We start from the raw sequence: 72089 nt of genomic DNA, 5'->3' as shown, positions 1-72089 counted from the left end.
ATCAAAATCAACCTAAACTTGGTATGGGTTACACCAGACTTGTTTGGTACATACGAAGGAGTGAGGAGTCCAATTTAGATTGTTTCGATAAACTTCGTCAAACTTTATAAATTTTGACTTAGGCCAAGTCTAATATGCAACAGTAATAAAAATAGAATGGGTATATGCTAAAGGGAAGCCAAACAATTACACGCAACTCCCTTTATTAGACCAACTCCAATAGCTTCCTTAAGAAACTTCCTGCAAAATTGGTTTGTTGGGATGCCCGTAAAATTTTAGGGGAAGTTGTCCGAGAGCAACTTTTGTCCCGTAAACTTCTTCCCCTATTTCCATTTTTATTTTTAATTGAAAAATAGATAATGGCGTAGGACCTGCCAGTTAGTGACAGCGTGATGCCGCCGGCAAGGGGCGGTTGTTGGGAATCATAGTAGAAAAAAAATCATCTTATACAAAACTAAAGCAATATCACTATAGAGGCATGCATAGAAGGTTAGATCTGATCTTACCAACAACGAGTTGCAGCGGAAGAAGAGTTGGTGAAGAACGTTCTTAAAGTCCCTCGAACAAGAATCAAACGCACGATCCCTCTACTTATTGCAGCAGAGCTTCGCGGTCCAAAGCTAAGAACCAGTGAGAAAACTAGAGGGAGAAGTAGCCTAACGTCGTGGACGTCTAGATCAACTAGACGTGAGAGAGAAACTGGGTGCAGGGCAGCAACCGGGCAACCTCCAAGGGTTTTGGTGTGCTCTATGGGTTGTCCCTGCCCCTGTATGTATATGTTGAAGCCCGGGGTCACAATTTAGGGAGGGGGCCTCCCCAAAGTCGGTTTGGATCACGAGGAAGAATATGTTTCCATAAATGCCACGCACTCTGGCGTCTGGCCCAGAGGTAGCCCCTACCCCCAAGCAATCCCTTGGTGCACCGACTTAAGTCCTCATGGACCTTACTCCCTTGGCCTAGTCAAGGTGTTATCACGCTGATACGTTCATTTTGCATCATACTTTTATATCGATATTTATTGCATCATGGGCTGTTATTACACATTATGTCACTATACTTATGCCTATTCTCTCCTATTTTACAAGGTTTACATAAAGAGGGAGAATGCCGGCAGCTGGAATTCTGGGCTGGAAAAGAAGCAAATATTAGAGACCTATTCTGCACAACTCCAAAAGTCCTGAAACTCCACGGAAGTTATTTTTGGAAATAATAAAAAATATTGAGCGGAAGAAATACCAGAGGGGGGCACCCACCAGGCACGAGGGTGGGGGGCGCGCCCTACCCCCTGGGCGCGCCCCCTGCCTCGTGAGCCCCCTGGTGGCCCTCCGGTGGCCATCTTCTGCTATATGAAGTCTTTCGTCCGAAGAAAAATCAGAAGCAAGCTTTCGGGACGAGACTCCGCCGCCATGAGGCGGAACCAATCTAGGGCTCTGGCGGAGCTGTTCTGCCGGGGACACTTCCCTCCGGGAGGGGGAAATCATCGCCATCGTCATCACCAACGCTCCTCTCATTGGGAGGGGGCCAATCTCCATCAACATCTTCACCAGCACCATCTCCTCTCAAACCCTAGTTCATCTCTTGTATCCAATTCTTGTCTCTAAGTCTGGGATTGGTACCTGCAGGTTGCTAGTAGTGTTGATTACTCCTTGTAGTTGATGCTAGTTGGTTTATTTGGTGGAAGATCATATGTTCAAATCCATTATGCATATTAATACTCCTCTGATTATGAACATGAATATGCTTTGTGAGTAGTTACGTTTGTTCCTGAGGACATGGGAGAAGTCTTGCTATTAGTAGTCATGTGAATTTGGTATTCGTTCGATATTTTGATGAGATGTATGTTGTCTCTCCTCTAGTGGTGTCATGTGAACGTCGACTACATGACACTTCACCATTATTTGGGCCTAGAGGAAGGCATTGAGAAGTAATAAGTAGATGATGGGTTGCTAGAGTGACAAAAGCTTAAACCCTAGTTTATGCGTTGCTTCGTAAGGGGCTGATTTGGATCCATATGTTTCATGCTATGGTTAGGTTTACCTTAATACTTCTTTTGTGGTTGCGGATGCTTGCAATAGGGGTTAATCATAAGTGGGATTCTTGTTCAAGTAAGAACAGCACCCAAGCACCGGTCCACCCACATATCAAATTATCAAAGTACCGAATGTGAATCATATGAAGTGATGAGAACTAGCTTGACGATAATTCCCATGTGTTCTCGGAAGCGCTTTTCTCTATATAAGAGTCTGTCCAGGCTTGTCCTTTGCTACAAAAAGGATTGGGCCACCTTGCTGCACTTTATTTACTTTTGTTACTTGTTGCTCGTTACAAATTATATTATCACAAAACGATGTGCTACCTATAATTTCAGTGCTTGCAGAGAATACCTTGCTGAAAACCGCTTATCATTTCCTTCTGCTCCTCGTTGGGTTTGACACTTTTAGTTATCGAAAGGACTACGATAGATCCCCTATACTTGTGGGTCATCAAGACTCTTTTCTGGCGCCGTTGCCGGGGAGTGAAGCGCCTTTGGTAGGTGGAATTTGGTAAGGAAAATTTTATATAGTGTGCTGAAATTTACTGTCACTTGTTACTATGGAAAGTAATCCTCTGAGGGGCTTGTTCGGGGTATCTTCACCCCGACCAGTAGAGCAAAGAGTTGCTCCTCAACCTACTGAACCTACTGAAAATGAAAATGTCTACTTTGAAATTCCTTCGGGTATGATAGAAAAACTGCTAGCTAATCCTTTTGCAGGAGACGGAACATTACATCCTGATGAGCACCTAATCTATGTGGATGAAGTTTTTGGATTATTTAAGCTTGCAGGTCTGCCCGATGATGTTATCAAGAAGAAGGTCTTCCCTTTTATCTTTGAAGGGAGATGCATTGACATGGTATAGGCTATGTGATGATATGGTATCATGGAACTACAAGCGATTGAAATTGGAATTTCATCAGAAGTTTTATCATATGCATCTTGTTCATCGTGATCGTAATTATATATATAATTTTTGGCCTCGCGAAGGAGAAAGCATCGCTCAAGCTTGGGGGAGGCTTAAGTCAATGTTATATTCATGCCCCAATCATGAGCTCTCAAGAGAAATGATTATTCAAATTTTTTATGCTCGGCTTTCTAACAACAATCGCACCATGCTCGATACTTCTTATACTGGTTCTTTTATGATGAAGACTATTGAATTCAAATGGGATTTATTGGAGAGAATTAAACGCAACTCTGAAGATTCGGACCTCAACGAAGGTAAGGAGTCAGGTATAACACCTAAGTTTGATTGTGTTAAATCTTTTATGGATACCGAAGTTTTCCGTAAATTTAGCACTAAATATGGACTTGACTCTGAGATAGTAGCTTCTTTCTGTGAATCTTTTGCTGCTCATGTTGATCTCCCTAAGGAGAAGTGGTTTAAATATCATCCTCCCATAGAGGTAAAAGTAGTTGCACCTATTAAAGTTGAAGAAAAAACTATCACTTATAATGATCCTATTGTTTCTACTGCTTATGTTGAGAAACCACCTTTCCCTGTTAGGATAAAGGATCATGCTAAAGCTTCAACTGTGGTTCGTAAAAGTAATATTAGAACTTATACACCTCCTAAGCAAGTTAAAGTTGAACCTAATATTGCTATTGTTAAAGATCTCTTGGCTGATAATATTGATGGACATGTTATTTACTTCTGCAATGAAACTGCTAGAATTGCTAAACCTAGTGCTAAAGATAAACATAGACCTGTGGTAGGCATGCCTGTTATTTCTGTTAAAATAGGAGATCATTGTTATCATGGATTATGTGACATGGGTGCTAGTGCTAGTGCAATACCTCATTCCTTATACAAAGAAATTATGCATGACATTGCACCCGCTGAGTTAGAAGAAATTGATGTCACTATTAAGCTTGCCAATAGAGATACTATTTCACCAATTAGGATTGTTAGAGATGTTGAAGTCTTGTGTGGGAAAACTAAATATCCTGCTGATTTTCTTGTTCTTGGTTCCCCACAAGATAGCTTTTGTCCCATTATATTTGGTAGACCCTTCTTGAACAATGTTAATGCTAAGATAGACTGCGGAAAGGATGTTGTCACTATTGGTCTAGGTGATATGACTCATGAATTTAATTTTTCTAAATTTCGTAGACAACACCGTGAAGAGGAATTGCCTAGTAAGGATGAAATTATTGGTCTTGCTTCTATTGTTGTGCCTCCTAGTGACCCTTTAGAACAATATTTGCTAAACCATGAAAATGATATATTTATGAATGAAAGAAGGGAAATAGATGAAGTATTCTTTAAACATGGACCTATTCTGAAACACAACTTGCCTATTGAAATCCTAGGGGGTCCTCCACCCAAGGGTGATCCCGTGTTTGAGCTTAAACCATTGCCTGATACTCTTAAATCTGCTTATCTTGATGAAAAGAAGATATATCCTGTTATTATTAGTGCTAACCTTTCAGAGAAGGAGGAAGAAAAATTATTGAAAACTCTGAAGAAGCACCGTGCTGCTATTGGGTATAGTCTTGATGATCTAAAGGGCATTAGTCCCACTCTATGTCAACACAAAATAAATTTGGAGAAAGATGCCAAACCAGTTATTGATCATCAACGGCGGCTGAATCCTAAGATGAAACCAGTGGTAAGAAAGGAGATACTAAAGCTCCTTGAGGCAGGTATAATTTATCCCGTTGCTGATAGTCAGTGGGTAAGTCCTGTCCATTGTGTCCCTAAAAAGGGAGGTATTACTGTCGTTCCAAATGATAAAGATGAATTAATTCCGCAAAGAATTATTACAGGTTATAGGATGGTAATTGATTTCCGCAAATTAAATAAAGCTACTAAAAAAGATCATTACCCCTTACCTTTTATTGATCAAATACTAGAAAGATTATCCAAACATACACATTTTTTGCTTTCTAGATGGTTATTCTGGTTTCTCTCAAATACCTGTGTCAGCTGATGATCAATCAAAGACCACGTTTACTTGCCCTTTCGGTACTTTTGCTTATAGACGTATGCCTTTTGGTTTATGTAATGCACCTGCTACCTTTCAAAGATGCATGATGGCTATATTCTCTGATTTTTGTGAAAGATTTGTGAGGTTTTCATGGACGATTTCTCCGTCTATGGATCCTCTTTTGATGATTGCTTAAGCAACCTTGATCGAGTTTTGCAGAGATGTGAAGAAACTAACCTTGTCTTGAATTGGGAAAAGTGCCACTTTATGGTTAATGAAGGTATTGTCTTGGGGCATAAAATTTCTGAAAGAGGCATTGAAGTTGATAAAGCTAAAGTTGATGCTATTGAAAAGATGTCGTGTCCCAAGGACATCAAAGGTATAAGAAGTTTTCTCGGTCATGCCGGTTTTTATAGGAGGTTCATTAAGGACTTCTCAAAAATTTCTTGGCCTCTGACTAATCTATTACAAAAAGATATACCTTTTGTCTTTGATGATGATTGTGTAGAAGCATTCGAAACACTTAAGAAAGCATTGATTTCTGCACCTATTGTTCAGCCACCTGATTGGAATTTACCTTTTGAAATTATGTGTGATGCTAGTGATTATGCTGTAGGTGTTGTTCTAGGGCAAAGAGTTGATAAGAAATTAAATGTTATTCAATATGCTAGTAAAACTCTAGACAGTGCTCAGAGAAATTATGCTACTACTGAAAAAGAATTCTTAGCAGTTGTATTTGCCTATGATAAGTTCAGACCTTATATTGTTGATTCTAAAGTAACTATTCACACTGATCATGCTGCTATTAAATACCTTATGGAAAAGAAAGATGCTAAACCTAGACTTATTAGATGGGTTCTCTTGCTACAAGAATTTGATTTGCATATTATTGATAGAAAGGGAGCTGAGAACCCCGTTGCAGACAACTTGTCTAGGTTAGAAAATGTTCTTGATGACCCACTACCTATTGATGATAGCTTTCCTGATGAACAATTAAATGTCATAAATGCTTCTCGTACTGCTCCATGGTATACTGATTATGTTAATTACATTGTTGCTAAATTTATACCACCTAGTTTCACATACCAGCAAAAGAAAAAGTTTTTCTATGATTTGAGGCATTACTTTTGGGATGACCCACATCTTTATAAAGAAGGAGTAGATGGTGTTATTAGGCGTTGTGTACCAAAGCATGAATAGGAACAGATCCTACGCAAGTGTCACTCCGAGGCTTATGGAGGGCACCATGCTGGAGATAGAACTGCGCATAAGGTATTGCAATCGGGTTTTTATTGGCCTACTCTCTTCAAGGATGCCCGTAAGTTTGTCTTATCTTGTGATGAATGTCAAAGAATTGGTAATATTAGTAGACGTCAGGAAATGCCTATGAATTATTCACTTGTTATTGAACCATTTGATGTTTGGGGCTTTGATTATATGGGACCGTTTCCTGCCTCTAATGGATATACACATATTTTAGTTGCTGTTGATTACGTTACTAAGTGGGTAGAAGCTATTCCAACTAGTAGTGCTGATCATAATACCTCTATTAAGATGCTTAAAGAAGTTATTTTTCCGAGGTTTGGAGTCCCTAGATATTTAATGACCGATGGTGGTTCACATTTTATTCATGGTGCTTTTCGTAAAATCCTTGCCAAGTATGATGTTAATCATAGAATTGCATCTCCTTATCACCCACAGTCTAGTGGTCAGGTAGAATTGAGTAATAGAGAACTCAAATTAATTTTGCAAAAGACTGTTAATAGATCTAGAAAGAATTGGTCCAAGAAACTTTATGATGCATTATGGGCCTATAGAACTGCATATAAAAATCCTATGGGTATGTCTCCGTATAAAATGGTTTATGGAAAAGCATGTCACTTACCCCTCGAACTAGAACATAAGGCATATTGGGCTATTAAAGAGCTCAATTATGACTTCAAACTTGCCGGTGAGAAGAGGTTATTTGACATTAGCTCACTTGATGAATGGAGAACCCAAGCCTATGAGAATGCCAAGTTGTTTAAAGAAAAGGTTAAAAGATGGCATGACAAAAGAATACAAAAGCGCGAGTTTAATGTAGGTGATTATGTATTATTATACAACTCTCGTTTGAGACTTTTTGCAGGAAAACTTCTCTCTAAATGGGAAGGTCCTTACGTTATCGAGGAGGTCTATCGTTCTGGTGCAATAAAAATCAACAACTTCGAAGGCACGAATCCGAAGGTGGTGAACGGTCAAAGAATCAAATATTATATCTCAGGTAACCCTATAAATGTTGAAACCAATGTTATTGAAACCGTAACCCCGGAGGAATACATAAGGGACACTTTCCAGAACGTTTCAGACTCCGAAAAGGAATAGGTATGTGGTACGGTAAGTAAACCGACTCCAAAACAGTTCTAATGGCAATTTTTCTCCGTTTTAAGATATTTAGAAAAATAGAAAAATAAGAAGCAATCCGGGAAGGACACGAGGGATCCACGAGGGTGGAGGGCGCGCCCTACCCCCCTGGGCGTGCCCCCTGCCTCATGGGCACCTCATGCGCTCTCCGGTCTCCGTTTTCTTGCACGATATGTATTTTGGTCGGTAAAAATTCATTATATAATCTCCCGGAGGTTTTGACCACCGTATCACGCAAATATCCTCTGTTTTCATTTCGAGCTGTTTTTCTGACAGATCTAGATCATCATGACGTCTTCAAGCACCCCCAAGGACAAGTTCTTCGAGAAGGTCATCAACCCTTACCTCGCGGAGGTGCTGCGACACCCTCAAACCATTGAGATGCATGATGGGTTGCTGCACATCCGCGATGTTGAGGGACCGAAGGGGACCGGGAGCGTGGACACGAGGCTCGAAGCGATGGAGCAACAAGTTTTCAAGTGCCAGGGGATGGTGGAACGTGGACTCAACTCCAACCACACGATGATCGCGGAGTTCACCAACAACCACAAGCTGGATGCCAAGAACATTGGGGATACCAGCTTCAAGCTTCACGAGAAGATAGAGCACCTCCAAGCCCAAATCTATGACCTGCAAAACCAAAACTGTGAGTATGAATATAGATTCAAGAGGATGAGTTTGGCTGCAGATTTGAGGATCCCGGAGACTCGATCATCCTTCTATGATGGTGAGCCTATGCCTTGGAAGATGGACGACAAGCCCACATCATCAACAACTCCACCACCTTCTTCACCAGCAAAGGAGACATAATCACATGGGTATGGGCACTCCCCTTGGCAACTGCCAAGCTTGGGGGAGGTGCCCCGGTATCGTATCCCCATCACACTCCTATCTTTACCGTTTTTCTTAGTTCGATCCTTTTAGTAATATCTTGATCTAGTAGAATAAAGTTTTGGTACGACTTAGTTTTGAGTTTTGCTTTATGATCCCTTTATGTAATCGAGTCCGTGAGCTATATAATAAAGATTAGTATTGAGTCAAGGGCTTGATTATTTTGCTATGATCTTGGGGGAATAAAGAAAAGAAAAGAATAAAAAGAAATAAAGAGATCATATTGATATTATGAAGAGTAATGGCTTCACATAGAAAGAGTATGATGATTAAAAATAGTTGAGAGTTGACAAACATAGCTTTGGTCATCGTTGCAATTAATAGGAAGTAATAAAGAAAGAGAGGTTTCACATATAAATATACTATCTTGGACATCTTTTATGATTGTGAGCACTCATTAAAATATGACATGCTAAAGAGTTGATGTTGGACAAGGAAGACAACGTAATGGGTTATGTTTTCTTATATCTGAGATAAAGTATATTGTCATGGATCATCCAACATGTTGAGCTTGCCTTTCCCCCTCATGCTAGCCAAATTCTTTGCACCAAGTAGAGATACTACTTGTGCTTCCAAATATCCTTAAACCCAGTCTTGCCATGAGAGTCCACCATATCTACCTATGGATTGAGTAAGATCCTTCAAGTAAGTTGTCATCGGTGCAAGCAATAAAAATTGCTCTTTAAATATGTATGACTTATTAGTGTGGGAGAAAATAAGCTTTATACGATCTTGTGATGTGAAAGAAATAAAAGCGACGGACTGCATAATAAAGATCCATATCACAAGTGGCAATATAAAGTGACATTCTTTCGCATTAAGATTTCGTGCATCCAACCCTGAAAGCGCATGACAACCTCTGCTTCCCTCTGCGAAGGGCCTATCTTTTACTATTATCTTCTACCTTATGCAAGAGTCGTGGTGATCTTCACCTTTCCTTTTTACATTTTATCCTTGGCAAGCACAGTGTATTGGGAAGATCCTGATATATATATATATATATATATATATATATATATATATATATATATATCTAATTGGATGTAAGTTAGCATGAACTATTATTGTTGACATTACCCTTGAGGTAAAAGGTTGGGAGGCGAAACTATAAGCCCCTATCTTTCTCTGTGTCCGATTAAAACTCCGTAACCACAGTATTGCGTGAGTGTTAGCAATTGTGAAAGACTAAATGATAGTTGAGTATGTGAACTTGCTGAAAAGCTCTTACATAGACTCTTTCCGATGTTATGATAAATTGCAATTGCTTCAATGACTGAGATTATAGTTTGTTAGTTCTCAATAAAGTTTCTGATTCATACTTGACATTGTGGATAGATTATTACTCGAGCATAACAAATCATATGACAATATATATATATATATATATATGTTGCTGTTATAAGAATGATCATGATGCCCTCATGTCCGTATTTTATTTTATCGACACCTCTACCTCTAAACATGTGGACATATTTATCGTTATCGGCTTTCGCTTGAGGACAAGCGAGGTCTAAGCTTGGGGGAGTTGATACGTCCATTTTGCATCATACTTTTATATCGATATTTATTGCATTATGGGTTGTTATTACACATTATGTCACAATACTTATGCCTATTCTCTCCTATTTTACAAGGTTTACATAAAGAGGGAGAATGCCGGCAGCTGGAATTCTGGGCTGGAAAAGGAGCAAATATTAGAGACCTATTCTGCACAACTCCAAAAGTCCTGAAACTCCACGGAAGTTATTTTTGAAAATAATAAAAAATATTGAGCGGAAGAAATACCAGAGGGGGGCCACCCACCAGGCACGAGGGTGGGGGCGCGCCCTACCCCCTGGGCGCGCCCCCTGCCTCGTGGGCCCCCTGGTGGCCCTCCGGTGGCCATCTTCTGCTATATGAAGTCTTTTGTCCGAAGAAAAATCAGAAGCAAGCTTTCGGGACGAGACTCCGCCGCCATGAGGCGGAACCAATCTAGGGCTCTGGCGGAGCTGTTCTGCCGGGGACACTTCCCTCCGGGAGGGGGAAATCATCGCCATCGTCATCACCAACGCTCCTCTCATTGGGAGGGGGCCAATCTCCATCAACATCTTCACCAGCACCATCTCCTCTCAAACCCTAGTTCATCTCTTGTATCCAATTCTTGTCTCTAAGTCTGGGATTGGTACCTGTAGGTTGCTAGTAGTGTTGATTACTCCTTGTAGTTGATGCTAGTTGGTTTATTTGGTGGAAGATCATATGTTCAGATCCATTATGCATATTAATACTCCTCTGATTATGAACACGAATATGCTTTGTGAGTAGTTACGTTTGTTCCCGAGGACATGGGAGAAGTCTTGCTATTAGTAGTCATGTGAATTTGGTATTCGTTCGATATTTTGATGAGATGTATGTTGTCTCTCCTCTAGTGGTGTCATGTGAACGTCGACTACATGACACTTCACCATTATTTGGGCCTAGAGGAAGGCATTGGGAAGTAATAAGTAGATGATGGGTTGCTAGAGTGACAGAAGCTTAAACCCTAGTTTATGTGTTGCTTCGTAAGGGGCTGATTTGGATCCATATGTTTCATGCTATAGTTAGGTTTACCTTAATACTTCTTTTGTAGTTGCGGATGCTTGCAATAGGAGTTAATCATAAGTGGGATGCTTGTTCAAGTAAGAACAACAGCCAAGCACCAGTCCACCCACATATCAAATTATCAAAGTACCGAACGCGAATCATATGAACGTGATGAAAACTAGCTTGGCGATAATTCCCATGTGTCCTCGGGAGCGCTTTTCTCTATATAAGAGTTTGTCCAGGCTTGTCCTTTGCTACAAAAAGGATTGGGCCACCTTGCTGCACTTTATATATTTTTGTTACTTGTTGCTCGTTACAAATTATCTTATCACAAAACTATCTGTTACCTATAATTTCAGTGCTTGCAAAGGATACCTTACTGAAAACCGCTTATCATTTCCTTCTGCTCCTCGTTGGGTTCGACACTCTTACTTATCGAAAGGACTACGATAGATCCCCTATACTTGTGGGTCATCACACGCCAGGGGCCTTCTGGAATTATCGAGAAGTTTTCAAGACTCCCCGGGACCTCTCATAACATTTATGAAAATCTCCTAAATAATTTTGGAATCACCCTAAACTCTTTCGGTGCCCATCTTCTCATTCTCCTTTCTCCTAGCATTCAAACAAACCACTAGCACTAGATGTTAAGTGTGTGACCCTGCAGGTTTCGGTGAAATAAACATGACCCAAAACCTTTTGTTCAATGATCAATAGCGGAACCGTGGATCTCCATATTGACCCTTATACCCACACAAATGATTATTGAGTGAACCTGTAGTTTACCGTATGCTATTCCTTTTGCTTCACGATACTTTACAAAACCCGATATGAGATATATCGGCATCTCATGAGTCAAAACACGTTGTCACTATGCCAGTCTTCTCATTACCGGTTTTGTTCTCTTTTCTTGTGTTCCGGCATCCCCATGATCAAGTCACGTTGTGTCTGTCCAGACGATGATGCATGTCGGCACATCGAGAGGGCCCTAAGAATACCTCTCCACCATCGAAGGAGAAAACCCCAGTCCCGAGCTATCCAGTCCCTCATCATGCGTTTCTGATGAACATGTAAGTTGTCATTATGATCACTTTGCTATGGTTAACGTTAGAACAAGCCCAAAGTGCACCATCGGGTATGGTGTGACTCGATACTCTCATGGTCTTAGAAAATGTGCATACACTAACTTCCCCGTGTTATGGACTACAAACTTGTGACGATTTTATCTCTTAGTATAACATACAACTTGGGTCAATTCAACATGAATGTTCTTCTACCATCGGGCCCTCAATGTTGTCGGCGTTATCATTACACTTAACTATGCCCATGATCGGGAAAACAAAACCATCATGCAACACTTGAGCTAGTCCTAGAGGCAAGACTAGAAATCTTATTTTACCCTTTATAGTTCTACATGTGCATACGAGTTTTCCTCTGAACCTTTTTGGTTTTCACATGTTCAAGAGCAATAACAGTTACAACATAGAATATAAGCATTAATTATAAAGGTGAAAATAAATAATAACACAATTATTATTGCCTTTAGGGCATATTTCCAACAGTCTTCCACTTGCACCAGAGTCAATAGTCTTGTGTACATAACTTCTTTTACAGAAAGGTAATCCGGTGTTGTTCATGCTTTGCTCGTGGTAGAGACTTCATCATCAGGTCTGACACTTTCAGATCCATGTGAATCTTGAGTACTTTCAGAAATCCTTTATCTACATGATTTTGGACAACGTGATCTTCGGGCCTACAAAAAAGTTACCCGTTGTGAGAACTTATAGTTCAGCTACATCTTTCTTATGTTACTCTAAGTTGAGTTCTAGATGACGGAAAATGGATTTGCTATTTTTTTTATCTTGCAAAGCATATTTATTTCTATGTTTACTGAGTTAGGACTCTTAAAATGTGTAACCATAATTAGTGCCAGTTGACAAAGAAAAATTTGCATATCAACTTAAAAATAGACACTCCCAACACTAATGCCAAGTAAAAAAAAAGCACAATGTTAAGTTTTGGATGAACTAGCATATTGTGAATTTTTGACTATTAAGTTTTGGTGGATCTGCTGCATAAAGAAAATTTTAATCCCTAGCTTTTCAGAGGATAGAGGTAAATTTTGGAGGATATGCTAAAGATACTCTTGGTTTGTATTTTCAAGAGATTGCCTCCAAGCTTATACACTTGTAGGAAGAAATTTAAAGCTCAAATGGATTCTCTACAGTGAACCATGGGTCAAATCTTTCAGATGAGGGACGCTTGGGCCCTTGTTGTATATGTATTTGTTGTTTATTCTTTGGAAAATGATTAGAATCATCCCGCTGATTCAACACTTTGTGTCCGCCGCGTCGAGAGCCGACCACATGTCGGTCCAGTCCCAACGTACCGCAAGTCTTACGATTTTGTAACATCGTCCATGTTTCTAAACATGGGGAATGTTGTAGTGGCAACTAGATGGTGGAGATGGATTTTTTTAGTAGCATAACCGCTGTTGCAAAAAAAAAATTGCAACATAACCTCTGTTGAAAAAAAATTTGCAACATAACCTCTGTTGCAAAAGAAAATCTACAACACAATCTTTCTTACAAATATTTTCTACAACATGACCTCTGTTGCAAAAAAACTCTATAACACAACGTATGTTGCAAAAGTGAAGAACGGCTCAGCTCGTGAGGCGGCGGATATTTGGCCGACGTGTAGCACTCCCCTTATTCTTTTGCCTCTCTCTGTTTTTATTTAGATTTTAACTTGTATAGCTTTTTTTCCTTTTGGACCCCTTGTATAGTATTTTTTTTCCTTTTGGACCTCTTGCACTATTCATTTTTGAAAATCAATTAAAAAACATAACAGAGTTCTGCTTTTTTCCTAAAAAAGGATACTCTTAGTTTGTTTGTACTGCCTTTTGTACTGATATAAAGGTTAAAGGGGTTTGTGTGTAATTGCTTGACCTCCTTTTAGCGTATAAAAAAATGAAATCGAGATGATTAAGGCACAAAAACAGTTTTGTTTCAGGACGTAGAAGCGTTGTTGTCGTTGTTTTCTTTCCGAAATGGTGCTTGCCGGTAGGACTACGCGTACAGTACTCCTACTGCCAGTTGGAAAGATGGCGTCATCAGGTTAGTAAATGTTCAAATCCAGAGCCGACTCGGATTCAAACCATCGATAGATATTGCCGCCAGTTCCACCCCTGCCCTGCCGCCCGCGTCCCCTCTTTCTTGCTCGCCCCGCCTCCCCAATTCCCGATCTGTCTGATCGGCCTCCACCGCATCCTCTTCCTCCCTCCCGCCGCCGGATCCGTGATTTCGCGATCGTCGTTTGATCGTTGCTCACGCGACTCCGCGGCCGCGACCATGGCCGGCACCACGGTGCTTCCGCCTGCTCTGCTCCCGCGCCGTAGCGCCGCCGCCGCCGCTGACCTGCACTCGAGTTGCTCCCGCGTGCGCCTAAACCCTACCTTGATGGCCAGCCCCGCGGCTTCCAAGACGCCGAAGCGACCCGTGTCCGTGCGCGACGAGCAGCCGCCGGCGCCGAAGCGCGTACGCGGTGCCAGCTCCGGGGACGAGCTCCATGTCGCAGCCCCCGCCAACATCAAGAACAGCAGCAAGCTTCCGTGTTCCAGCAGCAGCAAGGATCCAAGAACCAAGCTCGCCGTCATCAAGAACCAGGTCGCCGAATCTCCGGAGAGCGCGTCGGAATCGAGGCCGCAGATGAGCATGCGCGAACTGATCGCGAAAGCTCGCCTCACCATGGCTCGCCTCGACAAGGCTCGCTCTGCCTCCGAAGAAGAGGCCAGCCGTCGGCGCGACATCGAGCGCAGCAGAGCGGAGGCCCGGCGAAAGGTGGAGCAGATGGTGGACACCGTGCAGTTCAACGACCCCTGGATCGATCCCTCCGACGTGACCAAGTCCCCTGAGGAGCTGCTCAAAGCAAGACAAAACGCATGGCGCTATCAAGCTCACCTCCTCGAGATGGCTCGTCGACGGGACATGCATCAGCAGTGATCGAAGATGGCTCAAGCGATCGAAGCAGAGGAAGAAATCATCAGCAGTGCAGCCTTGTTGGTGGCAGTCTTGCTTAGCTGAGGAAAGCAGCGGAAGCTGAGTCTGCACTCTGCAGTGCTAGTGTTGCTTAGCTGAGCAGAGGAAGCAGAGTCACTAGTGTAGTCTTGGTTGCAAGTGTGAGTATTTCACTGGCATGTTTTTCAGTAGTGCGAGTGAGATTCTTAATTAGTGTGCATTATGATCACAATTGATCACTTAATGCAAGGAATTGTTCTATGTAAAAGCATTGGATCTGATGTATGCAAGTAGCACCAGATCTCTTTCTATGTTTTCAGTCTGTTGTAGTATGTTTTATGTGAAAGCATTGGATGTGATGATCCCACCAAGAAGATCACTTCTGTGCTTTAACTACTATTTCAGATTACTTTTATTTTCCTGGAGAAGAACAGATATGTGTGCTTCGTCCAGAGAAGTTTACACCTCAACAACGCAGAATTTAGTTGTCGCATCAGGAAGGCGCCAAAAAGCATGTTTCATTCAGTACAATTGGTGTGTATGCTATTTTCCTGGAGAAGAACAGATATGTTGTCTGAATTTTGCAACTGCTGCAAATTTCATTCAGTGCAATTGGTGCATATATGCCAGAGTGCCAGACCAGTTTCATGTCACACTCCAGAGAAAGTCAATACTTGACGGCAGTGGTGTTTACTACATTTAATTAACATATTCATTGACATGGATCAACAGGGGTAAGGCAATTACATCATCTGAATTAGCTTCATTCAAAATCAAGTCAATTACAATGAGAAACGTTGGCAACATCCACAGGTACCTTCAGCGTCATCCGCAGCTTCTCGGCTTCCTACTGAAAAAAGAAATTAGGAACGCACATTTTGACACGCTGGGAAATGGAAAGATCAGCACTGCTCTGTATATGTTTTGTAGATCCTGGGGTGACGGATTACTTCCCCCCTGTAAAGGCCATTAGTGTGTAAGAGCTAGACCTACTTTTAGCATAGCTTGCAACGTCAAGATGATGCAGACACAAAACAGTCCCGTTCCTGTTTGTCTGGCTTGCAGCAGCTCTGAACTTCAGGGTTAATGTTGTTCTTTCCTTCCCTGAATAGCATTTGTCATCAGCAGTTAAACGAACCACATGTTAAAAGGATAGTACGTATGATCATCTTGAATGGTCAAAACTTAGGCAGCGACACCATCCATATGTGCCTCCATTTGACCTTCACCTACATCTTTCTTATGTTGCTCTAAGTTGAGTTCTAGATGATGGAAAATGGAGTTGCTATCTTTCGATCTTGCAACGAATATTTATTTCTATGTTTACCGAGTTAGGACTCTTAAAATGTGTAACTACAATTAGTGCCAGTTGAGAGAAAGAAAAAATCTGCATATCAACTTTTTAAAAATTAAACATTCCCAACACTAATGCCAAGTAAAAAAAGCACAATGTTAAGTTTTGGATGAACTAGTGTACCGTGAATTTTCTTACGATTAAGTTTCGGTGGATCTGCTGCATGAATAAAAGTTTAATCCCTGTCTTTTTAGAGGATGGAGGATTAAATTTTGGTAACATCATACTCTTTAGTTTGTCTGTACTGCCTTGTGTTCTGATGAAGGTTAAAGGGGTTTGTGTGTAATTGCTTGACCTCCTTTTTTATTGACGGAAGCTTGACCTTCTTTTAGCATATACCTATCTGAAATCGATATGAAAACAGTTTTTTGTTTTTTCTTAGACTGAAAACAGTTTTGTTTCAGGACGCAGAAGTGTTGTTGGTAAAACAAGTTGAGGACTACGAGTAGTACTACCAGTTGGAAAGATAGCGTCATCACGTTAGTAAATGTTCAAATCCTGGGCCAACTCGGATTCAGACTGTAGGTTGATATAGTGGTTGCCGCCAGTTCCACCCCTGCCCCGTCTCCCGCGTCTCTTCTTTCTTGCTCGCCCCGTCTCCCCCAATTCCCAATCCACGCATCGCTTCCTCCCTCCTGCCGCCGGATCCGTGCTCTCGCGACTCCGCGGCCGCGACCATGGCCGGCACCACGGTGCTTCCGCCGTCTCTGCTCCCGCGCCGTAGCGCCGCCGCAGCTGACCTGCACTCCTGCTCCTCCCGCGTGCGCCTAAACCCTGCCTTGATGGCCAACCCCGCGGCTGCCAAGACGCCGAAGCGGCCCGTGTCCGTGCGCGACGGGCAGCCGCCGGCGAAGCGCGCGCGCGGTGCCTGCTCCGGGGGCGACCTCCATGCCGCGGTCGCCGCAAACATCAAGGGCACAAAGCTGCCGTGTCCCAGCAGCGACAGGGATCCGCTCCACTCCTCCACGATCAAGAACCAGATCGCGGAATCTCCGGAGAGCGCGACGCAGTCGAAGCCGCCGATCAGCATGCGCCAACTGATCGAGAAAGCTCGCCTCACCATGGCTCTCCTCGACAAGGCTCGCTCTGCCTCCGAAGAAGAGGCCGGCCGTCGGCGCGACATCGAGCGCATCCGAGCGGAGGCCCGGCGAAAGGTGGAGCAGATGGTGGACACGGTGCAGTTCAACGACCCCTGGATCCATCACTCCGACGTGACCAAGTCCCCTGAGGAGCTGCTCCAAGCAAGACAAAACGCATGGCGTTATCAAGCTCACCGCGTTGAGATGGCTCGTCGACGGGACTTTGCTCAAGCGATGCAAATCCACGGATGTGTGGTCGAGTGATCGAACCTGATTAGGAAGAAACCATCAGCAGTGCAGCCTTGTTGAGCTGAGCAAAGCAGGGGAAGCAGAGTCGGCAGTAGTCTGTAGGAGTATTTCACTGGCATGTGTTTTCAGTAGTGCGAGTGAGATTCTAAATTTGGCCATTAATTAGTGTGCATTGTGATCACAATTGATCAATTAATGCAAGGAATTGTTCTATGTAGTAAAAGCATTGGACCTGATGTATGCAAGAAGCACCAGATCTGTTCCTATGTTTTCAATCTGTTGTAGTATGTTTTATGTGATAGCATTGGATGTGATGATCCCACCAAGAAGATCACTTTTGTGCTTGAACTACTATTCCAGATGACTGCTATTTTCCAGGAGAAGAACAGATATATTGTCTGAATTTTACACCTCAACAATGCAGAATTTATTAGTCGCATCACGAAGGCGCCAAAAAGCATGTTTCATTCAGTACAAGTAGTGTATATGCTATTCCTGGAGAAGAACAGATATGTTGTCTGAATTTTGCAACTGCTGCAGATTTCATTCAGTAGAATTGGTGTATATGCCAGACAAGATTCATGTCACACTGCAGAGGAAATCAATACTTGACGGCAATGGTGTTTTACTTCACTTAATTAGCATATTCATTGACATGACATGGATCAGCAGGGGTAAGGGGACTGTATCATCTGAATTAGCTTCATTCAAAATCAAGTCAATTACAATGAGAAACGCGGGCAACATCCACAGGTACCTTCAGCGCCATCTGCAGCTTCTCGGCTTCCTCCTGAAGAGAAATTAGGAGTTGCACATTTTGACACGCTGGGAAATGGAAAGATTAGCTCTGCACTGTACATGCTTGTAGATCCTCTGGGATGCCCGATTCTTCTTCCTCTGTAAAAGCCATTAGTTTGTTTGCATCTTGTGTGCTAATAAAGGGGCTTGTGTGTCAGAGCAGACCTCCTTTAGCATAGCTTTGCAAGTTTGCAACGTCAAGAGGATGCAGACACAAGACAGTTCTGTTCCTGGTTGTCTGACTTGCAGCAGCTCTGAACTTCTGGGTTAATGTTGTTGTTTCCTTCCCTAAACAGAACTTGTCATCAGCAGTTAAACGAACCACCAGTTAAAAAGATACTGTAGTAAGTACGTAGTATGGTCATCTTGAATGGTCAAAACTTAGGCAGCGACACCATCCATCTTTTGCCACCATTTGGCCATGCCCAGTCATCGGTCTCCAATTCTCAAGGCAAAACTTCCAGCAAGACATTCAGGAACACTAGCCACCGGGGTCGGTGTAACGCTACGGAGTACAAGCGCAATCCTATTCCAGGGAGCACACCACAGGTTCAGAGCCCAGTTCCAGACAGTCAGTGGCGCTGGAAATGATGCCATGAGAATCGGAGACAAAAGGCACCGGTGGTGGCTTATCATGCTCGCGCGTGCTGCCGGCCTCACCCTCACCATGGAAAAGCCGGCAGTCAGGTAACATGATGTTGCCATCCTCTCTTTCCAACCAGCAGTAAAACTTGTAAAACAGGATCAGCAACACTTGTAAAAGTTTATCCTTCCATGTTTTGTTATACAATCTATATATTCTACCACTCCGTGCTAAAGGGAGCTCAAGCAAAATTACACGCAGCTCCCTTTATTACTACACATACACAGGACGCAAGCAAACCAACCAATCAATGGCCTTTACAGAGAGCAACAAACCAAAAAGAATCAGCCTCCCCCGGAGTCTACACAACATGTACAGAGCAACATGTACAGAGTCTGTCAAAATGCTCACTCTTGGTCTCTCTCCATTGCCGAGATCGATCTGCGTCTGCCTAGCGCTGGTCGTCGGGCAGGAAGAGGTACCGGAACGTGGAGTCGAACGGGACGACGGTGAAGCTGCGGAAGCCGAGGAGCCGCTGCTTGCGCGACGACGTGGTGTCCTGCACCGCCGCGACCTGGGCCGGCGTCAGCTGCCGGCAGATCCAGTCGGCCAGCAGCGAGTCCTCCACCGTGCCCTTGCCGTAGCTCTGCAGCAGCGCCGGGACCGTCAGCTTCCCCTTGTCGTTGATCCCGACCGACGCCCGGATGTAGTCCCTCATCGACTCTTGCAGCTGCTGCCGAACGTTCTCGGCCGAGAAAATCCTCACCTGTTACATAACAAGTTGTCTCATCATTTTTCAAAATAATACTTATGGTAACGGTCAGTATTGGTTTATTTTAACACGTTGACAGCGTATACACGCTGACAACACTTACAGCAGGTGAGGAGAACATCCCGCTGCTCAGTGCAAACAACGCCAGGGGCTCCGTGTCGTCGACCGAATACCTCTCGTGCTCCTCGGTGACCCTGAACTTGTGAAGGGCTAACATCAAAGACTGAAAAGGAGGAAAAACCGTAAGATGAATCATTACTTGTATGACAAAGAAATGAAATCGACAAATGAGGAACGGATAGTACGATTTGTGGCCGGTGTGCTGGGTTCTTCATCTTCAGGATCATAAACTCTATCTCAGCTGCACTCAAGGACTGCCCACCAACCTTGTAACAGGCCTGCAACATTAGCTTAGGTTGGTTAATGATATGTTCTCAAATAAACATTGGTTATAACCACCAAATAAGTGCTCCATTAGACAAACCTTCTGCATTAGCGAGAAAAGCTTAATGTCGTTTGCGGGGACTCCATATGCTAAATATGCCTGCAAGAGAACATGCACATAATTTGGTATGTGAGCAGCCAAGAATAACAGCAACACATGGCCCGTGAATAATTGACAGTGGGGCATAAAGCAGCAACTTGTTTTCCAACACATAATTCAATGGAACTACCAAATATTTAAAATCACCACAACAACTATTTTGACACAACACTAACTATTGCCTTCAAAGCTCCTACTGATAAAAACATGAACACGATTTGCGAACCAAGAAGAAATACTTTTCGTCTTTCCATGTATGCTAAGCAATCACTAAGCAATGGATGTTACTTACATGCATTATTAAGGCATTGTAAAGGTTGATCCAAAACGCTAGCCGCTCGTCGCAGTTCATACGGGTAGGATCAACCTTTGATAGTTGCTCCACAAGGGACCTGCGGACAAAGAATAGTTAAACAGTTACATCATGCCATCGCATGAACAACATCCTTTGTTCACATAACCAACACCATGTGGTGCTCTATTGGGCTATAAGGTAAAAACAAACACTTTTGAGACCTTCATTTACAAATGTAGCTTTTGTGGTTACATTTTTTCAGTAAGTAGTACTACTACATCATGTCATGTGCTCCATTGTTACTCCAGGCTGTCTCAAATAGTTTTCCCTCCAGTTCATCTAAATTCTGTTTAATTATTTATGTAAACATGCAATTAGTTCATTGGTATTAATTTCTTTAGGCAAGTGTTCAACAAAAAACCTGAATTTTTGGAGAGCATCAGATGCATATTCAAGCTGTTCCTTGCATACATTCATCCAAGATACTTCGGCTACTGAACAGTACTTCCCAATGTCTCTTCGAGCTTCCTTCCCATTAACACTGTACGGATCAAAGTTCCCCACTTCATTTATAATATCATCATCGTGATCTGAATCAACTGAAGGGCTTCGCAACACTGAGGCCATTAAAGATGAATCTGACACAGACGTAAATGTAGAGCCAGATAAACATCCCGCTGATGAAGACGAATTATCAGAACACAACTTTGGTGATATCTTCGATGATCGAGATAAATGTAGGAAGATATCTCTCATGCAGCGCACCATCTCTCCAGAGAGCTGATTCGGATTGTTGCACATGTTTCCATTCATGCCGTGTTTCTTTGGATCAGATTCGTTAAATGACAATGCATCTATTCCAAGATACTCTTTGCCATCCTTCTCTGTAGAGCTTGGTTCTTGCATCTGCAGGAACAGGAAAATTTTATTTCACTGACAACTCCAAATATTTTGCATAAAACATAAACTACTGGTAAATGGGCATGAAATAGGACCTCTTCATCTTGGTGTTCTTCTAGAAATATATTTAGAGTGACATCTTGGTGCTCTTCTAGCTGCCCACTTGTAGACACCTTCTCCCTATTTTCACTCTCTTTTTCAACATCGTGCCGTTCTTCAAGTTCAGGGTATCGATATTCTTCCATTGACTGAACTGACTCATATTCCTCCAACTTAAAATCTCTTAAGGCCGATGTGTGCTTTGAAAGCAAAACAAACAAACCGTCAGAAACTCCATACAGAAATAAGAGCTTCATCCCAATGAGACTATTGCTACAAAGAGAACTTACTTCATCCCATGTGCATTTACTAGTTGATGGTGTCGATAGTAAGCATTCTGGATTACTTTCTACAAGTAACCTTTCAGTCCTTACATGACACAGTTGGTAGCGTAAATCGCTTAGATCCGTCTCGAGCTTTGAGATAGTGATTTCTAAAGAGGATATGCTATCTACGAGCTCCTGCGCCTGGAAATAAAATGTTAAAAATAGTATTCAATGGTGGCCGTCTACAATCACATGAAGTAAATTACAAATATATGTGCATTGATGTGTGCACACCTTGTTTGGTAGTTTTGTGGAAGATTTAAGTATCAGCTCGGCATCGTGTGCGATGGCATCTGTCAACGCCAGATGCATGTCGATCTCTTCCTGGAGTTGCCTCTGCAAATTCCTGACCTGTGGTATGTAATCACATCTGAGAATACTAGATCTCATTCCTTTGAACTTGCTCAATATATGCCATAAAACCCAAGTCATGCATATATGTATAAATTCTACAAAACTGCTTAAGAAAATGGCGAGCATAAGCAGCCTATTCAGAGGATCATCCCCAGAAGGAATTTTCAGCCAAACAGAGGAACACAACAAGCTGTCACAACTCACAACCCAAATGGAAGCAGAACTATTTCAACTGTAGACAGCAGCACAGCAGCACAAGCATCTAAATTTCAGAGAAGATGAAGCAATTGGAAGGCACTCACTTCCTGCTCGAGCTGCGATCTGTACCGCCGCATGCCGCCCCTCCGGACCCCTTGCCTCTTGCCGCCACCATTGCTGCTATCATCCTGCAATGGGAACGCCACATCACTTAATCAGGTTCATGGATCACCTGAAACATTCCAGTGAACAGGATTGCCGCCGGGTGAAACCAATCGGCCGGGGAGGAGAATGCAGACAGTTGACGCGGCGAACAGAGTGGAAAACGCCCAAATTTCTCAGTGAGAGCAGGTGAAAAACTACTGGAGCACTAGCAAGCAAAGGGGAAAGTGGCATCTCGTCCACTCTGGTGGCCCTCGAATTCAGCACGCGAGCAGACAGCTTGTCTGAAGCTGATGATTCGCGCTGCTGCTGCCAATGGCGGGGAATTCACAAAAACAGCACCGTGTTTGGAGAATTCCCGGAGCGGAAATTCTCGTGCGGCGAAGCAAGAAATCGGACGTTGACTGTACGGACGCGACGCATTGATTCACCAGAGAAGAAAGGAGTGGGGTAGAAGACGAGAAACCAACCGCGGAGCAACTCGCCGACGACGACGCCTCCCCGCTCCCCGCCGCGAGACGCAGCGGGCGCTGCTGCTCCGGCGGCGGCGTGGGGCCCGCGTCGCCGCCGCGCGCCCGCCGGGCCCCGCCGCCGCCCATCCGCTGCATCGCCCTCTGGATCGAGCCGCCCCTGCGCGCGCGGGCCAAGAAAAGAAGCAGCAGCAGCAGCTTTGGTGAGCAAACCAACACCCAAATCAAGAGCGCGGAAGCAGACGAAGAGAGGGAGAGGCAGGGGCTGACAGGGTCACGGAGGAGCGCATCTTGTCGGACGCCACGGCCACGGCCGCCGCTGCCGCCAGCGCGTCCTCCGCGCGGACGCACAGCATCCACCGCTCTCTCAGAGACTCCTCCCAGCGCGGCGCGGTACGTACTGGTCGTGGCACTAAACTAAGCGCCTCCGGAGAGCCGGACACCGGGAAGGGAACGGGGCAAACGACAACGGTGGCAGCAAAGTCTATCTACCCGTCGGTAATGACATGCGTTTTGTGCTGGCGATCATGGCGACTGCCGATCGAGCGTGACGACCAGCTTAGCTCACGCACGCTCGCCCACACTATGACACTAGTGAGCTCGTAGTGAGTGAGCCCACGACGCTGCGCCGCAATAATCGTCTCGGGGACGAGACATGGCGCCGCAGGCCAGGGGCGTCTCGTCGATCGGACGATCGATCGACCAGGTTCCCAGATTTTGGCCGCGGCGCGTGCGCGACCGGCGGGCGGGGCCCGCGGCATAGTGACCGAGAGAGGGACGGTTTGTTGGTGGAGTTGGTGAGAGGGATGGATCGAGTCTTTGGCTGGTTGCGCTTCGGCCGGTCCGGGAAAGGAGACGCAGCTCGTGCCATGTCGCGTTGAGTGCTGGCTGATTGATTGTGTTGGACTGTTGGTGGTACGTACTACTACTAGGAGGAGTAGAGTAGGTGTGCGGTTTATGTTTGTGTCCATGGGCGAGCGATGGTGGCCAGGTCGGGTGGTCACGCCCTTCTGATCTGAGCTCAACTCGTGAAAATTGCACCTTTGCCAGGTGGTGGAGCTCCTTTTCCTCCGCTGCTGCTGCTGCGTAACTTCGTTCTGGGCCGGTGAAATGAGCTTGAGCTACTGCAGACTGCAGTAATAGTAGTAGCTGTAGATGGTGATCTTATCGCTTTGGTGAAAGAGAGAAGGATCCGTTCGTTGACGTCGCGCGCGCGCGCGCGTGAAACTTCTTGCCTCCGTACCACTCGAACAGCGGCAGCAGCATCGGATCGGGATCTCCGCCGGGAGGGTGGCCGAGCGCGCGCGCGGAGCGGCCGGCAGCAGCCTTTTCGCAAGCGCGCTTTGCTCTTTTGCCCCGCTGCTGCTGGTGCTGGGCGACTCCGTGTCCATCCATCAAAAGCAGAGCCCTTTTCTACTCCACGGTGACGACTGGTCATGGCTCGGAGAATTGATCTACCCGCGCGTGTTGCTTCGTCCGTCGGTATAAGAGCATCTCCGACCGACGTCGACTCTCAAACCTCACGGTTCAAATCATGAAAGTCATCCAATACAGACCTGTATCGGTCCGCCCAAAGGTCCGGACGTACTTTCTTCTATAAACCGAAGACAAATATGGAGGCTTTACGGACGTTCGGACCGCTCCCAAGACCACGTCTCACTGCCGTGGCCCACCGAAAACCCCTCAACCGCATCTTCCGCGCTTTTCGTCGAACGCCCACGGCATTCATGTCAGCCCAGAGCATGCAGCGGCTGGCATTGATACCGCGATTTGACCGGATGGGAGGGCGGCGCTAACAGACGTGACCACTCGGGCGTCGCTGATTCGATGCGGACGCCGCGTCCCGAGGAACCAACTCCGGCCGCTGCGCTGCATTGAAGCAGGCTGACCACCCCTTGGCCTGGCCTGGCCGCAACTATTTAAGCCATGCGTCGGCGACGCACAGAGGCACACTCCCCCTCTTCAAGCACCGGCCCCTTCCCTCCCCCATCTTCGTGCCCAAGCCCCTCCTCCTCTCTGAGCCCAGTGGCGATGCCGAAGTCATGGTGCTTCGTGTCGGCAGGTGGATTCGGTGGAAGCTCCTCATCCAGTGGTTTCCTTTAAACAGCTCGTAAGGCTTGATTGTATTACCGTTATGCAAAAGTAATGGAAAGTGGTTATGCCCAGTTCAAAAAAAATCCTCGTCAGGTGGTTCTCGGCGCCGCCGCCCACGCTCTCTGGGCCCTTCGGCGTCCACGGCAGCAGACAGAGTCTGTGGAAGCTCCTCATTAGATGGTTCTTGGCACCGCCGCCCACGCTCTCCCGCCCTTCGGCGTCCACGGTGGCCGACTCCTCCGCCAAGGAGGATATGACAATGAGGAAGACTAGACACCACAAAAGCTGCCCGACTCCCCTCGGAGAGCGCTGTGACGAACGAAGATTTCGCCCGTCAGATCGAGATAACGTTCGCTCCGTCCCATGGGCCTGTGGCCACCATCGCTTGCGCGCGTCAAGGAGGAGCTGTCATCCCCTAACGCAACATCGCATGAAGCGCGAGCTGATGTCCCTGCTTCGGTCGGTCAAGGACGAGCTCGCCTCGCCCAAATGCAACTGCGGCGTCCAGATCGGATGCTGCGTCAAGGACGAGCCGTCGTCGCCCGCACCACCAGGGGCAAGGACAAGCTGGTACGGGCGCATGGATGCGCCCTCGTCATCTCGCCATCAAGGAGGAGCTGCCGCCCGTGATGAAGAAGGCGTGGGGCCGCCTCCTCCACTACCTCAGAGGAGGCGGTTATGGCGGTGCCTCGGGCTCAAGGGCCGTTGTATCTGAGGCGGAGCACGCGCCGAGGCAGTAGGCGAGGTATGACGGGCGCAATGCCACTCGCTGCTCCGCATTTGCCAAGAGCGACGTTGCGCCGGATTGGGTCCGCAATGCCCCTGACCTCGCCGCCACGTGGGTGTTTGACCGCTCTGTGACCACCGCACCAGGCGTCGACGGCGCCTTGACGGCGAGCTCGCCAAGATTGGCGAGGAGGGGTCGGTTAGCGACTGCTCCGCCAACGCCATCGCGGCAAGGCCGCCGCCAGGACTCCGAAGGCAACGTTGGCAGTGGTCGCGGCAGCACTCGGCACCACGCAGCAGGAGGCGAAGTGGCTCCTCCGGGAGCGGCAAGCAGCCGTCGGACAAGGCTGCTGCGGCCCTCCGGCGTCATACCGCCGCTGGAGGGACCACGACGACGGCACCGACGATGACGCCGGTGCAGCAAGGCAGGGCGGCCACGCGTACGAGGTGGTCGTCCGATATAGGGATCAGGTTTTTTTCTAAATTTTTTGTTAAACGATCGAAATATCGGCCTTTTTATGTAAATTATAACTAACTTGAATGAATTTCGCCGTGTTTGAATGAATTTTGCCCGGTCAATTCGAATTGTTGTTGAAATATACGCGAGCAACATTGGATGGCGGCATGCGGCGTCAGTGTCTACGTACTGGTCCCCGTTCGCGGATGGATGCCGAAGAAAATTTGCGAGTCGGCGTTGGTGATGCTCTAAAGCCAACTCCAACACGCGACCCCAAATGGTTCGGCCGCGTCCGTTTGGGGGTAAACGGACAGAACAAGCCGCGCAATGCGCGGGAACAAACAAACCGTTGTCTGTTTTTTGTCCGCTTTCGACCCATTCCCGGCCCAAAGTTGGGCCACGTTTGCAGCCGAACGGACACGCGCAGACGGATGCGACGCGCGCCCTAGTCCTCCCTGACCCGCCCGTCAAGGACACAACCACTTTTCTCTTCCCTCTGGCCTCCGCCCTCCGCCGCCACCGTCGCCGCCGCCACCCCAGTTCCCGTCCGCGTCGTCCGATATAGGGTTTAGGTATTTTCCTAATTTTTGTGTTAAACGGTCGAAATATCGACCTTCTTATGTAAATTATAACTAAACTTGAATGAATTCCACCGTATTTAAACAAATTTCGTCCGATTAGTTTAAATTATTGTTGAAATGTATGCAGACAATATTGGATGGCGGTCTTGGAATGAGTGTCTGCGGACTGGCCCCCTATTCACGGACGGATGCGAAGAAAATTTGTGGGTAGGTGTTCGAGATGCCTTAAACAAAGTGAAGAGGGGGAGGGTCGGAGGCTAGAGCGGATTATTAATCCGATTCAGTGTGGTCGGCACGCCGCACGGCACGGAATGCGATGGGGTCTACTGCCAAGTTCGGTCGACTCTGCTCGTGCGTGGTCCACGGTTTCCACTGTGGTGGTAGCATACTGTTCACGCATGTCCGGCAACAGCTGCTGGGTAGTACTGCTGCTTTTTTTCTTTCTGTCGTCGTGTAAATGCTTGCTGCTTTCGCACGGCTAGAGTTTTCCGGCCGGGCCGTACTAGTTCGTTTAAGCCCTGGAGGATCGACCGACCGACCGAGCGAGCACGGGGTTTACAGTGGCGTGTTTAATTTGCTTGTCATCATTTACTGTGTACAGTAAAAAAATACTCAAGTCAGCCACGGACTTGGGGTGGTTTCGAGTTGAGAAAAAACTTGATAATGAGCGAACGATCGCTAGGAGGGAAGGCAACTGCAAACATTTTGCTGATAACTTCAGTTGTTGCGGGAATGACAATGATGACGAATTTCGCTTGTAAGCACAGCAATTTTCTAGCGAAAAACAGGATTGGAACGGGGTTGCCATTGCTCGACCAACACAAATTGTCATCAAAATCGTTCGCAAATGACACCCACTTCTAGCGAACATTCTTTGGGTATTGAGGAACAAAAAAAAACTGGGACAGTCCTTACATACATAAATGTAAAAGTTCAGTGCATCTTCTGAATATATAGACAAAAGTCTATGGCAGCTTAGGAATTTGAGTGGGAGCCTAGGGCCCCTTACTCTTTTATTACTCGGCGTAACATGTGTTCACTACTGAATTTAGTGTCCTTCAAACTTACTCCCTCTGTAAACTAATATAAGAGTGTTTAGATCACTACTTTAGTGATCTAAACGCTCTTATATTAGTTTACGGAGGGAGTATGTTTTTCTTTTCTTTTTGTTCCATGTACCCCTCTTCCTTCCCAACCAGATTCGACACCCAAGTGGCTGGAGGTCTAGAGCATAGGTGAAGGCTATGGACCAAACTCCGATGCATAACTTTTTTCGAACACTTTCGAGTTCGTTTGATCGGATTCTGAACGAGACTCTCAGCACAGGTCCAAAACTTCCAATCAATACTCCAATTGTACCTCTAAGCGTGACTTGAACTTTTATGCAAGGTTTCTAGTTTATAACATCTTTGTCGTCCATGGTACTTTCAAGAAACTGTTCAGTGCATCTGATATGTCTTATATGTATCTATAATGTTAGTATTGTTCATGCCATATCATCATTATATTAGGCAATTTTTTGCGTTTTACTTGGACTAACATATTAATAAAGTTCTTAGAGCCAACTCATGGTTTTGGTTTTAAGAAGTACTTGCAATTATGGAAAAAAATCCTAAAAATTGTAGAAGTCATTTTTATGTTGAGAAGGACCTACAGAACTAGACCAAGGTACCCGGGGTGGATGCCCAGGGGTCGAGGCGCCCCAACATGATGCTTGGTTTGCCGTGGGGTAAAATATAACAATAAGATAGGGGAGGAAACGAGGCTTGATCTAGCGACGCGAGGTGAGTGACACAAGGATTATACAGGTTCAGGCCCCTCTGCGGTGGAGGTCAAAGCCCTAGTCCCGTTCTCAGGAAGGTGTTTCTTGTGTATGTTTTTTTGTTACAAAGGTTCCGAATCTGTAACCAGATGTCAAGGGTATGCTTATATGAAGTTCGCTACCCTTGGGGTGCCACTACATTACATGTGAGTTCAAGAGAGTTCAATGCACATCCACTACTATAGGTAACGGATGTTCTAATGACTAGTAGTAACGCCAGGTTTCAAGGCGAAAGAAGTCCACATAACCTCCTCAGGTTTCAAGAATCAGCCATTGAATCCCCTCAATTGTAACACCGGGTATTTCACCCCCTGTTGTTTAGAAAACCAGACAAAGCACCCCCTACAAGCGGTTTCACTAGGCAATTTTGCAGTGTGGCACGAGTCAACGGGAGGAAAACGCTAAGGTGGACATAGGGCCTACCTGTCAGAGTCTCAAATCACTGCCCTGCTATGAAGCAACTCATAGTGCCGGATGGTGCTTCTCCTGCTACTTTGTCCAACGTTCGTGCCAAGGATGAGTACTTGTTGGAGTTGTTCAAGGCGACAATACGAAGGCTTGTCCAGAACTGGTCGCTGCAGGCCACAGGGCAAGAAGAGAGCCATGTCGCCAGGCACCACCCGAGGCAGATGGGAAGTACGTGAGCACAAGGGCCATGCATGGGCGCCTGGGCAAAGGTGCATCACAGACACAGAGGAGTGGGCAGCAACTGTGGTAGGACTACTTGCGGCGATTCGATCACTTCGAGTGTCGCGTGTGTTACAATGTCAGTGGTGACCAACTGTAACTGAGACCGGTCTTGTGTGGAGGTATAGAATCGATCAACACTGAGATGCTTCAACAAATCAATCAACCATTTGAAGCCAACAAATCGATAATGTTGACATGATTCTCTAACTAATAAATTAGCCTGAGAAACATCTGGGCAACAAATCAATGGGTTAGGTCGAGTGCCACGTAGCTCTTCTCCAGGGCCAAGTCGACAAGTGTTAGGATCAAAGCGGCGGCCCTCGATTGGGCCAGTTTGGACGTGAGCGACGGGGTGGGAGCTACATGATCTGGTGGCAACGTGGATTTTGATGGCAAGGAAACACGACCAAAGCAGCGGCGGGCATTCCATGGGAAAGCATGTGATTGCATGCTTGGTGGACAAAAACCCTATCAAAACCACCTCCAAAGCTCTCAGGGGGTGTTTGAGTGGTTTCATAAAGCTTAGAGGGTGGCATACCCGGTTTTACAATTGAGGGGGCTAAGTGGTCGATTTGGGAAATCTAAGGGAGTTATGTGGACTTCTTTTGCAAGGCTTGGAAATGCCTCAATTAATGCTTTTGACCATTGAATTGCTTTGAGCCGAGTGAAGTCCATCCGAGTGAGGATATGTCATTTTTTAATCTGAACCCATTGACATAATTCTTCACACAGGTATCCCATATCCAGTGACAAAAACCTTTATGCTACTGATGTTATCTTGGCACATAGAGTGTGTTTGGTTGCAACTCTAGGGCATATTTGCCTGTCCTGAGATATCCCTGAGATGTGTCTGGACATTGTTTGGTTGGCTACCTGGATTCACAGGCACATCCCTGGCCTGGAGCTCGTGGCAACTTGATTAGCTTGGCTAGCTCCCAGGCAGGTTGCTTAGCTTGTTCCAGGCTCACGGGAGAGGACGCCTGGGTTCCAGGCGGATATCATTTTTGGCTCATTAGCACATGTTGTTGGGAAACGTAGCATGCAATTTCAAAAAAATCCTAAGCTCACGCAAGATCTATCTAGGAGATGCATAACAACGAGAGGGGGAGAGTGTGTCCACGTACCCACGTAGACCGAAAGAGGAAGCCTTTGCTCAACGCGGTTGATGTAGTCGAACGTCTTCTCGTTCCGACCGATCGAGTACCGAACATACGGCACCTCCGAGTTCTGCACACGTTCAGCGCGATGACGTCCCTCGAGATCTTGATCCAGCAGAGGGTCGATGGAGTAGATGAGTTCCGTCAGCACGACGGCATGGTGACGGTGATGGTGATGTGATCCGCGCAGGGCTTCGCCTAAGCACCGCGAGAATATGACCAGAGGCGTAAACTGTGGAGGGGGGCGCCGCACATGGCTAAGAGAAATTGTTGTGTCTCCTAGGGGTGCCCCCGTATATAAAGGAGGGAGGGAGAGGAGGCCGGCCTAGGGCGCGCCAAGTGGGGAGGAATCCCACTTGGACTCCTAGTCCTATTCGCCCCCCATTCCTTCTATCGGAGGGGGAAAGGGGGAAGGAGAGGGAGAAGGAAAGGGGGGCCGCGCCCCCTCCCCTTGTCCAATCCGGACTCCCCATGGGGGGGGCGCCATGTCGTGGTACTAAGTCTGACAGTAAGAATAGGGGGGTACGTATGGAGAGGCAAGGTCCTAGCTACGGCAAGGTTGTACGCAAGCGTTTACGAGTTTAGGCCCCTCTCGGAGGAGGTAAAAGCCCTACGTCTCGGTGCCCGGAGGCGGTCGACTGGATTATGAGTATGTGTGTGTGTTACCGGGGGTGCGAACCCTTGTCCCAGAGGAGGGGGTGGCTTATATAGAGTTCGCCAGGACCCCATCCATCTCCCGTTACAGAGGGTTGAATGTACATAAAGATTGAGGTGTTACTGGTAACGCCAGCCTTAAGTGCCTTTAATGACCTTAAAGACTACGGAGTGAATGCTCGCCCATTGCTGTTCTGAGTGACTTCTGGTCTTTAGTAGGTCGAGTGGTTTCTTGTATGGTCGATTGGTTGACTGGTCGTGTGACTTCGGGAAGGAGGGGTATCCGAGTGGTTCGTTGGTCGAGTGGATTTCACTTGACACCTTTACTGGGTACCCTTAGTTGTCTCTTGAGCTTCTTTGCTTCTAGGGTAGTGACCTTAGGTAGGGCATACAGGTCAGGCCTGTGACCCTACCCTAGGTCCGTATCCTCATCATTAGCCCCCGAATGGATTAAGGTCCGAGTGGAAAGAAGATTGAAGTTGATCTTGCTCCGACCCTTGCGCTTCACGAGTATTTACGCAGGACGGAAGACTCATGTTAGAACTTCAGCTTCGCTTCACTCGCCTTGATCGATTCAGAAAGTTGCCGAGTGAATTTGCAACATCATCTGTCGAGTGTTGTTTCTGGGCGCAGAATCTTTGGCACGATTGGTTGCGGCGTATCCCGGATCTCACGGGATTTGAAATTTCGGGGAAGCGCGCGGGACGGAGCGTGCCGAGGTAAGTGGGATGGATAGACAGGAGTGCCTCGATCTCCGTGCCACCTTTTTCGCCACGTACCCAGCGCGCGACTGTTGCGGGATTTGACGGGATCGCCTGGGCCCACGCGTCAGCCACTCGGAAGTGGGCCTTTATAAGGCGACGGAGCCGAGGCGTCTGCACTGTGCGCGTCTATTTTCTCCCCTTTTCCTCTGCTTCTCCACTGCATCCGGCTCCTCGGCTCTCGACGCCGCCACTCCGCCACCATGGTGAAGGACAAGACAGCGGCGCTGGAACACGCGAAGAAGGCGACGGGGGCGGCGAAAGGCAAGAAGCAGAATCACGGGTCGTCGTCGCGCTCGGCGCTGCCGCCGGGTTGGATCCAAGGCGATTGGATCCGGTCTTCGCTCCGGCAGGAAGATCTGGACGAGCTGGTGGAGTCTGGGCTGATTGCCAAGGGTGCTGCGAGGTTTCCAGAGGGGGAGACGGAGCCGCAGCAGCGACCGGGTGAGTGTGTTCTGCTCGCCACCCATGTCGATCGGGGCTTCTCGCTTCCTCCGCACCCCTTTTTCCGTGGTTTCTTGAACTTCTTCGACGCCCAACTCCATCACTTTTCTTCCAATACCATCACATATCTTGCTGCATTCGTGTCCATGTGCGAGAATTTTCTGGGGTGTCGACCGCACTGGGGTCTTTTTAAGCATATTTTCACCATTCGTTCTCAGTCGGTGAAGAAAGCAAACATGAGTGACGAGAAAACACATGTCATTCAGATGTGTGGGGGTTTGGGTATCCAGAAGAGGCAAAGGAGCTCTTTCCCTTCCATGACTCTTCCTGAATCGGTCAGGGGTTGGCAGTCGACCTGGTTCTACTGCCAGGACCTCGCAACTCCAGGCCAGTCGACCGGACTTCCCCACTTCACCTTTGATCGTGTTCAGACTCCTTCCTCGCTGAAAGTGACTGCTGCTGAGAGCATGGAGACGAACATGCTAGTTGAGAGGGTGGTCCAACTGATCAATCAGGGCGTCACTGGCATGGATCTGCGGGAGGTATTCCTCAGTCGACGCATCCAGCCTCTCCAGGCCGATGACCATCCTATGTGGATGTACTCTGGGGTCGACGACACCGCTCGGGTTCATCCAGAGGAAGTACCAGCTAAGACGGTGGCCCTGTGGTTGAAGAGCATTACAGGCAACAAGGACAACCCCAGAGGAGCCAGGAGAGTCGACCCCTTCAGAGACAGCAATCAGCCAGACAAGGTGTGTCTTCCACCGCCGACTGTTTTTGGGTACATATTCCGACTGCCCTTGAATCCGACTGACTTTTACTCGACTTCTTGTCTTGTAGGTTTTTACTGAGATGTACTCGATGCCCAATGGTGAACAAGTTCTGGATCAAGGCCAGGAGGGAGAGGACAGTGTGGAGGAGAGCGGTGATTGGGAATCTCCTGACGATGATGACGAAGAGGAAAGCGACGAGTCGGACGACGAAGAAGCGGTCGACTCGCCGCCTCGCTCGGAACGTCGATCCAAGCAACACCATGACCCAGCGGGCGGGCGCGGTAAGAACGTGGCCCCAAGCACCCAAACGCAGAAGCGCACTCGGACGTTGACTCCGGAGCCAACAGAAAAAGTCGCCAAGCAGCCCAAGGTTGCTCCTCCAAAAGCTCGGAAGACTCCGCCCAGGATCAAGATGGATGTTCCTGTTGCCTCTGGGTGAGTATCCTTTCTGTGTTTACCTCTACCGACTGATTCTTCTGTTCTGACAGAATGGATCGTGCATCTTTCTATCCCAACCTCTGCCGCGACTGACGTGGACGTTGACAAGGCCCCAGGAGACGAGGAAACCGATGACGCGGCCACCTCCAGAGCTGGTAAGTCCGCTCGGCTAAAACTTATTTTGTCAATTGAGTTGTCGGTCAGTTGAATTTCTGATGTTTTCTTTTTGCTGTAGCTCCACGAGACATTGTCGTGCTTCCAGATGATGATGAAGAAGAAGTGCCTCTGAAAGAGAGGAGGAAGAGAGGCAAGGGCTCGAGCGGGAGAGCGCTTGAGGTTCAAGCCCCTCGGTCGACGCCAGTGCTTGAGACAGTGGTCGAGCGATCCGGAGATCCGGTTCGGACCAACGTCACATTCACCGACCCGCTGACGACTGATCGCCCATTAGGGTCGACTACTCCGACTTCTGCTGCTCCAGTGCAACTTCATTCGTCCGACCCAGTGGCTGCTTCGACTGCCTTGGCGCCATCACTCTTTGCTACATACCAAACTCCAGACGACTCGCCAAGTGCCGCCAGGGAGGCTCTTCGCCAGGTGAATCTTGTTATGGAGCACGTGAAGGTGATGCACGAGGCCAATCAAGTGGCCTATAATGCCAGCACCGCTCTGCAAACCAACGTTAAGGTCAATTAACTCCCGACTGAACTTTTGAATCATGAAAAATTGCCGCTGTTGCTTCGCTGCCCATATGTGCATCTACTATCATGGGTCTGTGTTTCATATTCGACCACCCACTGGGGTGTGCCTGCCTTAGAGTTTAATAGGTCTTCTACTCCACTCGACTTATGCTGAGTCGAGTGTTTGTCCGAACTAGTGGGGGCACGCAGAGTGCACCCACTGGGTGTAGTCCCCGAGACCACAGTCGACTGCTGGCAGTCGGTTGGGGTCTGAGAATCTACGCCCTTTTTTTGACTCATGCTCGGCAGACCATGCTGAGTGTTGATCCAAACCAGTGGGGGCACGCTAAGTGCACCCACTGGGTGTAGTCCCCGAGACTACTGTTGAATGTTTGATTCGGCAGTAGTCTTAGAGTAACTTTCACTGCGATTGTCTTTTGTTTCTGTCGACTGATATATCTCTCTCGCTGACTGCAGAGGTCTTGTGATCTTGGGGCTCAACTTTCTGAGTTGAACAAGAAGCAAATCAGCCTCAATCTTGAACTGGCGAAGAAGAACCTCAAGACTGCTCAGGAAGAAACAGCCATCATGGGAGGTAACCAATCGTCCACTGTCCACCTTCTCAGTGTTTTTTCTTTCAGTCTCTTTGAACCGAGTGACTTCACACGAACAAATGTGCGTAGTGAAAACCGTCAACTTCAAGCTCGTCTGAAGAGTGTTGTTTCTTTAGAGAAAATGAAGGAGGCTCTGGAGAAGAAGGATCTGGATCTTGCTGCTGCTCAGAAGGAGGCGCGAGAGAAGACAGTGCTTGCGGACAAGAGCTGGCTTCGGTCAGCAAGTTGGAAGAGGAGAACTCGAAGCTGAAGACCGCCATCTCTGAGGCTAATCGGGAGGTCGAGCAACTGAAGAAGGACAAGGATAACTTGACCAATGAAGTCGGAAGCCTCAAAGCCAAGACGGGCGAGCTGGAGTCCTATCTTGGACAACTTGCAGCAAAACTGGTCCTGAAGCTTGAAGGTATCATCGTTCGACTAATTAGTTGCTGTCGATTGGAACATCTTGTCATACTGTTGACTCACCATTTTTTCCGATTGTGCAGAACTTTGTCAGGACTTTGAGGCTGAGACTGGGCGGGTCGAGATGGGTCTCGACCCCATCAATTGTCTTGTTAAAGATGATGTTGCGATGAACTTGCTGTGGTTGGAATCACGTATGGACAGTGTCGTTGCTTATCTTGCCCGACTGAAGGCGGCGATGACTCGGGTTGATGCTGAACTCTGGCCCCAGGCGGAACTTTCACAAGATCTCAAGTCACTGATGGCTCGACTGAATCAGATCCCTGGCTGAGTGCAAGAATGGAAGAAATCATCTGCTCGCTGTGGCACCGACGTTGCCCTGTCATTGGTCCGAGTGCATTGCAAAGACGCCAGAGAAGACAAGCTGGCGGCCCTCAAGGTTGTGAACACCAAGAAGCATACTTTCCAGTCCTTCATGGACACTTTTGTTGAAGCTGCCACTCGCATTGCAGACAACAGTGATCTTGACAGTTTCTGTGATCCAGCCAGCCCTTCTCCTGACGAGTGACTGAAAAACATTATGCCCCACACTTATTTGCCTCGGAATGCCGAGTGATCGTGTAATCGTTAAACTCTTTCAGGCTTGATGCCTGAGTACTCTTGTCCACTGTAGTTCTGAACTTTTGTAGGGTTTATCCGAACTTGGATTTCTTTGAATATCGTGGCTTTTGCTCTATTTCTTAAACTATTTCTGATTGTCCCTCGGTTCCGTGTGGACTTGATCTTCTCACCCTTTGCCGAATGAAAGTACATTGTACTTGTGATGGAGCTCAATCGCGGTGTTCAGTCGACACCTCGTCGTCCTTGTGAATAGGGACGGAACATTGTATTTGTGGCGTAGCTCAGAGGTGGTGCTCAGTCGACGCCTTGTCGCCCTTGCGGATAAGGACGGAACATTGTACTTGTGGCGTAGCTCAGAGGTAGAACTCAGTCGACACCTCGTCGTCCTTACGGATAGGGACAGAACATTGTACTTGTGGCGTAGCTCAGAGGTAATGCTCAGTCAACGCCTTTGTGACTTAGGCGATTACAGGGTCGCAGCTAAGCCTCCGAGTGGGAGGATTGCTCTCCACTCGGAGTGTTTTTTAACTTAGGCGATTACGGGGTCGCAGCTAAGTGCCCGAGTGGGAGGATTGCTGTCCACTCGGAGTGTTTTTTAACTTAGGCGATTACGGGGTCGCAGCTAAGCCCCCGAGTGAGAGGATTGCTCTCCACTCGGAGTGTTTTTAACTTAGGCGATCGCGGGGTCGCAGCTAAGCCCCCGAGTGGGAGGATTGCTCTCCACTCGGAGTGTTTTTAACTTAGGCGATTACAGGGTCGCAGCTAAGCCCCCGAGTGGGAGGATTGCTCTCCACTCGGAGTGTTTTTAACTTAGGCGATCGCGGGGTCGCAGCTAAGCCCCCGAGTGGGAGGATTGCTCTCCACTCGGAGTGTTTTTAACTTAGGCGATTACGGGGTCGCAGCTAAGCCCCCGAGTGGGAGCATCGCTCTCCACTCGGAGTGTTTTTAACTTAGGCGATTACGGGGTCGCAGCTAAGCCCCCGAGTGGGAGGATTGCTCTCCACTCAGAGTGTTTTTTAACTTAGGCGATCATGGGGTCGTAGCTAAGCCCCCGAGTGCGAGGATTGCTCTCCACTCGGAGTGTTTTTTAACTTAGGCGATTACGGGGTCGCAGCTAAGCCCCCGAGTGGGAGGATTGCTCTCCACTCGGAGTGTTTTTAACTTAGGCGATCACGGGGTCGCAGCTAAGCCCCTGAGTGGGAGGATTGCTCTCCACTCGGAGTGTTTTTAACTTAGGCGATTACAGGGTCGCAGCTAAGCCCCCGAGTGGGAGGATTGCTCTCCACTCGGAGTGTTTTTAACTTAGGCGATCACGGGGTCGCAGCTAAGCCCCCGAGTGGGAGGATTGCTCTCCACTCGGAGTTTTTTAACTTAGGCGATTACAGGGTCGCAGCAAAGCCCCTGAGTGGGAGGATTGCTCTCCACTCAGAGTGTTTTTAACTTAGGCGATTACGGGGTCACAGCTAAGCCCCCGAGTGGGAGGATTGCTCTCCACTCGGAGTGTTTTTTAACTTAGGCGATCACGGGGTCGCAGCTAGCCCCCGAGTGGGAGGATTGCTCTCCACTCGGAGTGTTTTTTAACTTAGGCGATGACGGGGTCGCAGCTAAGCCCCCGAGTAGGAGGATTGCTCTCCACTCGGAGTGTTTTTAACTTAGGCGATCACAGGGTCGCAGCTAAGCCCCCGAGTGGGAGGATTGCTCTCCACTCGGAGTGTTTTTAACTTAGGCGATTACGGGGTTGTAGCTAAGCCCCCGAGTGGGAGGATTGCTCTCCACTCGGAGTGTTTTTTAACTTAGACGATTACGGGGTCGCAGCTAAGCCCCCGAGTGGGAGGATTGCTCTCCACTCGGAGTGTTTTTTAACTTAGGCGAATCGGGTTCGTGGCTAAGCCACCCACTGGGGGATTTGGACACAAGTGATTACGGGAAGCCAATCATTAAGATATTGTAACGATCTTGTCTTTGTAAAATAATCTGAAATGCTTTTATTGCAACTCGACGGGTTGAGTGATTCTAGGTGTAGAAAGGACGAAGCAGCTCCGCGTTCCATGCACGTGGCTCGTCTATTTTCTTGGCTACATTGTAGATGTGATACGCTCCATTGTGAAGCACCTTGGTGATGATGAAGGGACCTTCCCAGGCCGGAGCGAGCTTGTGAGGTCGTTTCTGAACCACTCGGAGCACAAGGTCTCCCTCCTGAAACGCTCGACCTCTGACATTGCGGGCGTGGAATCGACGCAGATCTTGCTGATAAATGGTCGACCGGACCAAAGCCATCTCACATTCTTCCTCCAAGAGATCGACTGCGTCTTCGCGTGCTTGCTCTGCTTCGGTTTCTAAGAACAGTTCAACTCTGGGAGAATTGTGCAGCAAGTCACTCGGAAGCACAGCCTCGGCGCCGTACACCAGGAAGAAGGGGGTTCGTTCAGTCGACCGGTTGGGTGTTGTCCTCAGCCCCCATAGGACTAATGGTAGTTCATTCACCCAGGCTGCAGCAGCATGCTTAAGATCACGCATCAGACGAGGTTTTAACCCTTGAAGGATCAAACCATTCGCCCTTTTAGCCTGTCCATTCGACTGCGGGTGCGCGACGGACGCATAGTCGACCCGAGTGCCTTGAGATGCACAGAATGCCTTGAACTCATCAGAATCAAAGTTGGATCCGTTATCTGTGATGATGCTGTGAGGAACTCCATATCTGAATATCAACTCTATGATGAAACTGACGGTAGTGCCTGCTCCAAGGTTCTTGATGGGCTTGGCTTCGATCCACTTGGTAAACTTGTCGACTGCTACGAGCAAATGGGTGAAGCCACTCGCGCCGGTTTTGAAGGGTCCGACCATATCCAATCCCCAGACCGCAAATGGCCAAATGAGCGGAATAGTCTTCAGGGTAGATGCGGGCTTGTAAGACATGTTGGAGTAAAACTGGCAACCTGCGCACTTGTCGACTATATCCTTTGCCATCTCATTTGCTCGAGGCCAATAAAACCCCGCTCGGTATGCTTTGGCCACGATGGTCCAAGAGGACGCATGGTGACCACAGGTCCCCGAGTGGACATCATTTAGGATCATCTGACCTTCTTCTGGGGTGATGCAGCGTTGTGCAACTCCTGTGGCACTCTCTCTGTAAAGCTGCCCTTTTATCACGGTGAAAGCTTTGGATCGACGGACTATCTGGCGAGCCTCGTCTTCGTCCTCTGGGAGCTCTTTTCCGAGAATGTACGCGATGTATGGGACCGTCCAATCGGGAGTGATCACTAAGACTTCCATGATCAGGTCGACCACGGCTGGAATCTCTACCTCAGTCGGGTCAGTTGGACTTATCGGTTGCGGGGGCTCTTCCTTGAAGGGATCTTCTTGTACTGACGGGGCATGGAGATGCTCCAAGAACACATTGCTGGGGATAGGCTTCTGAGTGGAACCTATCTTCGCCAGATCATCAGCAGCTTGATTTTTGATTCGCGGTATGTGGTGGAGCTCCAATCCCTCAAACTTCTTTTCCAGCTTCCTCACCGCGTTGCAGTAACCTGTCATTGCGGGACTCCTGACATCACATTCCTTCATCACTTGGTTAACCACCAAATCTGAGTCGCCGTAAACCATTAGGCGTCGGACGCCGAGTGAAATGGCCATACGCAACCCGTTTAAAAGTGCTTCATACTCTGCTTCATTGTTTGAAGATTCAAAGTGAATCTGAAGGACATAACTGAGCTTGTCTCCTCGTGGGGACACTAAAACCACTCCTGCACTAGAGCCATTCAACATCTTGGACCCATCAAAGAACATGGTCCAATGTTTCGACTGAATTTGAATCGGCTGTTGCTGTTCAGTCCACTCTGCGAGGAAGTCTGCAATTGCTTGAGACTTAATGGCCTTCTTTGCCTCAAATTTGATATCCAAAGGAAGAAGTTCAATCTCCCACTTTGCCACTCGACCAGTTGCATCTCTGTTATTCAGGATCTTTGACAAAGGAGCGTCGCTGACGACTGATATTGAATGATCAGAGAAATAATGTGCAACTTTCTTCATGGTCAGGTAAATCCCATAAACAAGCTTCTGATAATGAGGATATCTCTGCTTCGACGGGGTTAAGACTTCTGAGATGTAATACACGGGGCGCTGAACTTTGAAGGCCTTGCCTTCTTCTTCCCGCTCGACTGTGAGCACTGTGCTAACAACTTGTCCTGTGGCTGCGATGTAAAGCAACAGAGGCTTGTTGCTAACCGGAGCAGCAAGCACTGGCTGGGTGGAAAGCAGGGCTTTGAGCTCTTTAAACGCTGCTTCAGCTTCGTCACTCCACTCGAATTTGTCAGACTTCTTCATCAGTCGGTAAAGAGGCAGTGCCTTTTCACCGAGGCATGAGATGAATCGGCTCAAAGCGGCCAAGCAACCAGTAAGCTTCTGAACGTCATGCAGGCGCACTGGGCGCTTCATTCGGAGGATTGTGCCAATCTTCTCTGGGTTTGCGTCGATCCCTCGTTCGGAAACAAGGAAACCGAGTAACTTTCCACCTGGGACTCCAAATGTGCACTTAGATGGGTTAAGCTTGATATCGTACCTTCTCAGATTGGCAAAGGTTTCAGCTAGGTCAGTCAGCAGGTCGGAACCTTTGCGTGACTTAACCACTATGTCATCCATATATGCTTCCACATTCCGACTGATTTGAGTGAGTAGGCACTTCTGAATCATGCACATGAATGTGGCACCAGCATTCTTGAGGCCGATGGGCATAGTAACATAGCAAAAACACCCGAACGGGGTGATGAAAGCCATTTTTATCTCATCGGGTCCATACAGTCGGATTTGATGGTACCCGGAATAAGCGTCCAGGAAGGACAGACGCTCACATCCCGCAGTTGAGTCGACAATCTGGTCGATGCGGGGTAGAGGGAAATGATCTTTCGGGCAGGCCCGATTGATGTGTTTGAAGTCAATACACATTCGAAGTGAATCGTCTTTCTTGGGAACCATAAAGACATTGGCGAGCCACTCGGAGTGGTATATCTCGCGGATAAACTCAGCAGCCAGGAGCCGAGCCACTTCCTCGCCAATGGCTTTTCTCTTCTCCGTGGCGGACCGACGGAGGTATTCTTTGACGGGTTTTACTTTTGGGTCGACTCGCAAACGGTGCTCGGCCAGTTCCCTGGGCACACCTGGCGTGTCAGATGGTTTCCATGCAAAGATGTCCTAGTTCTCACGGAGGAACTAGATGAGCGCTTCTTCCTATTTGCTGCCGAGTGTCGACGAGATATGGGTCGGAGCAGCATTGGGATCAGTCAGGTGAACATGAACTGGCTTTGTCTCTCCGGCCGACTGAAATGCTGACTCTGAAGCAGGCCTCTTAGCACGCAGCAAAGCACTCAGATCTGTCGTCTTCTGATACTCTTGGAACTCCACTGCTGCCATCTGCTCATCTGCTATTTTTGCTCCATCTTGAAGACAATCTTCTGCTCTCTGACGGTTACCGGAAACCGTTATTATGACTCTGGGGCCAGGCATCTTCATCTTGAGATAAACATAGCACGGTCGAGCCATAAAGCTAGCATAGGCAGGCCTACCCAGAATGGCGTGATATGCACTATGGAAATCCACTACCTCAAACGTCAACTTCTCCTTGCGGAAATTCTTCTCATCGCCGAAAACCACATCGAGAGTGATCTGGCCGAGTGATTCGGCTTTCTTTCTTGTAATGATCCCATGGAACCGCATGTTACTCTCGCTGAGTTTGGACATCGGGATGCCCATTCCTTTGAGAGCTTTAGCATACAGAATATTCAGGCCACTGCCACCATCCATCAGGACCTTAGTCAGTCGGGTGCCCCCCACGACTGGGTCGACCACCAGCGCCTGCCGCCCAGGGCTAGCTACGCGTGCCGGGTGGTCGGACTGGTCGAATGTAATAGGGACCTTTGACCACTTCAGATATCTCGGTGTTGCCGGAGCAACCATGTTTACCTCTCTGTTAATGACCTTCAGTCGACTTTTGCTCTCAATATCGGTAGAAATCACCAAGGTGGCATTCACATTGGGATAACCACCGTCATCGTCCTTATCCTCTTCCTCCTTCTCAGGCTCTTTGTCCTTACCACTAGGTTTACTTTCTTGGAAGCTCTGAATAAGGAGTCAACATTGTCGAGTGGTATGCTTGGGGAGAATCAGATTTCCCTCCTCATCCTTCTTGGTGTGAATGTGACACGGTAAATCCAACGAATCATTTCCTTCCTGATCTTTCACCTTCTTGGGGGTCCAGGGCCCTTTAGGTTTCCCTTTGAACTTTCCTTGATTTAACACTGCTGCCTCGGCAGGTCCTGCTGCCTCAGCCTTTCGCTTCTGCTTCCGACTGGAATTTCCTCCCCCGGTGTCCTGGGCGACTGTTTTGTGCTTGCCACTCCGGAGTCGGTCTTCCTCTTCGCCGTTAGCGTATTTGGTGGCAATCTCCATCATCCGAGTCAAGGACATATCTCCTGTCCGACCGAATTTCAGGACAAGCTCCCTGTAGCGAACGCCTTCCTTGAAGGCACAAACTGCTTGGTGATCAAACACATTTTCCACTGTGTGGTGCAGAGTGATCCATCTCTGGATATAGTCCCTCAGGATTTCATTCGGTTTCTGCACGCAATGCTGTAGCTCTGGTAGACCGGCTGGTCTCTTGCAAGTTCCCTCAAACGTTCTGGTGAACACTCGGGCTAACTCATCCCAACTCAAAATACTCCCAGGGGCCAACTGAGTCAACCAAGCTCTGGCAGGCCCTTCAAGCATTAGAGGAAGGTGTTTCATGGCCACCTCATCGCTGCCACCACCGATGTGCACAGCCACTCGGTAATCTTCAAGCCAAGTATCGGGCTTCGACTCGCCCGTGAACTTACTGACGCTAGTCGCCAGTCTGAAGTTATGGGGTATCTCAGTAGCTCTGATGGCCCTTACAAAGCACTCGGGGTCGGAAACGTGGACTCTGCCTCCATTGGGTCTGTCCCGATCCAGCCCTTCTTTGTATGCTCTGTTCCGGTCGACCAGACCCTGCACAAGGACGGACCTTGCATCAAAGCCAGGTTCTCTGGGGTCAACTAGAACTCTACGGTCGTTCCCGTACGGATGCCTGTCGTCATTGCGCCGGGGCGCGTATGACCCGTCCCTCGGAAGGGGCGAAGGCGCACGATGGTAGTTGTTGCGGGTGTACTCACGATCATATTCGCCATGAGCTCTTCCCAAATACCGATCCTGGCGGTGATCACGACCTCCCTGTCGCAAAGGGGACCTAGGACTATGAGCTGACTGAACGGTGTCCGCTCTCACTGATCTGCTATGGATTCTGTTCCGCGGCTGTGAAACAACGGAGTTCTGGTCTCCCGCTGCTCGGAGCAGCGCTCTAATCTGTTCTAGGCCTCTCCCAGCCTCTGATCGGGACGGCTGAATAGACTCTACAATACGCGCAGCAGCTGCCAAATTCTGAATCGGTGTACGGAATACCTGAGTTTCCGGTGGAAATAACTGTCGTGCACGTCGACTGGATTCGGGAATCAGTCGATGAGCATGTTCATCGAGAGAATGTTGGAGATTCTCCAGACGAGGGCGCTCAGCCAGAGTGGCCAGGTGCACCGCCTCCAAGGCCCGGGCCTCGGCGGTTTCCCCGATGATGGTGGTCTGGAGAGCCTCCACGTTGCGGCGGTGCAGCTCCTCCCTCTGCTGCGAACTAAGAGGTTGGGGCTGGTACTCTTCGTGGTCGAGTGACGGGCCGGCGCTCCCGCCGCCGTCGCCGCTGCGATGGAAGACAGGCGGATTGCGATGGGAGTCGACCATGAGGACCTCCACCGCGGGATCACAACTCCCGCTCTCAGAAAGAGTATCTGCGAAGTCAGTCGATAGATCGACCGATCCGCGAGAATACATGTCGGGCTCAATAGCCGCGACTTGGGGGTGAAGGTTTGACGAGCCACTGCGTGCCTCACCCATCGATGGAGTCACGAACGGCCAGACCGCTTGCGACGGCGTCCAGTGGAGTGAGTCGACAATGCGATGACCGACTGGTATGGTGAAGATGGCTGCCTGAGGAGGACGTCGCACGAACTCGCACGGAAGTGCGCCGAGCCGCGAGCCGGAAGGGCCTCGACATCGAGGGGAGCCTCCTGGAGCCATGCGGAATCGTCGGTGACGAAGATGAGCACGCCGAGCCGGATCTCGCGGCCCATGACCAAATAGCCACCGTAAACCATGCTGATGAAGGCTGAAGAAAATGCAACCTCGCCGGAAGTCGCTAAGACGCTCAGCCCCAAGGTGGGCACCAACTGTCGTGGTACTAAGTCTGACAGTAAGAATAGGGGGTACGTATGGAGAGGCAAGGTCCTAGCTACGACAAGGTTGTACGCAAGCGTTTACGAGTTCAGGCCCCTCTTGGAGGAGGTAAAAGCCCTACGTCTCGGTGCCCAGAGGTGGTCGACTGGATTATGAGTATGTGTGTGTGTTACAGGGGGTGCAAACCCTTGTCCCAGAGGAGGGGGTGGCTTATATAGAGTTCGCCAGGACCCCAGCCATCTCCCGTTACAGAGGGTAGAATGTACATAAAGATTGAGGCGTTACTGGTAACGCCAGCCTTAAGTGCCTTTAATGACCTTAAAGACTACGGAGTGAATGCTCGCCCGTTGCTGTTCTAAGTGACTTCTGGTCTTCAGTAGGTTGAGTGGTTTCTTGTATGGTCGAGTGATTGACTGGTCGTGTGACTTCGGGAAGGAGGGGTATCCAAGTGGTTCGTTGGTCGAGTGGATTTCACTTGACACCTTTACTGGGTACCCTTAGTTGTCTCTTGAGCTTCTTTGCTTCTAGGGTAGTGACCTTAGGTAGGGCGTATAGGTCAGGCCTGTGACCCTACCCTAGGTCTGTATCCTCATCACGCCACCCCCTTGTGGGCTGCCTTGCCTCTCCCATATGGCCCATTACTTCCCCCGGGAGGTTCCGGTAACCCCCCGGTACTCCGATAAATACTTGAAACACTTCGGAACAATTCTGGTGTCCGAATACTATTGCCCAATATATCAATCTTTACCTCTCGACTATTTTGAGACTCCTCGTCATGTCCATTGTCCAGGACTCCGAACAATCTTCAGTCACCAAAACACATAACTCATATAATACATATCGTCATCGAATGTTAAGCGTACAGACCCTACGGGTTCGAGAACTATGTAGACATGACCGAGACACTTCTCTGGTCAATAACCAATAGCGGAACCTGGATGCTCATATTGGTTCCCACATATTCTACGAAGATCTTTATCGGTCGAACCGCAATGTCAACATACGTTATTCTCTTTGTCATTGGTATGTTACTTGCCCGAGATTCGATCGTCGGTATCTTCATACCTAGTTCAATCTCATTAACGGCAAGTCTCTTTACTCGTTCCATAATGCATCATCCCGCAACTAACTCATTAGTCACATTGCTTGCAAGGCTTCATATGATGTGCATTACCGAGAGGGCCTAGAGATACTTCCCTGGTACTCGGAGTGACAAATCCTAATCTCGATCTATGACAACCCAACAAACACCTTTGGAGATACCTGTAGAGCATCTTTATAATCACCTAGTTACGTTGTGATGTTTGTTAGCACACATGGTATTCCTCCGGTGTCCGGGAGTTGCATAATCTCATAGTCAGAGGAATATGTATTTGACATGAAGAAAGCAGTAGCAATAAAATTGAACGATCATTATGCTAAGCTAACGGATGGGTCTTGTCCATCACATCATTCCACTAATGATGTGATCCCGTTCATCAAATGACAACTCATGTCCATGGCTAGGAAACTTAACCATCTTTGATCGACGAGCTAGTCTAGTAGAGGCATACTAGGGACACGGTGTTTTGTCTATGTATTCACACATGTATCAAGTTTCCGGTTAATACAATTCTAGCATGAATAATAAACATTTATCATGATATAAGGAAATATAAAATAACAACTTTATTATTGCCTCTAGGGAATATTTCTTTCAGTCTCCCACTTTCACTAGAGTCAATAATCTAGATTACATTTTCATGAATCTAACACCCATGGAGTCTTGGTGCTGATGATGTTTTGCTCGTGGAAGAGGCTTAGTCAACGGGTTTGCCACATTCAGAACCGTATGTATTTTGCAATTCTCTATGTATCCCTCCTCGACCAAATCTCAGATGGAGTTGAAGCGTCTCTTGATGTGTTTGATCTTTTTGTGAAATCTGGATTCCTTCGCCAAGGCAATTGCTCCAGTACTGTCACAAAAGATTTTCATTGGACCCGATGCACTAGGTATTACACCTAGATCGGATATGAACTCCTTCATTTGCTACTTCCGAAGCAGCTATGTACTCCGCTTCACACGTAGATCCCGCCACGACGCTTTCCTTGGAACTGCACCAACTAACATCTCCACCATTCAATATAAATACGTATCCGGTTTGTGACTTAGAGTCATCCGGATCAGTGTCAAAGCTAGCATCGACGTAACCATTTACCACGAGCTCTTTGTCACCTCCATAAACGAGAAACATATCCTTAGTCCTTTTCAGGTATTGATGTAGCACAGCGGCAGTAGGTATTTCCCTCAGATATGAAACCAAGGTTATCGAACCAGTAGGAGAACCAAGCAACACAACGTAAACAACCCCTGCACACAAAGAACAACACCTCGCAACCCGACGTGTTAAAGGGGTTGTCAATCCCTTTCGGGGTACGACGCCTCAAGATAGGCAAAGGACGTGAGGTAAATTTGTAGTAGATTGATAGATCGAACGTCAAATAAAATAAATAAGAATAAATTGCAGCAAGGTATTTTTGTATTTTTGGTTTAATAGATCTGAAAATAAACGCAAGGAAAAAACTAGATCGCAAGGCAAATATGATGAAAAGAGACCCGGGGGCCGTAGGTTTCACTAGTGGCTTCTCTCGAGAAAAATAGCAAATGGTGGGAAAACAATTACTGTTGGGCATTTGATAGAACTTCAAATAATCATGACGACATCCAGGCAATGATCATTATATAGGCATCACGTCCAAGATTAGTAGACCGACTCCTGCCTACATCTACTACTATTCCTCCACACATCGACTGCTATCCAGCATGCATGTAGTGTATTAAGTTCATGAGAAAATGGAGTAATGCAATAAGAACGATGACATGATGTAGACGAGATCCGTTTATCTATTGCGGCAGATATAGATCTCATCTTGTTATCCTTAGTAGCAACGATACATACATGTCGGTTCCCTTTCTGTCACTGGGATCAAGCACCGTAAGATCGAACCCACTACAAAGCACCTCTTCCCATTGCAAGATAAATAGATCAAGTTGGCCAAACAAAACCCAAATATCGGAGAATAAATACGAGGCTATAAGCAATCATGCATATAAGAGATCAAAGAAGACTCAAATAACTTTCATGGATAAAAACATAGATCTGATCATAAACTCAAAGTTCATCGGATCCCAACAAACACACCGCCAAGAGATTTACATCATATGGATCTCCAAGAGACCATTGTATTGATAATCAAGAGAGAGAGAGAGAGAGAGAGGAAGACATCTAGCTACTAACTACGGACCCGTAGGTCTACAAAGAACTACTCACGCATCATCGAAGAGGCACCAATGGAAGTGGTGAACCCCTCCGTGATGGTGTCTAGATTGGATCTGGTGGTTCTGGACTCTGCGGCGGCTGGATGAATATTTCGTCGCCTCCCCTAGGGTTTCTGGAATATTGGGGTTTTTATAGAGCAAAGAGGCGGTCCGGGGGGCACCCGAGGTGGGCACAACCCACCAGGGCGCGCCTGGGCCTCCTAGCGTGCCCTGGTGGGTTGTCCCCTCCTCGGGACTCCCCCCAGGTGCAACTAGGGCCCAACTTCTTCCTTTTGGTCCATAAAAAATCATCGTAAAGTTGTGTGGCATTTGGACTCCGTCTGATATTGATTTCCTGCGATGCAAAAAAAAAACAGCAACTGGCACTTGGCACTATGTCAATAGGTTAGTACCAAAAAATGATATAAAATGACTATAAAATGATTGTAAAACATCCAAGAATGATAATATAACAGCATGGAACAATCAAAAATTATAGATACGCTGGAGACGTATCAGCATCCCCAAGCTTAATTCTTGCTCGTCCTCGAGTAGGTAAATGATAAAAACAGAATTTTTTGATGTGGAATGCTGCCTAACATGTTCATCACATTATTTTCTTTGTAGCATGGACATATGGACTTTTATATGATTCAAAGCAATAGTCTAGTTTTGACATGAAGACTTTAATACTCAAGCATACCAACAAGCAATCATGTCTTTCAAAATATCAACACTAAAGCAAGTTATCCCTAGCCCATCATGCTCAATCATTGATCCATTCATGAAACACACTCGAATATTAGCTACACCCAATGCTCAAATACGATCATAGTGCCCCTTAGTTGGTGCTTTATAAGAGAAGATGGAGACTCAAATTCAAAATAACAATTGTGTAAGTAAAAGAAAGTCCCTTCGCGGAGGGAAGTGTGATTTGTAGAGGTGCCAGAGCTCAAAGCTTAAATTGAGAGATAAAATTATTTTTGAGAGGCATACTTTCCTACCAACGAAAACGACTTGGAGCATCCCAACACTTTCCATGCTAGATACATCATAGGCGGTTCCCAAACAGAAAATAAAGTTTATTCCTTTTTCCACCATAACTTTCACTTTCCATGGCTAGCCGTATCCACAGGTGCCTTCCATACCAACACTTTCCAAGGAATTTATTATTTGACAACATAAAGTAAATTCATTTTTAATTTCGGGACTGGGCATCCCTAATACCTTTTCCGTACTCTCGTGCAATGACAAGTGAATAAACACTCATCGTGAGAATAACAGATCCAGCATGGAAAATATTGGCTACCCTTTACCGCCTCGCGAGTAGTAGAGCACACAAAAGAGAAATTTATTTTGAACATTAGAGATGGCACATGCAAATTTGCTTATAATGGCATAGAAATACCGCATATAGGTACGTATAGTGGACTCATATGGCAAAACTGGTTTGAAGGGTTTTGTATGCACAAGTAGTGATCATACTTAGTGCAAAATGAAGGCTAGCAAAAATATTGAGAAGCGACCAACCAAAAAGCAAAATATCTCGTACCCAAGCATTAAGCATAAGTAACATCGAATAATGCACCATAAGTAGGATATAAATTTCATTGCATAACTATTGACTTTCGTGCTTGCATAGGGAATCACAAACCTTAACATCAATATTCTTACTAAAGCACAATTACTCATCAACATGACTCACATATCATATCATCATATCTGAAAACCATTACTAAGAATCAAGTTTATTTTGTCCAATGATCTTCATGAAAGTTTTTATTATATCCTCCTTGGATATCTATCACTTTGGAACTATTTTCATATGTTGCTTTTGGTAAGCTCAAACAAATATAAGTGAAGATCATGGGCACAATTTTTTTCTTTCTCTAAAATTAATCTAAGTGAAGCAAGAGAGAATTTCTTCAAAATTTACTAACTCCCAAATAAATCTAAGTGAAGCATGAGAGCATTTCTTCAAAATTAACAAAGCACACGTTGCTAAAAAAGATATAAGTGAAGCACTAGAGCAAGTCCATTGCTCATAAAAATTTAAGTGAAGCATAGAGAGCAAGCATAGCATAATTTTTGGCTCTCTAAAAAGGGTGTGTCCAGAAAGGATTCGACATTTAAAACACAAAGCAAAACAAGCAAAGACTCATATCATACAAGATGCTCCAAGCAAAACTCATATCATGTGACGAATAAAAATATAGTTTCAAGTAAAATACCGATGGTTGTTAGAAGAGAGCGAGGATGCCACTCGGGGGCATCCCCAAGCTTAGTTGCTTGCTACTTCTTTGAATATTATCTTGGGGTGCCTCGGGCATCCCCATGCTTAGCCTTTTGCTTATCGTTATTCCTTCATCCATCGTAAGATAACCCAAAACTTGAAAACTTCAATCACACAAAACTCAAACAAAACCTTTGTGAGATCCGTTAGTATAAGAAACCAAACCACTATTATAAGTACTGTAGCAAACCTATTCTTATTTCTTTTGAATTATATCTACTGTATTCCAACTTTTCTATGGCAAAAACTCATTCAAGAAAACCATAGAATCATCAAAACAAGCACACAACGCAAAGAAAACAGAATCTGTCAAAAACAGAAAAGTCTGTAGCAATCTGAAAACTTCGAATACTTTTGTAACTCCAAAAATTATGAAATAAATTGGTGGACGTGAGGAATTTGTCTATTAGTCCTCTGAAAAAATAATCTACTTAAAATCACTCTTATTTTAAAAAATGACAATGAATCTCGTGAGCGCAAAAGTTTCTGTTTTTCAGCAAGATCAAATAAACTTTCACCCAGGTCTTCCCAAAGGCATTGCTTGGCACAAACACTAACTAAAACACAAAAAACACAATAATAACAGTATCATAATTGTGCTCACACTCAAGAATAGAAATCAAAAAGCAAAAATAATTTTTATTCATTGGGTTGCCTCCCAACAAGCGCTATCGTTTTACGCCCCTAGCTAGGCATAATGCGTAGGATCTAAGTTTTGTCATCTTTGGTTCTAGATCCATAAGATGCCCTCATGATTGATTCATATGGTGGACTAATTTTTGTTCTAGGGAAGTGTTCCATTCCCTTCCTTAGTGGAAATTGAAATTTAATATTGCCTTCATATCAATGACGGCACCAATAGTACGCAAAAACGGTCTACCAAGAATAATTGGACAAGGCGGATTGCAATCTATATCAAGAACAATAAAATCTATGGGCACATAATTCCTATTTGCAAGAATAAGAACATAATTAATCCTTCCCATAGGTTTTTTAATAGTAGAATCCACTAAGTGCAAATTTAAAGAGCATTCTTCAATATCGGTAAGACCAAGCACATCACATAAATATTTCGGAATTGTAGAAACACTAGCACCCAAGTCACACAAAGCAAAACACTCATAATTTTTGATCTTGACTTTGATAGTAGGTTCCCATTCATCATGCAATTTTCTAGGAATTGAAACTTCTAATTCCAAATTTTCTTCAAAAGCTTTCATCATGGCATGAACAATATGTTTAGTAAAAGCTTTATTTGTTCATAGGCATGGGGTGAATTTATCATGGATTGCAACAAATAAATACAATCAACCAAAGATCAACTATCATAATTAAAGTCTTTGTAAACCAAAATAGTGGGCACATCACTAGTTAAAGTCTTGACCTCTTCAAATCCACTTTTATCAATTTTTTCAACAAGATTTTCACCCTTCGAATCATAGGGACGCCTTCTACCTAAAGTTGACTCTTCTCCAGTCCATTTTTCATCTATCTTAATTTTAATAAACAAGGAATCAATAGAAGAAACACCAATCATTTTAAGATCTTCATCACATTGCGAAATAAATCACTAGAAAATGCTTTTTCTAAAAATTCTCTTTTAGCTCTAAGCATAGCGGTTCTTTTCTTACTTTCATCCATAGAAACATAAATAGCTTTAATTGATTCATCTACTTTAGGCACAAAAATTTTCGTCTTGAGATTTTCCACATCATGAGCAATTCTATCAACACTTCTAAACAAATCTTCAATCTTATTCAACTTTTCTTCTATGGAAGTGTTGAAAACCTTTTGTGTGTTGATAAATTCTTTAATATTATTATCAAAATTAGAGGTATTCCTATTATTATTGTAAGATTGATTTCCATAGGAATTACCATAATTATTAGAGGAATTACTAGGAAAAGGCCTTGGATTAAAATTACCTCTATAAGCATTGTTGTTGAAATTATTGTGAGAAATAAAATTCACATCTATGGCATCACTATTTTGCTCAATCAAAGTAGACGAAGGCATATCATTAAAATCAATAGGAGCACTTTTACTAGCAACCAATTTCATAAGAGCATCAACTTTTTCACTCAAAGAGGAAATTTCTTCAACCGAATTAACTTTTTTACTAGTAGGAGCCCTCTCGGTATGCCATTGTGAATAATTTGCCATAATATTATCAAGCAATTTGGTGGCTTCACCCAAGGTAATTTCCATAAAAGTACCACCCACGGCGGAATCTAAAAGATTACGAGAAACGAAATTCAACCCCGCATAAAACTTTTGTATGATCATCCAAAGATTTAACCCATGAGTTGGGCAATTCCTTAGCATCATTTTCATCCTTTCCCAAGATTGTGCAACATGCTCATGTTCAAGTTGTTGAAATTCATGATCTGGGTTCTATGGGAAATAATTTTTGCGGGAGGAAAATACTTAGTGATAAAAGCATCTTTGCACTTATTCCAAGAATCCATACTATTGGGAGGAAAAGAAGAGAACCAATTTTTTGCAGAATCACACAAAGAAAACGGAAATAATTTCATCTTAACCACATCATTGTCCACATCTTTTTTTTTGCATATCACATAATTCCACAAAGCTATTAAGATGGGACGTGGCATCCTCATTAGGAGTACCGGAAAATTGGTCTTTCATAACAAGATTCAACAAAGCAGTACTAATATCACAAGTCTACTACTAGTGGCGGGAGGAGTGAGGGAGTCCTGGACTAAGGGGTCATCGGGCGTCCGGGCTATGTGATATGGGCCGGACTAATGGGCCGTGAAGATATGAGATTAAAGACCTTTTGCCGTGTCCGGATGGGACTCTCCTTTGCGTGGATGGCAAGCTTGGCATTCGGATCATGCATCTTTCTTTCTCTGTAAACCGACTCTGTACAACCCTATATCCCTCCAGTGTCTATATAAACCGGAGGGTTTAGTCCGTAGGGCAAGAACAATCATACAGGCTAGACATCTAGGGTTTAGCCATCACGATCTCGAGGTAGATCAACTCTTGTAACCCCTATACTCATCAAAGTCAATCAAGCAGGAAGTAGGGTATTACCTTCATTAAGAGGGCCCGAACCTGGGTAAACATCGCGTCCCCTGCCTCCTTGTTACCTTCGATCCTGAGATGCATAGTTCGGGACCCCCTACCCGAGATCTGCCGGTTTTGACACTGACATTGGTGCTTTCATTGAGAGTTCCACTGTGTCGTCACCAGAAGGCTCGATGGCTCCATCAATCATCCACAACGATACCGCCCTGAGGGAGACTTTTCTCCCCGGCCAAATCTTCATATTCGGCGGCTTCGCACTGCGTGCCAATTTGATTGGCCATCTAGAGCAGATCGATAGCTATGCCCTGATCATCACATCAGTTTTGGAAACCTAAATTATGTCGTTGATATCCGGGGAGACTTGATCCTCCAGGGGTTCGCGGCCTCAAACGCAGCTCCGGCCTTAGATCCGGAACACCTCACCGAGTCCGAAGACGGGAGTTTAGAGCCCGCCGGACTCTCCGCAGCCGTAGAGCTCAGCGCCAGAGATATGGAGGGAATCGTTTCACCGGCAGGACCAGAGTCATACCAGACTCCCTTCATCAACACAAAGCCGGACTCATCCCCAAACACCAGATCCGAACTTTTGAGGTTTGTGTTACGCGAGCTCGGCCAGGGAACTCCTATCCCGCCCTGCTCCATGGACTCTCGCTTCCCTGTCCAAACCTCACTCTTAAACGAGGCCCTAGACTTAATGCGATCTCTCGCCATTACAGAAGGATCGCTGCCAAAGTACGCCCAGCCCACACTAGGGGCTGAGGGCGGGGAATTTGCATCCCACCCACCACTCACTTTATAGCCACTGTCGATGACTTAACCGACATGCTCGATTAGGCCTCCAAAGACATCGACGGTATGGACAACAATGCCGAAGAGGAGCAAAGCCAAAACCCGCCGTTTACCGGACGCTGGAGGGCCACTTCCTCGTATGACGTATACATGGTGGACACACCCAAAGAAAATGACGCCGACAATGGGAAGAATCTAGAGGACAAGCATGCTGAAGCACCTCCGAAGCATCGACGTCAGCGGCGCAGATCAAAATCACGTCGCGAAAAAGACAGCAATACTGGCACCAAAGACAATAACACCCCGGAGAACGCCGAAGACCAAGACGCCCCGGTCAAGCCAACATCCGAACAGGATGATTGGGAAGAGGGGCAAGTCACCCCGACGATCCTATCGGGAATGAGGGCTCGGAGGATAGTAATTACCTACCGACCTTCGAAGAGGACGAGAGCCTTGGCAACGAAGATTTCATCGTGCCAGAGGAAACCCTCGAGCAAGAACGCTTTAAGCGCCAGCTAATAGCCACAGCAAGAAGTCTGAAAAAGAAGCGGCAGCAACTTCAAGCCGATCGGGATTTACTCAATGACAAATGGACCAATGTCCTGGCAGCCGAGGAATACGGCCTCGAGCGCCCAACTAAGAGTTACCCAAAGCACAGGTTGCTCTCCCAATTCGACGATGAGGTCCCAGAGCCTATACCGATAGTGCGTAACGCGGCTGATGGGCCTGACCGACCACCTCGTGGCCGGGACAGAGCGGCAACCCAAGCCGAACACCAGCCTGCGCCACCTTGCCCTAGAGGTAGAGAAACAGCGGTCGCAGGGTACACGCACGACCTGCGACAGGACCTGGACAATAGAGCCAGTCATACCAGATCAATTTATGGATCAAGGGGGCGTGCACCAGCGTGAGAAGACAGCCATCAGGCCTGGCGCGACAAAACACAACCTCACCCAGGCCAAAAATCGCATATGGACTCCATCCGAACTGCGTCGTGACGTAGCCCGATCCAGAGGAGCCGCACACCCCCTATGCTTCACCGATGAGGTAATGGAGCACCAGTTCCCAGAAGGGTTTAAACCCGTGAACATTGAATCATACGATGGCACAACAGATCCTGCAGTATGGATTGAAGACTTTCTTCTCCACATCCACATGGCCCGCGATGATGACTTGCATGCCATCAAGTACCTCCCCTAAAACTTAAGGGACCAGCATGGCATTGGCTGGACAGCCTCCTAGAAACTCTATTGGAAGCTGGGAAGACTTGGAGGACGCCTTCAGAGACAACTTCCAAGGTACCTACGTTCGGCCCCCAGACGCCGACGACCTTAGTCACATAATCCAGCAACCCAGTGAATCAGCCCGGAAGCTCTGGACGAGGTTCTTAATTAAAAAGAACCAGATTTTGGATTGTCCGGACGCTGAAGTCCTCACGGCCTTCAAACACAGCATCTGAGATGAGTGGCTCGCGCGACACCTCGTCCAAGAGAAGCCGAAGTCCATGGCAGCCCTCACCGCACTTATGACCCGCTTTTGCGCGGGAGAAGATAGCTGGCTAGCTCGTAGAAGCAATAGCACCAGCGTCCCAGGCACCTCCGAAGCTAGGGACGGCAATGGCAAGCCACGACGCGACAAGCACAAGCGTCAAAACAATACCGAAGACACGACGGTTAACGCGGGATTCAGTGGCTCCAAATCCGGACAGCGGAAGAAGCCATTCAAAGGAAACAAAGATGGTCCATCCAGTTCGGACAGAATACTTGATCGGCCTTGCCAGATTCAAGGCACCCCCGATAAACCTGCCAATCACACCAACATAAACTGTTGGGTCTTTAAACAGGCCGGCAAGCTCAATGCCAAACACAAGGGGAAAAGGCCGCCTAGCGAGGACGACGAAGAAGAGCCTCACCCACCGAACACAAGGGGCAGAAGAAATTTCCCCCCGAGGTCAAAACGGTGAATATGATCTATGCCACCCACATCCCCAAACGGGAGCGCAAGCATGCATTAAGGGACGTCTACGCCGTAGAGCCGGTCGCCCCAAAATTCAACCCATGGTCGGCTTGCCTGATCACCTTCGATCGAAAGGACCACCCGACTAGCATCCGTCATGGAGGTTCGGCAGCTCTGGTCCTCGACCCAATCATAGATGGATTCCACCTCACGCGAGTCCTCCTGGACGGTGGCAGTAGCCTTAACCTACTCTACCAGGACACCGTCCACAAAATGGGCATCGATCCGTCAAGGATCAAGCCCACTAAAACTTCCTTTAAAGGGGTAATACCTGGCGTAGAGGCCCGTTGCTCGGGCTCAATAACATTGGAAGTTGTCCTCGGCTCGCCCGACAACTTCCGCAGTGAGGACTTGATCTTCGTTATCGTACCCTTCCGAAGTGGCTATCACGCACTGCTCGGCCGGACCGCTTTTGCTCCATTCAACGCGGTGCCGCACTATTTAAAGCTCAAGATGCCCGGTCCACGCAGCATCATAACGGTCAACGGAAACACGGAACGCTCCCTCCGCACCGAGGAGCACACCGCGGCTCTCGCAGCCAAAGTACAGAGTGGCCCCCTCAAGCCGCACACCTCATCGGCCATCAAGCCGCCAGACTTTGCTAAAAAAGTCCGGTCAGACCCACAAGCTGACGGCTCGGTACCTCCAGAGCTAGACTAGCAGTTTCGCCTCCGTCGATCGCCGTGCACAGCCGCGGAATTCGTACCGTGCATGCATCATTACGCACTCAAAATACCTTGGGCATCAACGGAGGCACAATACGAACATGTCCATAGTATGGTTCGACCCTGTATGACCTGTCACCTTTCTTTGACTATTTTTCTCTCCTACCATAGGTGCATTCGAACCTATATATCCTACGGACTTACAAGGACTCTCTTCGAGCCCGGTTTCGTGCGGATAACCGAAAACCATTCCTTTCAAGGAACCCCTCTCTACAAGGCAAAAGCGGCGCAGACGTGCGGCAGGATATCCAAAGAACTCTTCGGACCAAACCTTATTTAAATGACCTGTACTAAGCTTTCCTCCTTATTATCAGACCCCTGGCATGTAAAATGACTTTTATGCTTATGGTACCCTCTGTAAGATCACGTTTTGATGTATCAAATCGGATCCTAGTAGGGACAATCTTTCGGTATCAACTTTATTCATAAAAATATATTCCGTCTCCCCAGTTTTCTCACTCACATACCCCGACACCTATTGCCAGGGGCTCCATACGGCCACATATGTATCGCCAAACAAAAGCCCGAACAACTCTGCAGCACACTTCCGCGTCCCGAACTTGGCATTATATGCATCAGCTCCGAATCATGTCTTTGGTCAATAGTTGGGTTGCCCGGCTCCTGTGTTTTCTACCTTACGTTCCGATTGTTCGACTAGGGTAGTAAAGGGAGAACTACTGCGATTGTGTTTCTGGTTCGTCCGGTCAAGCACCTCAGTAGAGAAAGCCGAAAACTGACTGTCATGATGCGGCGAGAGCTGGTCAGCGGCTCGGTGACTTACTAAATCTTTAACGATTTTTCCCGTATTAAACGAAGGACTGTTTGTCCAGTCATATGCGTAATGCATCCGCATTCGGATAGTAGCATACGTACCAGGGGCTATTTTATAGCCCCATCGTCAAACTCCTATGGCTAAGTGAGAGCGGTAAAGCCGTATAGTCCGATTGCCTGGTTCACCGCACTGACACCTCCGTCACGGACCAAGACGTTGGGTCAAGAGTGCTCATGTGCTATTCCGAACACCCCCGTAGCATCTACGTGGGGGCCGAAGCCGACGACTGGAAAACTCTCGGGCATATAAGAACGGCCGCACAGGAGGAAAGAAACTTCAGATAATGCAACAAATATATTACAAAGCCTTAATATAATAAACACGTCCGGGTTGTTCGGATACATTCAATCGAATATAATGTCCTTCAAACATTGACCCTCTATCAAGCAAGCACCCTCTAAGACGTCGTCTAAATATCGCTCCGGCGTGCGGTGATCCTTGCCTTCGGGGGGACCCTCAACTGCAATAACGACGACCTTCATCTTTGCCCAATGCACCTTGACGCGGGCGAAGGCCATCGGCGCACCTTCTATGCACACCGACCGGTTGATTGCGTCGATTCGGGACACGACATCGAGGAGTCGCCGCACTAGGCCAAAATAGCTGCTCGGAACGGGTTCGGCCAGCCACAGCCGGAGTATAACCTCCTTCATGGTCGCTCCGGACATTTTATGCAACTCGGCTCACTGCGCCATCTGGTCATTCAGCAGGGTCGAACGCTCCTGCATCACGAATTGCGACCAGAACAGCTTCTCCGTCGCATGCCCCTCCTGGGCTCGGTAGAATTGCGCAGCGTCAGCGGCGCTCTTCGGAAGATCCGCAAAGGCGTCTGGAGAACTCCATAGTCGATTAAGTAAGGCATACTGTTGATCGCCAAACTTAGACTGTAAAAGAAAAAGGGCTTACCAGCCGCTATCTGTCTGGCATGTCGGAGCTCCTCGCGAGCCGCTCGGGATTCGGACCTCGCCTCTTAGGCGTCCTGAAGGGCCTTGGCGAGTTCAGCCGCCTTAGCTTTATTCTCCTCCTCGAGGAGCTCGCACTTGCGAGTTGCGTCCTTCAGCTCTTGTTCAACCTTGGATACCCGCTCCTCGAACTGGCACCGGGTGGCCTGTTCGGCCTTCAAATCGGCAGCCCCTTTATCAGCGGCCGCATCGCTCACCCTCGCCTGCTCCTTCACGCGGGCAAGGTCACTCCTGAGGGTCTCGACCTCAGCAGTGTCATATGCAATTATGCATATAGCAGCGCGTAAAGCTTCAACTTAGCATTTGCAAACTAATTCAATTGTGTATGGAGCACTTGAAACATACCTTGCGCCTCGTCGAGCCGCTTGTTGATCCGGACATTATGCCCGTCGACCAGCTGCAGTTTCCGCTTCGGAAACTTCGGCGGCCTGAGCGGTCGCCGCTAACAGTGAAGCCTGACATTTATCAAAAAAGATAAGTATGTTATTTCCTGTGGATACCTATAGACCCTCTGTTCGCCCTCCTTAATCAGTCAAACAGAGTCTCAGGGGCTACTATCTATATAGAGGCGGATTTTTTTTATGGAAAGCAGCTAAAAGACATTACATCGCATACCTTGAAGCCTGTTAGTAGGCTCATGAAGGCTTCATTCAGTCCACTCTTAGCGGACTAAACCTTTTCAACCACCGCACCCATCAAGGTACGGTGCTCCTCCAAGATAGACACACTTTGCAGAGCGTCCATCAGCATGTTCGGCGCCTCTGCATTAATAGAGGTCGCCGTTGGAATAGCCGTCTCCCACTCCTGCGGAGGGGGCTGCTGATTCGGTTCTGGAGCCGTTGATGTCTCCGGAACAGTATCCGGACGGAGGTTGGATAATTCATGACCCTCGTCACCGATCTCCATGAGGGTTGCGCCCCCCATGTTCTCGGCAGCCAAGCCATTATCCCCTGGCGCCGTCTTGGTCCCCTCCCGCACTTCTCCGGAGCCTGGAGAAATCCTTTGGGACAACACCTCGGTGTCATCCGCCCTAGGAGGCGGGGAAGCTTGTGGAGGCGTCTCGCTCTCCATCTTCTCCGGAGAGAGATCCCCCGATGACGATGATTCTTCAGGGATGTCACGGGCCGGACTGAAACATGAAATTCGGTATTATACTCATAATCTATAAAAATATTAGATGTACGTAAGGCATCTTGAGGTACTTACGATTCGGCAAGGGGCTTGGCTCGGGGGCGGTGCCTAGGGACAGCTTCGGCGCCCAAATCCAAATCATCCGAGAGGGATGTCTTCCCCCTCTTGGATGCCCCCTCCTCCGTATCTATGGAGGCCGCCCTCTTTTTCCCTATGGGAGGAGGTTTCTCTTCTCCCTCCTCCTCCTCCTCTTCCTCCTCGTCCTTGTCTTCGTCTCCCTCGTGAGAGGAAGGAGCCTCGGTTCCTCCGGACACGGCGCCCGAAGTTTCTTCGTGAGGGAGGCCCTCTTCGGCCTCCTTGTTCTTCTTCGTCTTGCCCTTCTTTGCCGGTGCCTGGTAGGGCACCGGGACCAGCATCTTCATCAACAGAGGCTCGGCCGGGTTTCGAGGAGCTGGGTCGGACACTTAATCCGCTCTGCCTTCTTTACCCAGTCCTATTTAGGAGATGGAATTTTCAGGACTCCTCCCTAAAATTGACAAGCTAAATAATGTTCGGAGATATGATACTTACGGGGGATGCCGGATTGTTCCTATCTAGGCCAGTGTCGTCAGACGTCCTTGGCCACGTTTTCTGCTTCTTGAAAAGCAGCTTCCAGATCCCTTTGTGCGTCGTGCCAAAGAATCGTTGCAGAGTCCGAGGCCCCTCCGGATTAAACTCCCACATTTTGAGAGGCCATCGTTGGCTAGGGAGAGCTCGGCGGATGAGCATCACTTGAATCACATCATCAAGGGTGATGTCCTTTTTTATCATGCTCTTAATACGCTTCTGCAGTGTCGACACCTCGTCAAGAGATCACCAATCTAGACCCTTGTTGGTCCAGGATGCGAGCCGCAATGGAGGTCCAGATCTGAAGGCGGGAGCAGCGGCGCACTTGGTGCCGCGGGGTTCGGTGATGTAGAACCACTCCTGTTGCCACACCTTGACAGTATCCACAAATCTTCGTTTGGGCCCGGTAACATGGTTATTCTCTTTGTCATCGGTATGTTACTTGCCCGAGTTTCGATCGTCGGTATCTTCATACCTAGTTCAATCTCATTAACGGCAAGTCTCTTTACTCGTTCCATAATGCATCATCCCGCAACTAACTCATTAGTCACATTGCTTGCAAGGCTTCATATGATGTGCATTACCGAGAGGGCCCAGAGATACCTCCCTGATACTCGGAGTGACAAATCCTAATCTCGATCTATGACAACCCAACAAACACCTTCGGAGATACCTGTAGAGCATCTTTATAATCACCTAGTTACGTTGTGATGTTTGTTAGCACACATGGTATTCCTCCGGTGTCCGGGAGTTGCATAATCTCATAGTCAGAGGAATATGTATTTGACATGAAGAAAGCAGTAGCAATAAAATTGAACGATCATTATGCTAAGCTAACGGATGGGTCTTGTCCATCACATCATTCCACTAATGATGTGATCCCGTTCATCAAATGACAACTCATGTCCATGGCTAGGAAACTTAACCATCTTTGATCAACGAGCTAGTCTAGTAGAGGCATACTAGGGACATAGTGTTTTGTCTATGTATTCACACATGTATCAAGTTTCCGGTTAATACAATTCTAGCATGAATAATAAACATTTATCATGATATAAGGAAATATAAAATAACAACTTTATTATTGCCTCTAGGGCATATTTCCTTCAGTCTCCCACTTTGACTAGAGTCAATAATCTAGATTACATTTTCATGAATCTAACACCCATGGAGTCTTGGTGCTGATGATGTTTTGCTCGTGGAAGAGGCTTAGTCAACGGGTCTGCCACATTCAGAACCGTATGTATTTTGCAATTCTCTATGTATCCCTCCTTGACCAAATCTCAGATGGAGTTGAAGCGTCTCTTGATGTGTTTGATCTTTTTGTGAAATCTGGATTCCTTCGCCAAGGCAATTGCTCCAGTACTGTCACAAAAGATTTTCATTGGACCGATGCACTAGGTATTACACCTAGATCGGATATGAACTCCTTCATTTGCTACTTCCGAAGCAGCTATGTACTCCGCTTCACACGTAGATCCCGCCACGACGCTTTCCTTGGAACTGCACCAACTAACATCTCCACCATTCAATATAAATACGTATCCGGTTTGTGACTTAGAGTCATCCGGATCAGTGTCAAAGCTAGCATCGACGTAACCATTTACCACGAGCTCTTTGTCACCTCCATAAACGAGAAACATATCCTTAGTCCTTTTCAGGTATTGATGTAGCACAGCGGCAGTAGGTATTTCCCTCAGATATGAAACCAAGGTTATCGAACCAGTAGGAGAACCAAGCAACACAACGTAAACAACCCCTGCACACAAAGAACAACACCTCGCAACCCGACGTGTTAAAGGGGTTGTCAATCCCTTTCGGGGTATGGCGCCTCAAGATAGGCAAAGGACGTGAGGTAAATTTGTAGTAGATTGATAGATCGAACGTCAAATAAAATAAATAAGAATAAATTGTAGCAAGGTATTTTTGGTTTAATAGATCTGAAAATAAACGCAAGGAAAAAACTAGATCGCAAGGCAAATATGATGAAAAGAGACCCGGGGGCCGTAGGTTTCACTAGTGGCTTCTCTCGAGAAAAATAGCAAATGGTGGGAAAACAATTACTGTTGGGCATTTGATAGAACTTCAAATAATCATGACGATATCCAGGCAATGATCATTGTATAGGCATCACGTCCAAGATTAGTAGACCGACTCCTGCCTACATCTACTACTATTACTCCACACATCGACTGCTATCCAGCATGCATGTAGTGTATTAAGTTCATGAGAAAATGGAGTAATGCAATAAGAACGATGACATGATGTAGACGAGATCCATTTATCTATTGCGGCAGATATAGATCTCATCTTGTTATCCTTAGTAGCAACGATACATACATGTCGGTTCCCTTTCTGTCACTGGGATCAAGCACCGTAAGATCGAACCCACTACAAAGCACCTCTTCCCATTGCAAGATAAATAGATCAAGTTGGCCAAACAAAACCCAAATATCGGAGAATAAATACGAGGCTATAAGCAATCATGCATATAAGAGATCAAAGAAGACTCAAATAACTTTCATGGATAGAAACATAGATCTGATCATAAACTCAAAGTTCATCGGATCCCAACAAACACACCGCCAAAAGATTTACATCATATGGATCTCCAAGAGACCATTGTATTGATAATCAAGAGAGAGAGAGAGAGAGGAAGCCATCTAGCTACTAACTACGGACCCGTAGGTCTACAAAGAACTACTCACGCATCATCGAAGAGGCACCAATGGAAGTGGTGAACCCCTCCGTGATGATGTCTAGATTGGATCTGGTGGTTCTGGACTCTGCGGCGGCTGGATGAATATTTCGTCGCCTCCCCTAGGGTTTCTGGAATATTGGGGTTTTTATAGAGCAAAGAGGCGGTCCGGGGGGCACCCGAGGTGGGCACGACCCACCATTGTGCGCCTGGGCCTCCTAGCGTGCCCTGGTGGGTTGTCCCCTCCTCGGGACTCCCCCCAGGTGCAACCAGGGCCCAACTTCTTCCTTTTGGTCCATAAAAAATCATCGTAAAGTTGTGTGGCATTTGGACTCCGTCTAATGTTGATTTCCTGCGATGCAAAAAACAGAAAATAGCAACTGGCACTTGGCACTATGTCAATAGGTTAGTACCAAAAAATGATATAAAATGACTATAAAATGATTGTAAAACATCCAAGAATGATAATATAACAGCATGGAACAATCAAAAATTATAGATACGCTGGAGACGTATCAGCATCCCTAAGCTTAATTCTTGCTTGTCCTCAAGTAGGTAAATGATAAAAACAGAATTTTTTGATGTGGAATGCTGCCTAACATGTTCATCACATTCTTTTCTTTATAGCATGGACATATGGACTTCTATATGATTCAAAGCAATAGTCTAGTTTTGACATGAAGACTTTAATACTCAAGCATACCAACAAGCAATCATGTCTTTCAAAATATCAACACTAAAGCAAGTTATCCCTAGCCCATCATGCTTAATCATTGATCCATTCATGAAACACACTCGAATATTAGCTACACCGAATTCTCAAATACGATCATAGTGCCCCTTAGTTGGTGCTTTATAAGAGAAGATGGAGACTCAAATTCAAAATAACAATTGCGTAAGTAAAAGAAAGTCCCTTCGCGGAGGGAAGTAGTGATTTGTAGAGGTGCCAGAGCTCAAAGCTTAAATTGAGAGATAAAATTATTTTTGAGAGGCATACTTTCCTACCAACGAAAACGACTTGGAGCATCCTAACACTTTCCATGCTAGATACATCATAGGGGGTTCCCAAACAGAAAATAAAGTTTATTCCTTTTTCCACCATAACTTTCACTTTCCATGGCTAGCCGTATCCACAGGTGCCTTCCATAACAACACTTTCCAAGGAATTTATTATTTGACAACGTAAAGTAAATTCATTTTTAATTTCGGGACTGGGCATCCCTAATACCTTTGCCGTACTCTCGTGCAATGACAAGTGAATAAACGCTCATCATGAGAATAACACATCCAGCATGGAAAATATTGGCTACCCTTTACCGCCTCGCGAGTAGTAGAGCACACAAAAGAGAAATTTATTTTGAACATTAGAGATGGCACATGCAAATTTGCTTAGAATGGCATAGAAATACCGCATATAGGTAGATATAGTGGACTCATATGGCAAAACTGGTTTGAAGGGTTTTGTATGCACAAGTAGTGATCATACTTAGTGCAAAATGAAGGCTAGCAAAAAGATTGAGAAGCGACCAACCAAAAAGCAAAATATCTCGTACCCAAGCATTAAGCATAAGTAACATCGAATAATGCACCATAAGTAGAATATAAATTTCATTGCATAACTATTGACTTTCGTGCTTGCATAGGGAATCACAAACCTTAACATCAATATTCTTACTAAAGCACAATTACTCATCAACATGACTCACATATCAAATCATCATATCTGAAAACCATTACTAAGAATCATGTTTATTTTGTCCAATGATCTTCATGAAAGTTTTTATTATATCCTCCTTGGATATCTATCACTTTGGAACTATTTTCATATGTTGCTTTTGGTAAGCTCAAACAAATATAAGTGAAGATCATGGGCACAATTTTTTTCTTTCTCTAAAATTAATCTAAGTGAAGCAAGAGAGAATTTCTTCAAAATTTACTAACTCCCAAATAAATCTAAGTGAAGCATGAGAGAATTTCTTCAAAATTAACAAAGCACACGTGCTGAAAAAGATATAAGTGAAGCACTAGAGCAAGTCCATTGCTCATAAAAATTTAAGTGAAGCATAGAGAGCAAGCATAGCATAATTTTTGGCTCTCTAAAAAGGGTGTGTCCAGAAAGGATTCGACATTTAAAACACAAAGCAAAACAAGCAAAGACTCATATCATACAAGACGCTCCTAGCAAAACTCATATCATGTGACGAATAAAAATATAGTTTCAAGTAAAATACCGATGGTTGTTAGAAGAGAGCGGGGATGCCACTCGGGGGCATCCCCAAGCTTAGTTGCTTGCTACTTCTTTGAATATTATCTTGGGGTGCCTCGGGCATCCCCAAGCTTAGCCTTTTGCTTATCGTTATTCCTTCATCCATAGTAAGATAACCCAAAACTTGAAAACTTCAATCACACAAAACTCAGACAAAACCTTCGTGAGATCCGTTAGTATAAGAAACCAAACCACTATTATAAGTACTGTAGCAAACCTATTCTTATTTCTTTTGAATTATATCTACCGTATTCCAACTTTTATATGGCAAAAACTCATTCAAGAAAACCATAGAATCATCAAAACAAGCACACAACGCAAAGAAAACAGAATCTGTCAAAAACAGAACAATCTGTAGCAATCTGAAGATTTCGAATACTTTTGTAACTCCAAAAATTATGAAATAAATTGGTGGACGTGAGGAATTTGTCTATTAGTCCTCTGAAAAAACAATCTACTTAAAATCACTCTTATTTTAAAAAATGACAATGAATCTCGTGAGCGCAAAAGTTTCTGTTTTTCAGCAAGATCAAATAAACTTTCACCCAGGTCTTCCCAAAGGCATTGCTTGGCACAAACACTAATTAAAACACAAAAAACACAATAATAACAGTATCATAATTGTGCACACACTCAAGAATAGAAATCAAAAAGCAAAAATAAATTTTATTCATTGGGTTGCCTCCCAACAAGCGCTATCGTTTTACGCCCCTAGCTAGGCATAATGCGTAGGATCTAAGTTTTGTCATATTTGGTTCTAGATCCATAAGATGCCCTCATGATTGATTCGTATGGTGGCCTAATTCTTGTTCTAGGGAAGTGTTCCATTCCCTTCCTTAGTGGAAATTGAAATTTAATATTGCCTTCTTTCATATCAATGACGACACCAATAGTACGCAAAAACGGTCTACCAAGAATAATTGGACAAGGCGGATTGCAATCTATATCAAGAACAATAAAATCTATGGGCACATAATTCCTATTTGCAAGAATAAGAACATAATTAATCCTTCCCATAGGTTTTTTAATAGTAGAATCCACTAAGTGCAAATTTAAAGAGCCTTCTTCAATATCGGTAAGACCAAGCACATCACATAAATATTTCGGAATTGTAGAAACACTAGCACCCAAGTCACACAAAGAAAAACACTCATAATTTTTGATCTTGACTTTGATAGTAGGTTCCCATTCATCATGCAATTTTCTAGGAATTGAAACTTCTAATTCCAATTTTTCTTCAAAAGCTTTCATCATGGCATGAACAATATGTTTAGTAAAAGCTTTATTTTGTTCATGTCACGACCGGTTTTCCAATAAAAATATTTATTGAGAGACCGATCCCTTTTACGGGCCAGTAGAGAAGAATTCCTTCTTACTGGTAGACAAAATCTTGATCACAGAAGAAAATACCAGGAGTACTGAATATAATACAAGGTTGAGCGGAGACTGCCCAACAATTTATTACATGCACACCATTAAAACATAATGGTGGATAGGGTGGCATAACTACTAACTCACGATAGAAGTGGTGGTGGAAATATCACCGCAATGTGGGTGATATGACTCCTGAAAACTAACAACTCTTCGAGCGTCGGAGTGAGGCTCGAGGAGACTTATTGCGGGTGGCGGAAGCGTATATAATACAAGTGACCAATATCCAAGATCGCACGGGACTGACTGGGATTCCTCTAGGCGTCGGACTCACTATCAAACTCTTCATCCATGAGATCGCCTTCGTCAACATCTGGCCAAATCAACAAGCCAGGTGAGTACTATGAAAGTACTCGCAAGACAGTTCGGACATAAGATATAACAAATGTAAACATGATGCATATGAACAGATTAACAAGTGCGTTCAGACAGAAGGATATTGAAGCGTGGGAAATAAAAGAGAAGTCGGGCGGTAGTCCTCCCGAAATCCCAAAGTAAATACTGAGGGCCAAACGAGTGTCTGAATGACTCCTCGAGAGGAAAATACAAGAATAACAATGCCGCAGTCGGGCGTCAAGGCGACACCACATAAAGGGCTTATAATAGAATATAAAAGACAGTGCGTGCCACAGTCGGACGTCTGAGCGACATCGCATAAAGGGCTTATATCAAAAGTAAATAACAAACATGCTACAGTCGGACGTCTGAGCGACATCACATAAAGGGCTTATATCAAAAGTAAATAACAAACATGCCACAGTCGGACGTCTGAGCGACATCACATAAAGGGCTTATATCAAAGGTGAATAACAACCATGCCACAGTCGGACGTCTGAGCGACATCACAAAAAGGGCTTCATAACTTAATATCTCAGTAGCTCAAGAATTTAAATCATATCAAGGGGATAATCAGTAATGAGATAACAACAGGGGTTAGTCCATCCACAGGATTAACGATCAACCAATATACCATTCAAGCTTGTTTTCCGGGAAAAATACCACGAGGACTTGTCATAGATATAGGTTCACTGATCACGGTCCTTGACCACGGATACGATGACTCGGAAGGATTTGACTCTGCAGAGTTTGTACTTTAACCACAGCCAACGGATTTCAGTAGTCACGGGGACTAGTTCCGTTTACGGTGTTTTGGAAGAAACACATCTAACCAGTACACACCCATTCAACATTCCGAAGCCAGGAATCACCCTCGGCAACGTTCAAGAAAAACCTTGAGTCGGGGAGGCTACAACCTCGCGTAGCATGGGATCAAATTTATATACGCGCGCTCTAAGGGGTGCCCCCCTCTCGGTCCCAACCGGAAACACCCATGCCCCCTGACCGGATGACTGGCTTTAATCCAGGGCCATGGAACCCTCATCCCGGCCCCTCTATTTGGTGTGTACACGGAAAGAGGTTACCAACTTACTAAACCGCATTCTGGCAGAAAACATGTGGTAGCACGGAAGGGGGAAGAACGATAACGTGACTTCGTCCACGCTAACGTCGGAATTTATCGGATGACGTAAGGCTGGCATGCCACAACAGTACCACCTTACTGCCCTTCATGTCACCACATGACTAGGCCATCTCTCCTCAGAGATCATAGTAACTTCGGAACACACGGGTAGTTGCCTTACATGCAACGAGATACTCACCGATGCTCATATGCCATGCACAACCATTCAAGCAAACATGCAAAACACCTATCATATCAAAGGTTCAAACATGCTTGCCTGGTTCGGAGAAGTCGGAGTCTAGCTCGGCGAAGTTCGCGGCTCCGTCACCTCTTCCGGAACCTACGGTATAGCGAAAATGCATACTAACGTGAAAACCAACGCGTGCATAAAAGTTGTCTCAAACATTTTCCAAATAAATACTATAAAAAACTAGACAAAAATATAAGAATGTCAGAAAAGAATCACTCAAAAATCACTTTTTATTAAAAAGTTATAAGGGTTTTTGTCCAGGGACTAATCTGTGATGAAACAGAAAAGATCCAGGGACTTAACTGAGAAAACAGAAAACGGTTCGAAGAGAAACGCGCCAGCCCACAGAGAAAACGTACTTGCCCGAAGGAGCCAACAGAAAACGCTTCGGGGGAGAGAAAGAAGAGAGGCTGACGTGGGGGTCCCACATGTCAGGTTCAAATCCTCGCCGGCGCCCGAAGGCTGCGGTGGTCGCCGGCGTCGAACCACGGCGAGTCAGGGAGATCGAAGTGTACCAAGAGGTTCAGCGTGTCCTTCCGCGTCAGTGGGTGGTGGACTTGGTCGTCGGAGAGCACCACGTCGACGGCGACACTTTCTCCGGCGGACGGCGGCTCAGGCGATGGTGGGGAACTCCGGTGGCTGCTGCAAACTCCGAATTGAAGCGCGGGTCAGAAGGAGGGATGCACTAGAGAGCTACTGGCAAGAGCTGGGGGTTAGGGATGCACGCACGGGAGCGAATCGAGCTGGATCCCGTGGCGGGTCGCGGCGGCTGGAGTTGAGGAAGAAGACTCCCCCGGGGCTCTCCCAGTGGCTAGGCGGGGTGTTGGAGGTGTGCAGAGGTGGTGTGGGTTCGAGGTGGAGCTCGGGGCCTCTATTTATAGGCGGCTCGAGGGGGTGGCCGTGAACGGGGTCGCTCCGGCGAGCAATTACGGCGAGGCGATGGCTTGGCAGGGAGCTTAGGTGGCCAGGCAGCATCAGTGAGGTGTACTGGTGCCGTTCCCCCGCTAATCCTGGTCGGTCTTGGCGTAATGGCGCCGGTCCACGGCGGGGTGGCCGTACGGGCACGGCGGCGGCAAAGAGCGCGCTCCACGCCCAGCGGTTCACGACGAGTGTGGCAGCGCGCACTGGGGAGTGGAAGACCACGCGGCGGCCTCCCGTGGCTTGGGTGGCGCTGGACGGCGCCGTCTGCGCTGCGCCTCTCTCTGGTGGCCGCAAAGCCGCCGCTGGCGTCGGTCACGGGGCGGTGCACCTCCTCTTGCTCGTCGCCGACGCCCGCAACCTTCCAGGCGCTCGTGCGGTGCAGAGGACAAGGGGGAGGGGACAGGAGGCACGGCGACGCCGGGGCACTGGCGAGATCGACAACAGACACTGAAGAAACGACAGTAGTTTCAGACACTGTTAACTGAATTTGACTGAACAATACAGAAACAGTGCCCAACAGGTGTTTGATGAAATGATTTGGCAAGGAGAAATTTTTTCCTGGAGCTGGGACTTGGTGAGGTGACCTCTCAATGCACCCAGAGGCTGCCTGATTTTTCTCAGATTTTTAGGAGAAGGATTTGAATGAATTTCATCAAATTTGGCAAATCTGGTCCAAACTTGCAGCAAGTGTAGTTTGAAAAATTTGAACTGGAGACCAGTGGATCTTCATGGATCCTGGTTGAGGGTTCAAAGGACTAGCTAGGGAAATTGGTTTGGAGACAAAACTCAAAGCAGAAAGAGTAGCTCCTTTGTAAACCTCCAAGGATCAAGATAGAAGGCAGAAATAATTTTTGATAAGAAATAAATGGAGAGGTTCAACTTGCTGGATTTGAAGTACATCATGATCCAAAGATGAGGAAAGACTTATGAGAGGGGATTTACACTTAGGTCATGGCAAGAGAGATTTTTGAAAGTGGAAAAGGATCATTCCAAAAGCCATAGGGCATTTTCAAAGGAATTTTCAAAAGACATTTTTCCAAGTGAAAAGCATTTTGGTTTGAGTCCAAATAAAAATAAAGAACCTCCAAGACCAAAATCAAGTCTTGGGTGAATCCAAACCAAAACACTTGTCAAAAAAATATATTTTGAGAGGGCGAGTTCTTTAGAAGAAAAAATTTAAATCACCTCCCTCAAATCAAATTAAAATTTGAAAAAGCCAAATAAAATTTTGGGTGTCACAGTTCATAGGCATGGGGTGACCTTATCATGGATTGCAACAAATAAATACAATCAACCAAAGATCAACTATCATAATTAAAGTCTTTGTAACCCAAAATAGTGGGCACATCACTAGTTAAAGTCTTGACCTTTTCAAACCCACTTTTATCAATTTTTTCAACAAGATTTTCACCCTTCGAATCATAGGAACGCCTTCTACCTAAAGTTGACTCTTCTCCAGTCCATTTTTCATCAATCTTAATTTTAATAAACAAGGAATCAATAGAAGAAACACCAATCATTTTAAGATCTTCATCACTTTTGCGAAATAAATCACTAGAAAATGCTTTTTCTAAAAATTCTCTTTTAGCTCTAAGCATAGCGGTTCTTTTCTTACTTTCATCCATAGAAACATAAAGAGCTTTAATTGATTCATCTACTTACAAAAATATTCGTCTTGAGATTTTCCACATCATGAGCAATTCTATCAACACTTCTAGACAAATCATCAATCTTATTCAACTTTTCTTCTATGGAAGTGTTGAAAACCTTTTGTGTGTTGATAAATTCTTTAATATTATTCTCAAAATCAGAGGTATTCCTATTATTATTGTAAGATTGATTTCCATAGGAATTACCATAATTATTAGAGGAATTACTAGGAAAAGGCCTTGGATTAAAATTACCTCTATAAGCATTGTTGTTGAAATTATTGTGAGAAATAAAATTCACATCTATGGCATCACTATTTTGCTCAATCAAAGTAGACGAAGGCATATCATTAAAATCAATAGGAGCACTTTTACTAGCAACCAATTTCATAAGAGCATCAACTTTTTCACTCAAAGAGGAAATTTCTTCAACCGAATTAACTTTTTTACTAGTAGGAGCCCTCTCGGTATGCCATTGTGAATAATTTGCCATAATATTATCAAGCAATTTGGTGGCTTCACCCAAGGTAATTTCCATAAAAGTACCACCCACGGCAGAATCTAAAAGATTACGAGAAACGAAAATCAACCCCGCATAAAAATTTTGTATGATCATCCAAAGATTTAACCCATGAGTTGGGCAATTCCTTAGCATCATTTTCATCCTTTCCCAAGATTGTGCAACATGCTCATGTTCAAGTTGTTGAAATTCATGATCTGGGTTCTATGGGAAATAATTTTTGCGGGAGGAAAATACTTAGTGATAAAAGCATCTTTGCACTTATTCCAAGAATCCATACTATTGCGAGGAAAAGAAGAGAACCAATTTTTTGCAGAATCACACAAAGAAAACGGAAATAATTTCATCTTAACCAGATCATTGTCCACATCTTTTTTCTTTTGCATATCACATAATTCCACAAAGCTATTAAGATGGGACGTGGCAACCTCATTAGGAGTACCGGAAAATTGGTCTTTCATAACAAGATTAAAAAAAGCAGTACTAATATCACAAGTCTACTACTAGTGGCGGGAGGAGTGAGGGAGTCCTGGACTAAGGGGTCATCGGGCATCCAGGCTATGTGATATGGGCCGGACTAATGGGCCGTGAAGATATGAGATTAAAGACCTTTTGCCGTGTCCGGATGGGACTCTCCTTGGCGTGGATGGCAAGCTTGGCATTCGGATCATGCATCTTTCTTTCTCTGTAAACCGACTCTGTACAACCCTATATCCCTCCAGTGTCTATATAAACCGGAGGGTTTAGTCCGTAGGGCAAGAACAATCATACAGGCTAGACATCTAGGGTTTAGCCATCACGATCTCGAGGTAGATCAACTCTTGTAACCCCTATACTCATCAAAGTCAATCAAGCAGGAAGTAGGGTATTACCTTCATTAAGAGGGCCCGAACCTGGGTAAACATCGCGTCCCCTGCCTCCTTGTTACCTTTGATCCTGAGACGCATAGTTCGGGACCCCCTACC

General features: G+C 46.3%; 2 protein-coding genes across 2 annotated transcripts; both read right to left on the bottom strand.

Annotated features, from left to right (window-relative positions):
* Positions 1-19059: 19059 nt before the first annotated feature.
* On the bottom strand, positions 19060-23591 carry LOC109770455 (uncharacterized). Its single transcript, XM_020329156.4, has 12 exons — positions 23292-23591; positions 23022-23181; positions 22494-22577; positions 22072-22188; positions 21802-21978; positions 21508-21711; positions 20934-21418; positions 20510-20609; positions 20158-20217; positions 19979-20071; positions 19777-19896; positions 19060-19667 (listed from the first exon to the last, which is right to left on the bottom strand). Exons 1-12 carry the CDS (start codon positions 23375-23377, stop codon positions 19353-19355), a joined length of 2001 nt encoding a protein of 666 aa, XP_020184745.1. The 5' UTR covers positions 23378-23591; the 3' UTR covers positions 19060-19352.
* Positions 23592-37945: 14354 nt separating this feature from the next.
* LOC141027374 (uncharacterized) lies at positions 37946-40258 on the bottom strand. Its single transcript, XM_073504381.1, has 3 exons — positions 39571-40258; positions 39013-39462; positions 37946-38547 (listed from the first exon to the last, which is right to left on the bottom strand). The coding sequence occupies exons 1-3, from the start codon at positions 40256-40258 to the stop codon at positions 37946-37948; spliced, it is 1740 nt and encodes a 579-aa protein (XP_073360482.1).
* Positions 40259-72089: the final 31831 nt, after the last annotated feature.

This window comes from Aegilops tauschii, chromosome 7 (assembly GCF_002575655.3).
Source record: "Aegilops tauschii subsp. strangulata cultivar AL8/78 chromosome 7, Aet v6.0, whole genome shotgun sequence".
NCBI classification, from domain to species: domain Eukaryota; kingdom Viridiplantae; phylum Streptophyta; class Magnoliopsida; order Poales; family Poaceae; genus Aegilops; species Aegilops tauschii.
This window is presented reverse-complemented; position numbering and strand designations above follow the sequence as displayed.

What these genes read in the sequence shown, in the direction of transcription:
- LOC109770455 (XM_020329156.4), bottom strand. Translation starts at nt 23,377, where the DNA reads ATGCTGTGCGTCCGCGCGGAGGACGCGCTGGCGGCAGCGGCGGCCGTG. An exon ending in GTAAATGCACATGGGATGAA is followed by an intron (nt 21,712 to 21,801) that starts GTAAGTTCTCTT and finishes TTGCTTTCAAAG; the next exon opens with CACACATCGGCCTTAAGAGA. An exon ending in CAGCACACCGGCCACAAATC is followed by an intron (nt 19,897 to 19,978) that starts GTACTATCCGTT and finishes CCTCCTTTTCAG; the next exon opens with TCTTTGATGTTAGCCCTTCA.
- LOC141027374 (XM_073504381.1), bottom strand. Translation starts at nt 40,258, where the DNA reads ATGAAGAAGTCTGACAAATTCGAGTGGAGTGACGAAGCTGAAGCAGCG. An exon ending in AGCACTTTTAAACGGGTTGC is followed by an intron (nt 39,463 to 39,570) that starts GTATGGCCATTT and finishes CCGCAATGACAG; the next exon opens with GTTACTGCAACGCGGTGAGG. An exon ending in CTGCATCACCCCAGAAGAAG is followed by an intron (nt 38,548 to 39,012) that starts GTCAGATGATCC and finishes GTGCATCTCAAG; the next exon opens with GCACTCGGGTCGACTATGCG.